This window comes from Salvia miltiorrhiza, chromosome 8, assembly GCF_028751815.1.
Source record: "Salvia miltiorrhiza cultivar Shanhuang (shh) chromosome 8, IMPLAD_Smil_shh, whole genome shotgun sequence".
NCBI classification, from domain to species: domain Eukaryota; kingdom Viridiplantae; phylum Streptophyta; class Magnoliopsida; order Lamiales; family Lamiaceae; genus Salvia; species Salvia miltiorrhiza.
This window is the reverse complement of record NC_080394.1, coordinates 25604171-25675603: the sequence shown is the minus strand read 5'-3', so window position 1 is coordinate 25675603 and position 71433 is coordinate 25604171. Positions and strand designations below refer to the sequence as shown.

Genomic DNA, 71433 nt, shown 5'->3' with positions numbered 1-71433 from the left:
GAGTTTTGCTCAATAAAGGTTAAGGTGGGGTTATAACGTTTCATTTAACATTTATCCTTATTATACGTTTTACTCAATTTATATGTGTGAGAAGCAGGCAGAGCCTCCGGGCTATGAGACAGAAAGTTATAGCCTACGGGTTATATGAGAAAGAAAGTTATAGCCTACGGGCTATATGAGACAGAAAGTTATAGCCTACGGGCTATATGAGACAGAAAGTTATATAACCTTCGGGCTAAGAGACAGAAAGTTATTGCTTTCGGGCAATATGAAAGAGCAGACAGTTTTTATTGCACTTATATTTTGTTGTGATTCTTATAATATGGATAAATGCACCCCCACTGAGTTTATTGTACTCACCCCAAAATAATATCTTTTTCAGGAGATGACTCGGGCGATGAGAGGCGGGGCGAGTGATGGTCAAGATAAAGAAGAAATAATGTTTTATTTTCAATTGGAATAAAGACTCAGTTTATGATGTTTATTTACTTTTCTCTGTTGGATTTGGGTTTTTAGTTATTTAAATATTCAAATCTTATTATTTCTAATCAACGTACTTCTTTTTATTTAATAAGAAAATTGGGGCGTCACACGTGAAGATCGGCGATCCTCGTTCCCGATCGCCGATTTCTTGGGCAAGTGATGAACAATATCGACGATCGACAGAGTGATCGCCGAACTCTCTCGAAAGTTTCGGCACCAAAGTTTGAAGATCGCTAATCGCTGATTTTGCATTGAAATGGAGAGGGATTTCGGTGACCATATCGGTGATTGCCGTTTTGGTCGCCGATATCTCCGCGTTTTTCAGTTTTACGCGATTTGATTTGTATTTTCGAATTTTAGACCCGATTTTTTCCTGTACCAATATATAGGTCTCACTGTTGACCTATTTAGGGGACCGTATTCATAGTTTTTTTTCCCTAGACTTAGAACTTTATTGCTTTAATAGATTATATTTATTTTCTTCAAAAATTAAATAGTTTATTCAGAATTCTTTCCGGGTTTTATTTATTTCAGTCTTTTCAATTGTTTTCTTTTTAATTATGCTTTTATTTTCTTTTATTATGTCTAGCTAGCTTTCTTTTCTGATTCTAGGGTTTGTATGTAGTTGATTGAATTTGTGTGCATGATTGACTTGTTAATACCTTTTTGTCTTCCATTTTCTAATTCATAATTCTTGGTGTTTGATTTCGTGTGAATTACCTAATTAATAATTTGTATGTTTAGCTATTCGATTTGAGACCTAGCGGAGATAACTGTGTAGCGAATTCGGAATGTGTGATATGATTTTAACCTTGAGACCTAGCCGAGATAGGTGGATCGTAGATAGCTATTTTTATGTGCTTTTGGGAGTTAGTAGATTTTCTTGAGACCTAATGGAGATAGAGAATTTACTAATCTACTATCATAAACTGCTTTAGCGAGAGTGTGTGATTATATATGTGATCTATCATCAGGATTGGATTAAACTAGTAAGAGCATCCACATTGGGGTTACATGATAGCTTACTTAATGGGGGGACCACATTGTGTAAGGAGATTGCATTGGGATTATATGATAGCCTACATGATTTTTTTAGTTTTGATTTTTATGTTTTTCACTTAAATTTAACTGCTCAAATTTAAATAACACATTTTACTAATAATTAAAATTCCATTAAAATAAAAAAAACCTAAAAATTACATTAAAAAAATTAAAAACATAATTAAAATTGCATAAATTAAAATCCTACTCTAGATAACTATGTTTTTTAAAAACATAATTAAAAATATAATTAAAATTACATAAATTAAAATCAAATTCGAATTTATTTATTTATTTTAATTTGGCGCATGTGAAACACGCGCCTGATTTTAAGGGACTATCGGCTACACGTTAGAACGTGTAGGTTAATTGTGTAGATTTAATTAATGAAATTACATTCTTTAGGATCAGTCTGTTATTTGTATGATTTATTTATCTGCTTTGATTTGCTCTCTTTAGAGTTTTGATTTTATTCTCCATAGCTTTCTGCTTGCCTGAATATTGCTCGAGAATTTATTAGGATTACTTAGAGTATTTTCGCCTATCAGTCCCTGTGGATACGATACTCGATTTGCTATTTATACTACTATTGTACCCTGTTAATTGCGGTATTTTTATTGCTATAAAAATAATAATCACCCACCCATAAAAGTAACTCACGACTCGCTCTAACCCCGACCCAACTTGTCTTTTCTGTACACTTGGTCTCACGGGACCAACTCTACATACTTAGGTTTTTTATTAAGTTATCGATGTGAGTATTTGCTTAAATTTTAATTTGCTTTATATTTATATTTATTTAATATTTTGTTCAATTTTGATGATCGTCGCGTATTGTACGGATAAGCGTGCTAGAGCTGGTTAACATAAAAATGAGATCGTCTCAAGGATGGAGACTTGTACAATACACCTATATCATTGGGTAGTTCTATTCACAGCCCCCATTTTTCTCTTCATAGCCTCTCATTACATAAATAATAAAAAAATATAAATAAATGTCAATTTCACCCCCATAGCTCTAAATTAAATTTCATAGCCTCCATTGATTCGTAGGGAGCCTGGAGCCTTATAGTTATGAATTAACTCCTTAACTTCTGTAAATTTGTATTTAGAAAGATCATGTAGCTAGATAGTTCTCACCATAGCCTATTTCTTTATACATTTATACGAAGATAATTGTTGTAGTCTTTAAGTTTTACTTCTTTAACATTCAAAACATGCACTATACATATATCAGAATCTCCAAATTTAGTTCTAAAGTTATAATAATCATCAAATAAATCGAAATTCTTGAAGAAACACCAAATGTTGTGAATGCACTCTTCCTTCCAATCACTGCCAGTGAAATCTTCTTCACCTTCTTATACAACACCCTCCCCAGAAGCACAACCTCCACGCTTTTGTCCTTCAGAAACACAACTAACAAATCATATGGTTTATTCTTCGGCTCGAATAATTTAAATTCGACATCAACTTTGACAGCTTGATTTAGCGTTGATTCTCTTCATGTCCACGATGAGGCAAATATGTTCAACGTCGAGTAGTCTTGAGAGGGAAGCGAGCGGCAACGAAGGATTTGGTCGAGTGTGACTATGAGGATTTTATTTTGATGCAAAACAATATTATCTTGCTTCTCCACATTGTGGAACTCAGTCCTCTAGCAAATAAAATCATATTTTCCTCACACCATGAAAGTTCTTTCACTAGATCCAAAGTCTCCCTGCAATAGTGAAGCAACAAATGTATGGTGTTTTAATCTTCAAATTTAATTAAGGAGGTTATGCGTGTGTTTTTGGGGCTACATATAAAGCAATTTAATTTAGGGCTACAGAGGTAGAACAATAAATTTACATTTATTCTTTTATTATCTTTTAAATAAAAGGTTACAAAGAGAAAATTGGGGCTATGAATAGGCCTGGGAAGTTCGGGATCGGGTAATCGGGTACCCGATACCCGACCCGAAAAAATCGGGTATCGGGTACCCTATACCCGATTAATTCGGGATCGGGTATTTAGGGGCTGAAATAATCGGGTATCGGGTATACCCGATCGGGTATCGGGTATACCCGAATTACCCGATATTTTAATTAATAAATTTTAAACTATTTAATTAAATTAAATATGAAATTGAAAACTAAATGACTAAACCATGGCCTGTTCTGTTTCGTAACTTTCGTCCTCCCCAATTCCCAAACTCCCAAGTCCCAGCCGGCCCTAATCTCTCACTCCAGAGTCCAGCCCCGCCCGCCGCCCGGCCGCCCCACTCGCCACTCCAGTCTCCAGCCCGGCGTGGGAGGCGGCGCCCCTTTTGAAACACTAAACCCTGGCCCCTGTTCTGCTCGCCTCGCCCGCTCGCCATCGCCGTTCTTTTCGCCTCGTCTGCCCGCAGTCGCCCACTCGCTCCCAGCCCCCACAGTTCCACCGTGACCCTCGCCCAATCGCCCTGTCATTCCCGTCGTTCCGCCGCCGCCGAGCTTGTCGCCCTGCAGCAGTCGTGCCGCCTCCGAGCTCCAACAACGTCACACCAGTTCTTCTTCTTCTTCTTCTTCTTTAATACAAATTTCCTATGTCAATGTTGAATAATTGAATTTGCTGCTTTGAATAATTGAATTTGGTCCTTGAATTTCACTATGGCAATGTTGAATTTCGGCTGAATTTGCTGATTTGAATTTGCTGCCCTGGTTTGAATTTCGGGTAATTTAGGGTACCCGAATACCCGACTCGGATACCCGAGTCGGGTATTAGGGTACCCGATTTCATTTTCAGGGTCGGGGTCGGGTATAGGGTTTTGGGGATTTTCGGGTTCGGGTACCCGATTTTTTCGGGTAGGGTACCCGAACCCGACCCGATTCCCAGGCCTAGCTATGAATTGAATCACCCTATATCATTGCATCAGTATGTTTTCGTATTTGAATTCAAGTAAAGATACGTGTTGGAGAAGTCGACTTGAGACGATCTGACATGAAATTTTCCTAAGGGTGCGTTCTCTTTAGTTGTAAATTTATCATGAGAAAATGAGAGATAAACAAAATTTCACCCTTTAAATCCTTCATTTATTTTTCCACATTTCCTACTTGACCCTTACCCATTCTTCATTTACACTACTACAAAGGAGGGATAATATTATCCCTCCAAAAATGATGTGATAATATTATCCCTCCTTTATAGTGTAAACGAGGAATGAATAGTGGTCAAGTAGGAAATGTGGAAAAAGAAAGGAATGATTTAAAAGGTTAAATTTTTTTTATCCTTCCTTTTTCCATGATAAATTTACAATCAAAGAGAACGCACCCTAAATAAATACTCCATAGCATATAGTGGTGCGGATAAGAATGCCAGATATTATAAATCAAGATTTGGATAGACGCGTTGTGAGCACTTGTTACATTTCGTAAGTACGAATAAGGGCCCGCTTCATTTCTCTTATGTAAGGAATAGGCAGCCCACGTTTATTGGGCCCATTTAACCCACCTTCTACATCTACATACACCAATCACGCTAACATCTATGGAATTATTGAATATTCTCTTTAGTAAACTTGTACTTGGTTTATGAATAATTTCACTTGGATATCAAATTCATTTATATGACTCGACTATTCCATTTATCGCATCCCTCTCAGTTTTAGTGCTCATTTGGTTCAAGTAGAGGAATTGAAAGAAAATGGAATTAAATAAAGGAGTGGAATAGTAAAAATAACCATTACTTTTATTGAGTGTTTGGTTTAACAATGAAAATGAATCATTAGTAGGGATTCCCTTTCTTTTGTTTCCCCTCTATTTTGAGGGGTAACAAATTGGGTGATTGGGTTACCCTCAAATAAGGGTAATGATTATCTCATTACCCAAACCAAACTACAAATAATAGATTCAATTACTTGATTCCCTTTCCAACCTCTAAAAACACCCAATCAAACGTGGGCTTACTCTACAACTCATGAATTTGACTTTTATATGTGCCAAAAGTCCTATTTCTTTTTTATTCATTATTTTTTTAGCGATAAATTAATAATATTTCACCGAGACCTATTTTACATAAGAAATGTAGTTTGGAAAGTATATTGATAGATAAACGCACAAATGGACTCAAAAATCAAATCAAAATTATTTAAACACAAAATCTTGGGTACACCTGGGTGTACTGTACAATCGGGTTGACCCGTACCCAAAATAGTATTATTTATGTGGGTTGGGTTAGGATATGGAATCAAATCAGAGTGCGGGTCAAAGTTTAAGTGAATGTGTAATCCGATTGTACGGTACACCCAAGTGTACCCAAGACCACCTCTAATTTAAAATGCTTTAAGTTTAAGTTCATTTCACTCTCTCATCAAGTAGGGTTGCCAACTAGTCGAGTTGGACTTAAATATTAATAGGCTCAAGTTAGACTGGTTGAAATATTTGGGTGTTCGAGCTTGACTTGAATTTTTGTCTTATTAATCGAATTCGGCCCATCACCCACTTATCAAGCTCGACTCGTGTGATTCTCGATAATATTGATTCGAGTTTGAGTTCGAATTTGACTTGTCAAATATTCGTTTAAATGATGTAACAACTCAAACTCGTCAAAAACTCATGAAAAACTTGAAAAATGTCCAAAACGTGCTCTTAATCTTAATTAATATGTTACTCGAATTTGAGCTCTACTCGTTTAAAGTTTGTGCAATAGTTCGATTGAAGGTTCACGAACAAACAAATCCAAACATGGTTGCGAACTCAATGAACCGAATACCGTCAAGCTCGAACTCAAAATCAGATTCGAACTCAGATCATTTACTTTCAAATCGAGCTCTGAATAATTTTTTTTCGAAATAAATCTCAAATAGCTTACGAGTGTTCTATTCATTTACAGCCTCATATAGTGTATCATCAAGCATTATAGTGTAGGTGCTCAAAAAGAAAAGAAAAAAAGTGTCATAGTGTACAGTTTAGTGAGCCCAACGTGATTAAAGGAACACGCTGTCTGGCCCATTTTGTCTAGGCCCATCATATCCCGAAGTTGGAATTACAGCACGTGATTTTTACTCCACTTCACCCACATGTGATCAACTTCTAGATTCGAATTCCTTCGGATACGATAACATTCTATTCCTTTTCTTTCTACGAGCACTAATGTTGCGCACGTGCTTCGGCAACATTTTTTTCTTTTAGTTCTATGTTTTTTTATGTAGAAATTAGCAAATTAGTTTAGAATTTTAAATGTAGTTAAACATTTATATGTATGTTAGAAATTAACAAAAAATATTTCTTGAATTTTTGCCGAAAAAGAATAAGAGGGCAGTTGACGACTAAGCTTATTTTAAAGAGCTTATAAGCTCTTAGAGCTTATAAAATGTTTCAAAAGCTTATAAAATACAATTTGTTAAGAACTTAGGAGGTGATTGGTATGGTGGAAATGGGCCGGTCCTGAGGTTGGGCGGGCATGGGCGACGGCCCAGGGCCCCAAAAATTTGAGGGCCCAAAATTTTTAATATATCCTAGTATTAATTATAGATCTTATGTATACTAACAAAATGATTTTGGGCCCAACATAATTTATTGTCAAATTTATATCTATACTATATTAAAAAGAGAGTTTTCAATTTGAAATCAATTTCAAATTAATTTCAAAATTAAGTGACAATTTTGTAGTTATAATAAAATTGAAGGTTTATGTTTAAACTATATATATTTCTTTTTATGTTCATTTTTTATTTTCTTTAACTTCTTATTTGTTGTTACATTTCTTTCCAAAATTGTGAAATTCAATTAATTATAAAATATTTAATATGCATATCAAATTAAAGATCATGATAAGAGCTTTAATATGATACTATATTTTATGAAAATATTTGATTTAAAATGTAAAATTTATGCATGTTTAAATATTAAAATGTTATAAATTTCTCTCTCATCTCTCATCTTTTTAAATAAATATATTTTTAATTCTTTTAAATTAGGAGTATTTTATTTTTAATTTTTTTAACTTATTTTTTGTTTTTGTTTTTAATATCAAATTTTATAATTGTGAATTTTTTTTATTTTTTTAAGATTCAATTCAAATATATTCAATTAAATTTAATTTTTTATTATATTTATAAGTATAATAATTAAATTAGTAGTATTAATTTTATACAAATAGTAAAAACAAAAAATATTTTCAGTGCATTGCATGAGATGCAAATGCTAGTTGCATTTAAAAGTTAAAGTTCAATTTAAAATGCAAATGCTAGTTGCACCTCGCCGCCGGTAATATATTTAAGTATATAAATTAATTAATATTAACAATACCGGCGGCAGCGCTGTCGGTGATCACCGGAGGCATCCTTGCCACTGGTATTTCCGCCGCTATTTTGAAAAACACGGTCGTCCCCTCCATCGTCGGTGGGCCGCCGGTAATTTTGGTCGCAAATTATACATTTTTTTGTAGTGGTAGTATGATATTATATTAGGGTCCCATTTTTTAATTTCGCCCAGGGCCTCAGTTTTGTCAGGACCGGCCCTGGGTGGAATGGAGGTGGGAATGGAATGGTGATTCCTACCTCCATTCCATTCCTATGCTTGATATAGTTTTATTTTAGAAATCACCATTCTTAAGGGAATCACCATTCCTTTACATATAGGTTTTGACAAAATTACTCTTATATATTTTGCACCCTCATCCCCAACCCCACCCCAGCCCCCTCTCCCCCCCCCAAAAAAAATATATATTTTTTTATTTTTTTTTATTTTTCTCGCCACCCCACCCCCCCACCCCCAATTTTTTTTTATTTTTTTATTTTTCTCACCACCACCACACCCCACCCACCCCTCCCTCCCCTCCAATTTTTTTCTCCCCACCCCACCTGCCACCCCCCCACCCCCCCCCCCTCCACCCCCAACATTTCATTTTTTTTTTTCTCGCCACCCCTCCCAACCCACCCAAAAAAAATTTAACCTTTTTTTAGTTTTTCTCGCCACACCCCACCCCCAAAAATTTTATTTTATTTTTTTAAAATTTTTCTCCCCCCACCCCCACCCCCAATTTTTTATTTATTTATTTTACTCGCCACCCCCACCCCACCCATCCTTCATGATGCAGAAATGCGACAAAGATACATGCCCCATTGGTATTGCAACTCAAGAAGATCCAATTCTTAGGAAATTTGGTATAAAATCATAATAAATTTCTAAATTTTAGTTTTTCCCACAATCTTTCATTCTTGTTTCAAAATTCATGATAAATCATTTTTTTTGGAATTTCCCACGATGACATATTTCGATAAAAAATTTAAATAACGTGGCAATACAATGTAATTACATGAAAATTATGTGACATGACAATCGAATTGCCCCCTGCGTTTTAACGGTGATTGATCCCATTAGAGCAGCGCTTGGGGCGGCCTTTAAAACGTGGAGGCATTTTGCTTTAGTTTTGAAACGTTGAGGTAGGTAAACAACGTCAACCCTGACGTTAGGGTGTTAAAGGTGACAGGGGTGTCAACGTTGAGGGGGAAAGTGGTACTTAACCCTTAAATATGCCACATCATTCAAGTTCGGTGCCACGTCATTTAAAAAATTCGCCGAAAAATCACACTATGGAAAATTTCAAAAAAAGTGATTTATTATGTATTTTGAAACAAGAATGAAAGTTTGTGGGAAAAACCAAAATTTGAAAATTTATTAATGTTCTAAACCAAATTTACCCTAAAAAAATTGGGAGGTACGGGGGGAGGGGGAGGGGGAGGGGGGTTAGTGGGAGGTGGGTGGGGGTGGCGAGATTTTTTTTAGGAAATAAAAAAATAAATTGAGGGGGGGAGGGGAGGGGAGGTGTGGGGGTGGTGAGTAAAATAAACAAAAATTTGGGGGACGGGGGTTGGGGGTGGGTGGGGGTGACGAGAAAAATTAAAAAAAAAAAGATAGGGGGTTGGGTGGGGGGTGGGGTTGTGGGTGGCAAGAAAAATTTAATTTTTTTTTCGGGTGCATGTTTCTGTGTAGTAGTAATATGCATGAAAAATAAGTCAGTTTTTTTTTAAAAAAAATTGATTAATATTCTTTTTTTTTTTCTTTTCGATTTTACCCCAGTGCATATTTTGGATTGTCCCTACAAATATAACACAAAATAGAGGTGGAAGAGGGATGCAAAATAATGCCAATTTGATAAATTATGATGTAAATGTTAATTTAGCAAAACAAAATAATTCCATTCCATTCCTAAAATTTATTTTTAGATACCAATCATAGAAATGGAATCAAACAAGGAATTACAATTCCATTCCTTTTGTATTCCTTGTGCATACCAAACAAAGGAATCACCAAGGTTTGTCATTCCTTTCCTCCCTTCATTCCATTCCTACCTCCATTCCATTCCACCCTCATTCCATTCTATCATACCAATCACCTCTTTATAAGTTGTCAAAGTATTTGGATAATTGAGTTAATTAATAAGCTAGATACATAATTTTTAGTTAGGGAGAGAAATTTTAGTTAGAGGGCGAAAATAAAAAATAGATGAAATTAGAATGATATATGATGAAAAAAAAAATCATAGTTGAGTTATTTATGTAAAATGAGTGTTGCTTATAAGATAATGAGAAAATAAGTTGGATAGAGGAACTTATTTTTTGGAGAGCTTTAAGCTATTAGAATTTATTTTTGCAACTTATAAGCTTTGTAGGAGTCTATTTTACCAAATACTTTGAAGGAGCTTATAAGTTATTTTAAAGAGCTTGTAAGCTCAACCCTCTAAGCGTCACTGTGGTTTTTAATCTTTTCTCCGGCGAAAGAGAAGCTGTATCTTTTGGTACAAAACAGTATGAGAGAGAGAATAGGGTGTCTGTATCAATTTGGTTAGTTGAACAGTTTCTGCATCAGATTTTGATAAAAGTTTTATGGAATAGCTTAAGATGTACTTAAAGTGTATGGGAAAAATAATTTGAATAATAAAAAATATTTTTGGCATGGGAATAGCTAATTTTAAGTGGGAAAACTCATGCTTGATTATTTTGTTTATAGATATCTATATATAGAGAGAATGTACAGAACTATTATATGTAGGGTTACATCATTTGTTAACATTATTATTTGCAATAAAATACACTAACTTTAAATTATTACTAATATAGTATTAGTTTTGTAAATGGCTTTAAAAACATGACATGTATGATGAATCTCATAAATCTTCCATTTTCTGCATTTTTGGCCAATTTTGGATAACGTCCAACTTAAAACCAATGTGGCACCAAAACGGCAACTAGAACTTTACAAGTGGACTATGGAGTATTGAAGTGTTAACTGTGTTATTATAGGTTATACAACATTGTTCTAGATAGAGAACTACTATTACATCTTAAGAACTTTAATTTGTGTTAATATATTATTTACTTAATGTAATTTGAAAAAGTGTACATATCTTAATTTTATATACACAAACTTTGTTATATATATTGTTCATCTTATACATGGGCAGAGCTAAGGGGTGTGGGCGTGGTCATTGGATCCTTGGAATTTTCAAAAAAGGTAGGGTATTTTTGTAATTTTATAAATATATAATAAAAATAAAAAATATTATCTTCATTGTTGAGTTTTTTTATACTGTGATTAACATGTAAATTTTAGAACTGAATCGACGTTTTGATGAAGTGAATACATAATTAAATAATTTATGCATGTCATGCTTAAATTCTAGATATTCAGTTTTGAATTTAATATTGTAACTTAATTCGCCTTGAAAAGTTTTACCAGTCTTAATTTTTCGAAATTACTCTGCATGCGAATTTGAAATCAGTTTAAAAGGTACTTTTTATAATTTAAATGGCATTATAATTGTGTTAATGATTATTATTTATTTTTAATTTAATTTAATTTTTTTATTATTTAATAATTAATTCTATTAAAGAAAATTTGAACCCCTAAATCAAAAGAAGACCCTGCCGCTAATCTTATAGATCCAATATGTCAAGTGCACCCTTTGACGGTCACTTTCTACTTCCTTAGGTTCCAATACTAGAGAACATTTCATTCCATGTAAATAATTCACATAGTCACGTAATGGAAAGAAATCAACTTACAGTATCATAATGAGGAAATTTGAAATTTGTCATAAAAACGTCATTTTCTTTTCGCCGTTCACAAATCGACTTAATAAAAATGATTGCGCGTATTGTGAACGGAGAAACAGTCTCACTTTAAAAATAGTGTTAATAATGCTTAATCAAATGTATGTGAGTGGAAAAAAAGGTACACTATATAGTAGAATAGATAATAAGTTGATATATTGAGGATAATATATATGTTGTGAGATAATGTTTATAAATAAAAATAAACAATTTTTTGTGAGTGTACAAGCTGATAAAAATTAATTATTTTTCAGATACATTTTTTAACTCAATTAATTATAAGTGAGTGTACAATTTTTTGTGAGTATATAAAAGAAAAAGAAGTTTCACATATTCGTTAATTAAGACTTGCACCTAGTTTTGGGCTAGCTTGGGTCTATAGATTTTAGGCCGATGAAATTTTGGGCCGAATCAAGGCCGCCGAAGATGATTAAAAGCTCAATAGTATGGGCAAAATATTTGCACTAGAAATAATATTTTCAAGTTTTATTGGGTTTCATTATTTACGTAGTTTTAGGTAAAAGGTCGACGGACTTTGGTTGGGCCTGCTCGATCCAACCTGATATTTTGGCACCTCTCAGCCAAGTGCCATTAACTAATTCCATAATAATAATAAATCCTACATAAACGTCCTAAGAATAATAAGTCGAAAGCATTAAAAAAAGACACTCAATTATAACCAAACTTCACAATTCCTAAAAGCTTGACGAGATAATATGACATCCATTTTTTTTTAAGTCAAAAAATATATTAAAAAGTGAGTACAACAACCAAGGATTAACAAAAAGATCGCCCGGATATAAACATTGTCTTTGTCGAGACGAGATCCAGTGTCCCACAATTTTATGTGTGTCACTGTGTCCCATGTTTATAAATATTATTTTAAACATATTATTTATAAAAATAAAATTTATTATAATACTATGAGCTATATTTAATTTTTATTTTAAAAAATTAAAATTTTTAAAAAATATATACCATCACTTTGAATTTATCAACCTATTATTAGATAATAAAAGTGAAATTAAATGACAAAAAATAATTATATACCCTAGATTGATGGAATAAACCCTAGTTAATAATCACAATATTAAATTAAAACATACAAAGTTGAAACTGAAGAAAAATATATAAGAAAATGAATAAAATTTAAACATGGGACACAGTGGCACACATAAAATGTGGTACACTAAATCTCATTCCGTCTTTGTCGCCTAATTGGTTTCGACTATCTCGTGCATTAAAATTGTACAATATATAGATGAGAAGACAAGCGCTCGGATTCCTATTACTCGGACCCGGTCCACCCATCCACTATGTATAACAAAAAAACTACTTTTTTCCCCTTCTTTCTGCCTTCTCTAAAATTCGCCTTTTATTTCTCATTTTCAGATCTAAAGTAAAAGTTATACATAATATTTCTTTTATGTATGTTAAATATAATTAGTAAGCTAGATCTTCTACACAAAATATATGGTCCATCTCATCTGTACCAAAAATAATTTGAATATAATGAGAAGAAAAAAAATTATCATCCTTTTCCACTTTTTCTGAGAACTTTTATCACACTAATACTCTATGATAAGATTATCATTAACTGAAAGGCTACTCGATTTTCTTTTTATCTTAAAAAAATATTTACCTTATGGAACATTTGAAAAAAATGGTATCTATATATATATTCTCACTTTTACCATTTCCATTCTTACAGTTACCCAGTTTCCGCAATCATCGACAACATAATAAGATTTCTCTCTCGAGAATAGAAACAATTGAGAGGCGCAAGAATTGAATCAGACAAAAGCCAACCGAAAAAGAGAGCAAAAGATCACGAAAAATGGGGCTGACCGATGACCAGATAGCGTCGATGAAGGAAGCGTTCAATTTGTTCGATGCCGACAGCGATGGCAAAATCGCGGCTTCCGAGCTCGGAATCCTGATGCGTTCCCTCGGCGGCAACCCCACGCAGTCGCAGCTGAAATCCATAATCACCGAGGAGAAGCTCACCGCGCCCTTCGATTTCCAGAGGTTTCTCGACCTCATGCAGAAGCACTTGAAGCCGGAGCCATTTGACAAACAGCTTCGCGACGCTTTCCAGGTCCTCGACAAGGAGGGGACCGGCTTCATCGTCGTGAAGGAGCTCAGGCACATCCTCACCAGCATTGGCGAGAAATTGGAGCCCGCCGAGTTCGACGAGTGGATTCGAGAGGTCGATGTCGGATCCGATGGCAAGATCCGCTACGAGGATTTCATTGCGCGCATGGTCGCAAAATGAGAAAGGTGAAATTTGAGGAATTGTTGAGGTTTTGCATTGTGAATTTGAATTGTTGTCACTCGTTGATCTTCATGATATGATATCTCTGCTCATTTTGCTGCTTGTCTGTTTATACGTGATGATTAAGGGGAGCTGTGTCCTGTTGTGATAAATTTGATTTGTTTTATTTCATTGCCATTTACCTAGTATCTCAATTATACTCCGATATGGGTTAAAATAAATGAGAAAAGCCTAACATGCGATGATCTCATGTGAATATTCTTTTCCTTTCGCCATATCAATGGAATTCGAGAACATATTGTTTTACAAACAGAGCATGCTAACATTTTCGTCTAGCCTTAACAATTGGGGGATTATCTTTGTGGCTCTGTGGGAATCCACTTGCTTCTCACTCATAGTCTGTACCTTCACGGCTTCACCTCTTTAGAAATTAGCGAGAGAATTAGACTACTTTTCCCTTTGCCTCTTTAGTTGTGGTACGATGTCAAACATGATATATATCCATGCATCATCTTATTGGAATTATGATTGTTCTTCCACATATTATATTACGAAATTAGGAAATGTACTTTTTATGGTCTAGAAATCCATCTGTGGAAGTAGCTTCTAGCCTCAATTTTACCAGCTCAACAGATTCCAGAAGTGGCACATGTAAATTGGATATATATTAATGTCACCTGTTATATCTCCATACTCTTCAATTATTGTGGATGCACGACTTGAGATTGGCATGTGTGATGTTGCATATATATATATATATATATATCCTAGTCTTAGGGGTTTCAGTTTGGGATATTGGGAAACTCTCATCATGTATATTAGCTTGGAAAATCAAAATTTGGTTGACAAAATTTTGAACAGTATGTTGTCAGTGGACACAATATAGTACCTCCGATCTGATATTTGGTTGAGTGAGTCATGTTTGGTATGTAATTTGTATTAAGTTGCATATTGTGCCTCGACATTGTAGTTGTCTAGGTCTAACTAATGCGATGATTAGATAGAGGCTGCTCAGGAGAAACATGTTCTCTACTAATATCTTTCTTAATGAAAAAGAAAGTACATGAGCCATGTTTGTCTCTTCTTTTTGGTTTCACTCCCAGTAGAAAAACTGCTAATAGTTATATAGAATTTTTCTGTAATATAATAATTGAGCAATCTATCTCGCAATAGTTGTTTCCTTTTCTGGGAGCACTCATATGCTTGATTCAATTTTAGATGCTTATTGGTTTAGACAGCTTAAGAATTGTTTGATTGTGTGATTAAGCTGATGCACACCTATTGTTGCAGGTGAGCGAGGGCAGTGGGTTCGAATTTTTAATCAGTTGAAGTTGGACCTTCGTTTTCTTCTCTTAGAGTAGTCCTATATTTTTTCATGCTCATGTGCTTTTCTCAATCCATGAAGATGCCAGTCTTTATTCCTTGTGGCCTTAGAAACCTTAGGCCTCTGTTTAATTTCATTAGTTATAAATTTGAGATGGTCCTTGTTTAGCATGATTTAGATGTCTCTGTCTGCTACATACAGTTGCTCACGTTGTTGAACCTGTATGTATAGGTATCAAGTTTCATTTATTTGTTGACTCAACACCTATGAGAACGGGAATGCCTATTTCTTGATTTTTCCTTTTTTTAGCATACAGTTGTTGTGTTGTTGAGTTGGGAGATATGATTTCTTGTAGTTGACAATTGATTTATTGTATCGTGTTGCCCAATAGAAGTTATATCATATCCCAAATGGACCAGCCTAACCAGGCATAAAGGTCAATGCCACTTATAATTTCTTTAACGAGAATTCTATATAAAGTTCATCTTTTTCTATACCAATGACAACTTATTGTGCTAACTACTTTTGGGCCTCCCACTACACAACTCAAAAACAAAATAAAAATAAGGAAATAATATAACCAGTTTCTATTTATTAAGACAAGAGTACAAATTTGTCAATCTTGTTTTTGCTGACAGTTTGTTGTTATGAACACTGATAAATGTAATATTTTTAGTGTAATAAATAATTTTTGTGAAGAAAATCTTGGTTTAATAAAGGAAATAAATGATCAAGTCATTACAAATAGGGGAAGATATGAAAATAAATTAATAAGGAAATAAGAGAATTCATAAACTCCTACTTAGCAGCACTCAACCCTAGATAACAGGGATAACAACAACGAATTAAAACATGTTTTTCTTTCATGGAGGAAAAAACGTATTTGATGGAATTAAAACAACAAGTAAATGCAGAAAGCTACAGCCAGGCTAGCAACTCCTCCACGTGGCCTTCATCTTTGACAATAACAGCTACTTCTCCCTCTTCAATAAAGATCACTATCTTTCTTTTCACAAACTCTAATCCTCTTGGTCCATTCCTCAAAATCAACTCGTTCCTCCTCAGCAACTAGGGTTGTGCATACGGTCCAAACCAAACCGAATCGATGAAATCGAAAACTGATGAGGTTAAAAATTTTGAACGACCCAGACTGACTTCTATGTTAAAACCGAACCAAAACTGACCGAAACCGACCCTTGGTTTTGGTCCAAACCGATCAAAACGGGACAACCTATTTTTTTTTTTCATTTTTAAACTTGTTTTAACCTATTTAACAACAATAATATAATATACTACTAATCAATACATTAAAATTCATAAAAACATTCATCATATCATATTTATTGCAACAATTATTAATTTTTAAATAATATTTTTATAATTTAATAGAATAATTTAGTGTAATTATATTATTTTTATTCATTTTTTTAAAAATAGGTTTACACATTAGAATATTTAAATATCTATTTTATATATTCATAGTTTTCGTTTCATATTGTCTGATTTCTTATTTATTGCAATATTTCTTAATTTTAAATTATATTTTTATATTTTAACAGAATAAATTAGTGTAATTATATAATATATTTTTCATTTAAAAAAAAAAAGGTTTACACCATATGTGCGCTCGCATCTATAGTGTTATTTGGTTCAGTCCTGAAAATGTGTTAAATTTTTTAGAACACTTAACTATCTATTCATTGTTTTCCTTTCTTCTTGCCTGATTTCATATTTATTGCAATAATTATTAATTTTTAAATAATATTTTTATATTTTAATAGAATAATTTAGTGTAATTATATTATTTTTATTCATTTTTTAAAAAATAGGTTTGCACATTAGAATATTTAAATATCTATTTTATATATTCATAGTTTTCGTTTCATCTTGTCTGATTTCTTTCTTAGTTTTTAAATTATATTTTTATATTTTAACAGAATAAATTAGTGTAATTATATTTTTTTCCTATTTTTACAAAAAATAGGCTTATACCATAGATGCGCTAGCTCGCACCAATAGTGTTATTTCGGTCAGCCCGGAAAGGTGTTAAATTTTTTAGAACACTTAACTACCTACGTAATGCATATTCATTGTTTTCGTTTCTTCTTGCCTAATTTCATATTTATTGCAACAATGATTAATTTTTAAATAATATTTTTATATTTTAATAGAATAATTTAGTGTAATTATATTATTTTTATTCTTTTAAAAAAAAAGGTTTGCACATTATGCTTTAAGCTTGTTGACCTTAGGGTTGATGTGGAATGAGTGAGTCTAAGCACGAGTCAGCTTGATGTCCTTCAGTCAGTCAATTTTTAGATGAACAGATGCTTCCATCAATTTTGTATTGTGAGTAACAAAGTCTTTATGCTGATGGCTTGGCACGAACTATGATCAGCTAGTCGTTTTCGTTGATCCTTTAGGCTGGGATTTTCTCGATAGCCTGGAACTCCTTCAGCTGAATCTTCTATTGAGATCTTGTTTCAATTTGACCTTCAGCTGAAGTTTAGCGGCCTTCGACTTCTTCAGTAAACTACATTAGCTTAGAATATTTGATTATTCTTGAGCTATGTTTTGGTCATCAATATAGTTCCATCCTTAGGTTTTGGCATTAATCAAAACTTAGAATTTTCCCAACACTTGCATATTGTAGGTCACTTATACACATGATATAAATGAGATGATTAATCTATTCAGTTTCGATTTAATAAAAATGATCAAATGTTGGATGATACTTTATAAAATATTTATAAATGGTTGTCTGCCAAAATATATTTGTGATTTATATATGCATCCATATGTGTTGGTTTGCCAACTTGAACGATGACCAAAATTTTCGAGTAAGGATTAACGTGTACATTTATGACGATTGTGTGTCACTTGCGACTGGTCTTAGTATCCGTGGAAGGAGGTCTCATTCCCAGCGCGTGATATATAGACAAATATGGAACATATGGACTGAAAATGAGATGCACATCCAACTTTATGAAAAGAAAATAATATTTAGTAAGTATCCTACATTTTTCTCCACTCAACCAATAAACAATATATTTGGTGGGTCTCATTCTCTACTCAACTAATAAAAATATATTTTTTCTTAAAACTCGTGTTTTAATTAGAGGACGGGGAGAGTATTTAAGTTGGTGTACGCGTGGGGTCAACCAAACTTGGTGACATTTAATTGGCAATTACCCCAAATGAATTAAATTTTAAAATTAATGTTTTATATAATTTACTTAGAATACATTTCACTCAGTTTCCTCATATATTAACAAAAGACAAACGTATTTCAATGAACCTACGTACACAACAATAAGGACAAATTATCTTCGACATTTTATTTTATTTTCAAACAATTTTGATAGAAAAATGGTTTCTATCTTCTTGCATATCATGTTTATTTATAATTTATAATTATAATTATAATGGACTTTTCTCTTCCATATGTTAATTGCACCACAAATAAATAAAAGCTGTAGAATAACGGGAACGTTGTTTTCAATGTCACGCACAAACTCATCGACCCTACTTATCCACAAAGCCACATCATATTCAGCATTTTTCAAAGATGTTTTTGTCTCCTCAAGTTAATCATAATTTTTAATTTTAAAATATTGGTCATTATGTGAGTAATACACGTGGCACCTATGTTTTCTGGTGGAATTTTTTTTTGAGTTTAAGCTCACCACTAAAGACAGCTCCTCCAATGCACGTTGACGTTGTCTCCATTTACACTAACTCTCCAAAACCCTTGATCTCATAAAATTACCCCTTTAATTTCTTCATCAAATTGATTTACAAGAAAAAGATGCTATGTTCTGGTCGAATTCTAGCTATTTCTCACTCCACCACGCGGTTTGATTCATCGGGATCGAGGCGGTATCCACACAAACAGCTCCAACCCAGGATCAAATGGCGCTCCAAGGCGTCGGACGCCGGCTCCTCCTCTTTTTCTTCCTCGGATGATAAGACTTCCGTTCCGTAAGGCCTACGGATTTTATTTTGTGTTCTATTTTTTCCGGAATTTCTTCTTTCTCTGGATTTTAGTTTGATTGATTGATTGAGATTTTTATTGCGTTAATATTGTAGGTTTTGTATAATAGAAGGGCCCGAGACTGTTCAGGATTTCGCGAAAATGGAATTACAGGAGATTCAGGATAATATCCGAGGTCGAAGAAATAAAATATTTTTGCTAATGGAGGAGGTCAGTATTCTTCAGTAGGCAGAAGCATTACTATTTTTTTGAAAAATAAAAATTAGTTAATAGTATCTTTTTTTATAGGATTCGACTGATTTCTAACTGTACAGTTATTTTGTTGAATTTGGAACCTTGTATTCGTTATTTCATTTTCAGCTTGAAGCTTTGTCTATGTTCTGATGTATTTATGACACTGTCATAAAATTTGATAGGTTCGTCGGCTTAGAATACAGCAAAGAATAAAAAACACCGAGCTTGGAATTGTAAAAGAAGAGCAAGAAAATGAGCTTCCAAACTTCCCATCTTTCATTCCGTTCTTGCCTCCTCTGGTAAGCGCCTTTCTATTACATTATTTTGCATTGTCTTGTCTTGCATTAACAGCTGAACCTATCTACGGGCAGTGGCATCTCATAAGTGATAAGTATATTCTTTGCAGAACTCCACGAACCTTAAGCAGTACTATGCTTCTTGTTTTTCTCTTATTGCGGGGATCATGCTTTTTGGTGGACTTCTAGCACCCACTGTAAGTTCTAAGGACTCTTGGAATACAACCAAATCACATTCATCTCACCTTATTGTTTTGTTTATTCATTTTTTTTTTTTTTTTTTTTTGGTAGGGTATTGTTAGTTTGCTTTTATCATTAGCAATCATACACTCTTTCTAAACAATCTATATAATGAGTTTCTTTCTAAATAAAATAACTCTAGATATAGAAGGGACAAAGAGTCAATGTAATGTGGTCATGTGTAGATCTGGACAAGGCATTTATAACTTTTAATTATGTGACAACTATTTATGTTGTGAGATCATTATGTAACCAAGTTAACAAGTTGCTTCATTTACAACTTGTAATTATGTGACAGCTATTTATGTTAGTTTTCTTTATGTAACCAAATTTTTATGTCAAGGGTACCCTCACCCCTAACCCCTCCCACAAAAAGACAACTTTATGTTGGGATATATCTCATGATGGGTGGAAATTTTGGACATCGAGCCAAACTCAATACTTTCTGCAGCTCCTGTTTTGTAGTTTTCTGACATCCTTGTGTCAATACTCCTATACATTCACAAACAAGACATTTCAACGTTATATATTGGGTTAGTAATGCATCTCTGCAAGAAGGAAATATAACTTCATAACACAAAAATATTGTCAAACTACTGTGTACACAGAACTACCTTCAACTAACCCATATTATGCAACAAGCTGATAAGCATTCACATTATAAACTAGATGTCTGGGGAGGAAGAACCCAACTAACTAGAACTAGAGTCCAAGCAAAAAAGACTGGTCATAGAGGTCTAAGAAGTCCTATTTTTTCATATATATTTCTTGAAGTGTGAACTCGCATGTAGATTCTTTTCTCTAGGACTTCCAGTCATTTCTTCACTTCAAGTTTGTGCATAAACTTTCTGTAGTGTTTCTGTATTATCTTCAGTTTAGTCTTGCTCCAATCCAGCATGCTATTTCTTTGTGTTTGGAACAAATTTTGTCCTGTAGCGCCTTCAATAGAATTCTTTCACTTGTAAATTTTTCATTATAAATTTTATGTGAATATCTTGATTCCCTTTCCATATGTATGTTTAAGTATATGTTAATGTAATAAAATATGGAAACAAGAAGAAAAATTTCAGGATCATTTATCAGGCAACAAATCTAAAAGATTACCCCTATAGTACGATTCTTGTGCCCCTTGTTTGTATAGTTTTCTATAAAGGCCTGAATGGCTTAAAATCTTTGTAATGCCTTTTGCTGCATATTCCAGCTGGAGCTAAAACTTGGAATCGGAGGGACTTCATACAGTGATTTTATCAGTAGTATGCATCTTCCAATGCAATTGAGGTATGGTTCGTGGATTCTCTATCACCTCAGCATGTTTAGATGGTGCAGTGTGTTCGCCACGCTCTATGTCTTGCTTTCATCTTCTTACTGGCTTCCTTGATTAGTTTTAGCTTTACGATCACATGAGCTGGTCATGGAGCCTAAGTGCATGACAATTTTGAAGAAAGAACATGTGATTAATTTATTACTATACTTTTAAGTCTGTCAATTCGTCCATGCTCATGTTTAAGAATTACGGAGTGTTACACTACATATTGGACACTTTTGAACTTCTGTGTAATTAATCATCCGATCTTAATAGCTGTTCTTTTTTCTTTTTCTCTTCTTCATACCTTGGGGACTTTGGAGCTCTCTATGGTAATCATTTCCTTCGTGGAATTTTTCCCAAGTGGAGCGATTTTACTCATAAGGTTTTAAAGAGGCCATGGGAAGTCTCCTCTAGATTCAATCTCGTCCCCCCCCCCCCCCCCCCGCTTGTTTGAGCTGTTCTCTCTATAGTGTTGGGATCTGAAGAACTTAAGTGAATGATCGCAAAACTCTCAATCAAGTTGATGATCCAACAAATCTTGTTAGATGAGCTAGGTTAGAAAGCTCAAGGAGAAAGAAAAAATAAAACATCAGATGAATTTGTAGACCAGTTCTCTCCAGATCTGCAGTTATCAGCTCATCAAGTGTATCCTAACTTCCAGCTGAACAGGCTGAGCAAAAAGATTCCATCAGGTGTATTCCTTCATACAACTGTGAAGTGACTCACCAAGAGGTCATCAGTGTGTCATAGTATCTTATATATTACTTTTGTTATCTATAATATTTATTTACCGACCAAAAAAAATAAAAATTCATCTGGTCTTAATTGATGAAGTAACTTGTTCTTGAAGTTATGTGTTTCTGGATTTTTTTTTTTATTTAAATCCAAATGTCCAATCTTTGAGAAGATCTTGCTAAATGTCAGAAAGATGCTCTGCATTTCTCATCTGAATTCCTAATGAAGGTGCACAGATTTTTCAAAATGTTTTTTCTTTTTTGGTTTAGCCGCCGCATGAGTAATCTTCTATTGGAAGGACTGTTATTGACTGTTGAGTTTTCTTCTAATTGTTTGCTGTTCCTGTCTTTAGTTGTAAATTTGGAGTATGAAGCTTGCCTTTTGCTCCAATGTTGTTGCTGAGAGCTGTCTCTATGAACTTTGCAGTCAAGTTGACCCCATTGTGGCTTCGTTCTCGGGTGGAGCAGTTGGAGTAATATCTGCTTTAATGGTGGTGGAGATAAACAATGTAAAGCAGCAGGAGCATAAGAGATGCAAGTACTGTCTTGGTACAGGTAGTAAATAGATGCTAGCATCTGTGTTCATTATATATATTATTATATATATATATACACGACGACAACATTTTACTGCCAATTCTTATTTTAGTCCATTATATAGGATAACGTAACATTTAACCCGCTGTGCTGCTTCACTTTACGTTCCTAGGACTTATGCTTCTAGGATTAAGTATTTGAAGGTTTATATGATCAAACAAGCTCAAAATTTGTTCAATTCATCGAAGTATATGGTAGCTTGGACTATAATATTTTATCAATCTTAGAAAAGATATCACCCAATGTAAATATCTCCTTAAAGCTTATTACATCCAATAAAATTGGAAATATACAATGAAGACTGCATGGCACCTGCTTGATACACATAAATTATGATTTATTTTTGGGTTTTATTACAAAATAGTCCGAACTTTGAGCCCATGGTGACTTTTTAGCCCGAATTTACAAATATAGCATTTACTTATCATATAGCCCGAGTCAAAATTCCGGCCAACCAACTGAGCTGATATGTCTTGTTGGAAGCAGATATGGCAACAAAAAAATACATCAGAATTTCACTCTCCACGTCAGCTAGTTGAGTAATAAATTCTGATGTTTTTTCTTTTGTCAAATCATTTTACACGTCAGTCTCAGTTGGCCGGAGTTTTGACTCGGGATGTAAATTGAACAACAAAATTAACTACAGGCTGTATTTGTAATATTTGTAAATTCGGGCTAAAAAGTCATCATGGGGTCGAAGTTCAGGTTATTTTTAAATAAGAAATACCCATTATTTTTTATGACTGTATATCAGATCATTGACTTTGCATCAAATATGTATCGTTCATTTAAAAAGAGAATATGTATCAGTATAAAAAACTTGTGAAGCTTTAAGTTTTGCTTAAGAGTTTCTTCAACCATACACTAAGTTTTTCGTCCATTGACTTCGGTAAGCTTGCTTTTATGATTCAGCATTACTTTGGCTGTCAGCTTCGTTTCTTTTCACAATTACCTTGTCCTATTATAGGCAAACAGCTTAGTTTCTTATTACAAATTCTGACTAGGATAAACCCAATGTTGTGAAAAGCTTAAGGCAGGATTGAGGCGTTTTGCCTCGTTGAGGCGAGGCGGTAAGCCTTGAGGCGGGTTGAGGCGTAAGCCTCACATCGATAAAAAAAAAAAAATCATAATAAAATATCTAAATCATGAGTTTATAAGTTTTAAAATAATCAAAATAAAAGCTGAAAAGAGTTCATAAGTTTATGAGTCTTAAATGTTGGAACTGAACCAAGAGAGGTTGAGAAAGCTGCTGTGAAAATGGGGAGATGGGCGTTGGCTGCTGCTCATTTCTCTGGACTTGTCAAGCAAAGTTATTATTTACTGATACTTGAATATATAATTAAGGTTATATTATAATGGATTTGAGTGGGCCCATTTTGATAGCAAAATTGCGGCTGACAACAAATTGCAATCTAAAAAATGATAGTTTAATAAAGATATCATCACCGCCTCATACTAGCCTCTCTAACCGCCTTATTGCCTCAGAGCCTTGAGGCGACGCCTCAATAAGAAAAGGCGCTCAGTATTGAAAAATCAATAAAAGCGCAATTTTGAAGTGGATTGTGTGACGCCTCGCCTTGAGGCGCGCCTCAAGCGATTTTCACAACATTGCATAAACCTGAGAATGCATGTTGGCAACTTGGAAAGACTTATGTGCGAGGGGAGAGAAATGTGGTTGATTATTAGAGAGCATCAGCGAGCAGCAGTAGTGAGTGCAGAGTATTCTTAGTTTGGGTCTGTTAGTTTAGCTGTGTTGGCCCATGTATGCATGGGCTTTTATTTGTTGTTGGTTTAGGAGTCAGCTTCTGAGTTCGAGTAGGAGTCTAAGTTATCTTTTATAACTTATAAGTACTCCCTCCGTCCTACTTCACTTGGCCTATTACTTTTCGGCACAGTTATTTAGAATGGTAAGATTGTAGTGTATAGGTGCGTGGGCCCATATTTAATGTAGTGTAAAGTAATTACCCAAATTAGAAACAAAGCCAAGTCAAATAGGACAACGCGAAAAGGAATACAGGCCAAGTTAAATGGGATGGAGGGAGTAGGTTTTACTGGATAAGGCCATAAGGGTAAACCAGGTTTCTGAGAGCTGAAAATAGGGGCAGCATTTTTGCTGTAGGGCCTCAGTTTGAGGAGAGTTTTATTAAGTCATTGGTAAGCTTAATTCAGTTCTTTGTTCTTTGTGTGAAATCCCCTCAACTCTATCATGTTGGTGCTTATGAAACTTGTTTGCTTCAGGATATCTTGCATGTGCTCGTTGTTCAAGTACTGGGTCTCTTGTTCTTATAGAACCAGTCTCAAAGTTTAATGGTGGGGATCAGCCACTGTCACCACCTAAGACAGAGAGGTGCTCCAATTGTTCGGGGGCAGGAAAGGTATGTGCTCAGGGCTTCAGCTTTACATTTCTTTTTTCTCATGGCAATGCCTTGGTTTCTGTTATGAGATGGGCTAAATGGACTGCTTCAACAATAAAAGGGTTGACATTCTTGACCATAAATATCTTACTAATTGTTAAGACTTAAGATAAAATGTTCAGTTTTATTGTTATAATCGTAGTACGCCTAGAAGCTACAGCGAAGGTATGTACGTCCCCTTTATTCGTCAAATGCATTAGATTCCCTTAACCCATTGATGTGAATCTCCGCAAATATATGGTTTATTGTCAAGACTCAAATTCATCTGATTGATAATCCTTTATGTAGTATTTTAATATACTTTGAGGTATGTGATATTTTAATATCATTTGGGGGCGTTTATTTTGAAGGATTAGCCTTGATAGATAAAAATAGTAAGGTTAATTCTTTATTTACTTTGATAGATTGAAACTTTAGGATATTCCAAGTCCCTTGATTATTTCTATTATTTAAGCTAGTTTTGCTTGATTCTTATCCCATGAAAAAAGTGGGATTGGAAAAATCCTACTCTTGAGGATAAAATTACTCAATCATGCATATAATCAGTCATGCAAAGTAAACGCCCCCTTCATGTGATATTTTAATATACCCAAAATTGTTCTCTTTGATTAATAAATTTATCATGAGAAAATGAGGGATAACAAAAAAAATTCTCTTTAAATCCCTTTCTTTTCCCGTTAATTTTATCATTTCTCATTCCTCATTTTCACTTCAAAGACAGACAATTTTATCACGCCTAAAATGGAGGGATAATATTATCCTTGCTTCGAGTGAAAAGAAGGAATGACTAATGAGAAATGGTTTGAATTCTCTTTTGTAGAAAAGGAGGGGGAAAGAAGGAATTTAAAGGAAGAAAAATTTGTTATTTTCATTATAAATTTGTCTTTTGATAGTGATAAATAAAATCTAGATAAATAATAGTATGAATGAGGTGGTAGCTAATTTAGTTTGATATAAAAGATACAACTATAAATTTTAATTAAAGCCAGATACAACTATAAATTAAATTCTTATATCCCAAGTCATTACATGTGGTGAGAGTTGGTGCTGGAACTTTTGCTTCTTGGCCAGTCACATTGAAGTGCACAAGGAATCATCCCCAACTGTAGTATTTAATCATAGCATAGCACCGTAAAAATATTTTATCATCAGTGGAAATCTTTTTCTAAATGAAGTTCCATGCATGTCCAAAATTATGTTTCTCTTTCTTCTGTCCTGACATGGTGAACACGTACCAAATGCAGTTTGTCTCATGTCTCTTTTCGCAGGTCATGTGCCCTACGTGTCTATGCACGGGGATGGCTATGGCGAGTGAGCACGATCCAAGGATTGACCCCTTTGACTAATTTCTCGGTGGTACGAGTGCTAATGTGAATCTTTTCATCCACCACATGTTGCTCCTAACCTCTTCTCAGATATATCAACCATTGTGTTATGTGAGGGTCACAACCTGCAGTGACTCGTCGGACTCGTAAGATTATGAAACATGCTCTCGCATTATAGTTGAAAGCCCTAACTCGTGAGCTTCATTAGGAAGTTCCGATACAAATGTATTGACTGTACATGTGTGGTGGTTGAAACTTGAAACACAATTAGCTTGTTGTATCGTACCTGTATACTTATAGTTCCTTTTTTTTTTGGGGGGGGGGGGGGGGGGGGGATACACTACGTTTAGCAATAGCAAATTTAGCTAACTTGTCTGCCACCAAATTCTGATATCTAGGAACCCAGCTATATCCTTCAACATCAAGTCATCAATCTCCCCCAGAATGTTTCCAACATGTGTAAGATCAGCAAATACAAAACTTGACAATCCATCTCAATTATGAAATTGCTGAAGCCATTATCGCCAGCTAAGATCAACCAGAAATTCCTAACCCAAACACTATCTCTTAAAGCATGTTCAGCAGATTCCTTGTCCTCCGTCCCACTATAAGTGGTTTGTATCAATTTTGGGACGTTTCACGATAAGTGGTCTGTTTTAATAAATAGAAAAATTTAACCCTTAAAAAAGTGTAGGTTCTACTACTTTTAATCAATTTATACATTTTTTTTAATTCTCGTGCCGAAATTTTTTGAGTCACTTATGGTGGGATAGAGAGAGTATTTTTTATTTAAATAAAAAATACAATAGCTATGAAAAACAAGTACAATTTTAGTAAACCAATTAAATAAAATTAAATATGTAATAACTTTATTACTTTTGCACTCACATTATTATTTTTTGGTAAACATTGACCCTTAAAAATGTCATAAAATCATTATAGGGTTAAGCAGCAAATGCATCTCTAATGTTTATAGTAAAAAATAAATAGGTTTTTAACATTATATTTTATGTAATTTATGTAACTCAGTCCCTGAATTTATAAATTGGAACAAGTAAATTTCCAATCTAATGTTCGATAAATGGCAGTTTATAAAATTTATTATTTTTTAAATTATTTGCGGCCCCCCATTTCTAGCTAGCCTACACGGGTTATAAAAAAATCAAAAATTTGAATCCTTTTTCCAAAATTCTCTACCATTCATCCACCATCTCAAGATACAAAAGCTTATAAAGTTCCTAAAGATTCTTCCCACTCAATAGCTTCTTAGGCTTAGAACTATAAGCCTATCTTTGATGAAACTAGATGTGAGAAGAATATTGTCTATGTGCCTCACAATGTGTCACACGATGCACGTTTCACCCTCGCACGCCCGTTACCATCAAAGGGCAAGTCGTGGCGAGGATAAACGTGGATGGCGCGTGAGGACTCGCGGGGCATATGCTTGAGCGCATTCTGAAAAAAGGACACCAATTTGGTTCCACCATTCTTAAGAATGAAGAAATGCAATTAAGCCTTGACTGGTCAACTCTTTCAAGATCAACCTTGACAAATCAGCTCAGTGTCAACTTTGGGGAGTCAATTCTCTTGAATATCACCTTTGACAATTCATCTTTGACACCGCAGCTATGTCCACATCTGACACCTCAACTTCAAACCAAAGACTATTGTAATGAGACTTGGGCCCAATTGCCTTAATGAATGAGCCTTTAAAGCTAGGGTTTCTTTGTAAACTATAAATAAGACTTTCACTTGTAAATTAAGGGAGGCGATTAATTCTTATTTCATCAGCAGAAAAACTTGTAAATATAATCTCTCAATAATAGTGAAATTCTCCGGCGACGTCCCGTGGACGTAGATCATTCGATCGAACCACGTAAAAATTCTAGCGTTCTTCATCATTTGCATTTAAGGTGTTGGTACTTGTTTCATCGAAGTGAGTTGGTGGAATATATCTAAGGATTATTTTAAGTGAGTTGAACCCACCATTAATAATTAATTTTTTACTAAAAAGGTATGAGACATTATTAATGAAACGTCCCAGTGTAATATAAAATATATTAATCCATTTAATGTTTTTAGTCATAACTAAATTACAAAATATTTTTGATAGACCTAATTTTTTGGGTAATCAATTTCCAAATAATTATAAGTGTTAATGATGTGAAATATTCATTGGAAATAGTGATAATTAATAGGCCTATTGGTATCCCAGATTATTGTGGATTTAGTTCTGGCGAATAATTAGAGTTGCGATATTTTGTGTTATCTTATGAGATATGTATTTGTATTTGTAGTTGAATTTGCTGTAAAATGAAGAAAGGAATAAAATGTTGTCTCAAATTTTTGTTATTTCAAACTTCTGTTATTTCATGTTATTTCAAATTTATGTCGGACGAATGATACAGATATTATGTTGGTCCCGAGCGAGCACGTACTAGTGTATGGGGGAATACACCAATTAAAACTTTTCGTTGCTTTAATCAGTTTAGCTTATGATAAGATCAGCTGGTATATGATTTAACCTAGAAGATACAGATCAACTGACATAATACAAGTGCGCGGACTAGTAGTCCAATTAAAATTTGTCTAACTTAGAGTGATCAGTTATCAATCCTATTGATTGCTCAAAAGCTTGTTAATTGGACTAATAACTGATGTTGTGAAGAATGTGATGGTTAAACTAGTCTCATGTTATGAAAATATTTTAATTCAAGTTTTCAGCTTAATTAATATTCAATAAAACAAACAAAATATTGCTAGTTGCTACACTATACTCTCATGGTTGGGGTCACTAATCATTAGGATTGTAAATAAATCAAGTCATTCGCAAATTATTTAGAATTTAATTTGAAAAAAAATTGTTCAAATTCATTAGAGAAGTTTAATAAATAAATAAATTAAATTTGTGTTGGGTAGTTTAACTCATGAACAATTTGAAAATTAGCAAGGGTCGAGAGATACAACTACCAAGTGAACCCGATTCACACCGGTTTGCCTCTAGTCGTGAGTGATAGACTCTTGAATTATCAATTTCTTTGTCACCTCTCGGAACTCAAAATCAAGAATCGACGAGAAGAATAACAGTCCCTTCACTTTTTCGTTATGAATTTACACTGAAAAAATCTTTCTACAATTGACTTGGTCTCTCGGAGTTGGCAGTGGATGGACGCCTTGAGAGCATCGTATGGAGATATTTCGTCCGACTCCGATTCGGAATCAGGTCCGACCCGTATCTCGGACCCCTCCCCTCTCCCTCCGCCGCCCCTCTCTCTTCTGCAGCCGCCACATTCAGCTGGTGAACTTTGTTTCTCATTTTATCCCTTTCATTTTTCCACGTTTCTATATTGTCTTACGCTCATGCTCACAAGCTGTTCGATGTTTTTTCCTGTGAAAGGTATATCCGATATTTTCCAAAGAGATCATCCAAATCGAGTCCGTAGCTTCCCTCATGTCGAGGGTAATTACGCTTTGCATGTATATATCCCAGGTTATCCCATTTCAAATTTGTGATTTGATTGTCTATTTTGCTCTTCAGTTCAATCTTAAGATGCAAGTTTTTTATTTGAATTTTTGTGGGCTTTAGTGTATATTCCCGTTTCATCAAGAAAGGAGATAGCGCCCCTTCTGAAAAGGGTTGCAGCCGCTGTAAATGAGTTTCATGTGGTTGATGTAGACATCCCCTTAAGTAGTTTAATTAACGACGAGCAAAAGCTCGATCAAGTTGTACTTGGGAGGGAATTCCATGTGAGTTTGGGAAGGGCTGTTCCGATTCGAGTGCATCAGCGAGACTCGCTAGTAGCTATGCTTCGACAGAAACTACATTCTCATAAGAGGTGAGGAGCATCCTTTGTCTTTTGGAGTTACATTTTGGTTGCGGTTACTTTGTTTTTGATGTTCTTGGGATGGAATAGGTATTGGATTGATTTTGACAAATGGGATGTTTTTGTCAATGATGATTGTACGCTGACCTTTCTCTCGTTGGAAGTTACCGGAGCTGGCTTAGCCGAGGTAAAGTAGAAACTAGAAACTACCACATTGTTCATGTGAAATGTGCAAAGCTCTTCTTGAGGAGGTTATTCATTTCAACTCGTTCTGCTCTTTTTGGCGTTACATATCTTGGGTGGAATAAAAGTTTAAATCCATAAAAAGCTCATGTCTTGGTCTACATATAAGTAAAATGGTGAAAACTATCCTTTCTTTATCTTTGAGAGTGTATGAATTCTATTCAACCTTGTTATAATGTGCCCAATCCTCTTTAGTTGCAATTTTATTATCTGAATATTTCATAAAAAAACAAATTTGTTGTCACTAACAAATATATTGTCTCAACCAATTGGTTTATATTATATTGTAAACCGATTATGGTTGTGCTTCCTTAAGTTTAATGTTGTGAAGTGACTAATAGTATCCGTGTAATTTTAGGCTTATTTCTAAGTCAAAGTTATATATCATTCATAGTTTTCATTGAATATGGATAAGAGATGTGTCATTGGCCGCTGGAGGTTGGAGCCAATAGAGTGGATCTTGATGCCATGATAACATATCCTAAGTCGACATAAATTCTAAATCTAAATACAATTTCTCATTATCTTTTATTGTACAAATGTGGAAGAATTTACTATTGAGTAACTTTTTTTTTTCTTTTTTTTTTTAAATCTTGTCATTTAGTACTAAAATATATTTTTCCAACCAAAATGTTGTCTTATCTGTTAGTCGACTCAAGGGCATTGATCATTTGTGGTTATTTGAATATCAATGGAAGTTGCTTTGTGGTTGGGTTGATGGTATAATCAACATTGTCCTATTCTCTAATTCTAAATTTTAAATTTAAATAGCTTCTTGTTTTCTGGGAACAATTATTTGTATAAGTTTTTGCGTATACAACAATAATAACTTATAGATAGCCATGACATAACTTTTCAACCTTTTAATGCTTATAACCTAAGAAGGATATACCATGAACGATCTGTAAGATCACACGCATCTGCATGTTATATATGGTTGGAAGATTTTCTGCTATTGACATGTAGTTGAATGCTATGGCTGTTACCATGAAGTGCAGTTGAAACTTGTATGCACATCGAGTTGCAAGTCTTATATGGAGCCCTAGACGTGTACAGCGTCTACCTTTATGCTAATGCTGAGATGAAATATTTCTTTTGCTTAGATCCAGAAGCAAATTGAGTTGGTGAATGGAGTGTACAAGCTTCATAATCTTCCAGAGTTTTATCAGGTTGGTCTCACATTGAGTTGCTACTCTTTCGGTTGAAAATGAAGCTGCTCCCAATTCATAAAATAAGTTTATCATTGACCATTACAGAATCCACGTCCGCATATATCTGTAGCTTGGGCAACCGGTGATATAAGCGATTCTTTGAAGAGTGTGATCGGAGCTGAAGTGAAGAGGCGCATTGGAGTTTCATCAAACAAACGCATTTTTAGCTGCAAATTTGGTGGGATTTCATGCAAAATAGGTAACAGAAGCTATGATATATGCAAGGTCTCGGAGGTGTGAGCTTTATGATTGATCAGTGGAGTAACTGCACCACTTCTTCAATATGTGTTCCATGAAATGTTTTGAAGCCTGCACGTTTTGGAGTAATTTGGCGCTCCACACCTGTCTTTGGAGGGAAGTTCCGATGATTAACTTGACACTAGTTGAAAAGGTTGGAATAGAAGTGATGAGTTTTAAATTCTGGGATTGGATAGAATTGATAAAATCATTAAAGGTTGTATAAGATTGATAATTTTCCAAAAGTTGGGATAAAATTATTTAAAGTTTAAATAGACTAGTGTATCACCAGTGTTATGCACACCAACTACCATGGCGCTCCACAAAATATAAATTGAGCACTTTATTATGATTATTATTTAATTTATAAAATAGCGGAATTGCAAGAGAGAGGCGACTGTTTTGGTTTTGTGGGCAGAAGATTGAAAAGGACAAAAGGGATTCAGCCGTGAGGTAGAGAGAGAGACTGATTTAATTTCAGGAGAGAGAATGGAGAGAATAATTAATTGAGATAATTAAGAAAAAATAAGTGTGAAATTAATTTTGTTAATTACGCTCTTGATTATTTTTATTCGGCTAATTTTACTTGATTCTTATTCCATTGAAAGAGTAGATTGAAGAAATTTTACTTTTAAGAATAAAAATACTCAATCCTACATCTTATCACTCGTGCGGAGTAAACGCCCCTAAAAGTGTTACACTAAAATCGTTGATTTGGTGACGATAAAGGGCTACTTCTTCGTGATGGCAAAAATGGATATTGTCAATAGCAGACGAAGATTAGGGCGATGGGTGTAATCGTATATTATTACATTAAAATATGAGTGAAAATTTAAAATGCACTATTCCTTAAGTTATACTCCCTCCGTCCCAGCTTTTAGTATCCAATTTTCCTTTTTTGGCCGTCCCACATTTTAGTATCTATTTCTATTTTTGGTAAAAGTAGGTGGGGCCCTTACCCCACTTTAATTATTTTAACTCTCACATAAAATATGGGACCCTTATTCCACTCACAACACATCAATTACTTTATTAAAACCCGTGCCGTTCTCAACTGGATACCAAAAGCCGGGACGGAGGGAGTATGTGAAAAATGTCCTATTTTATAAATATAAAAATTCTATGCCCTATTCTTTAAATACTTTTTGATTTGATGGATTTGCTTGATTTTCTGTGAAATTCTTACACATTTGACCGATTTGGCAGTCATCGGTCATAAAAGTCAACGATTTGACAGTTATTAGTCAAGAATACATATGATCGGTGGGTGGCTACATATCAGTCAACGATTTGACCGAGTGGACACATGATCTAGCCACCCACCGATCATATGTATTCTTGACAGATAGCTGTCAAATCGTTGACTTTTATGACCGATGACTGTTAAATCGGTTAAATGTGTAAGACTTTCACAAAAAATCAAGTAAACCCATCAGCATCAAATGGTAAAATAGACACTTCACATAATTAGGGCATAAAATACTTAAGTTTATAATTTAGGCCATTTTTACTATACAACTTAAGGACGTGGGAATTTTAAAATATTTTATAATGTTCTTTTCGTACTCCTAAAATATATGTGCGTGTCTTCATCTTGGTCTTAATACCTATTTTCGGGCTTTGGGCTGGAAATGCTTTTACTTAGCCCAACTTCAAAAAACAAACAAAAGCAGCTTTGTGAGAGAGAGTAGAAGTTTAAGAAAAAAGAGACAAAGGCCCTATGAGAGTCTGAATTTGACGACCCAACTTATCCAGGGGCGTCACGTGGACTGGGGACATTTTAACTGAATTAGGTTAATTCGCGGAAATAATTAATCTATTTAATTTTACTAAATTCTTGATTAATTAGTAGAATTAATTAACTGATACTTGAATCAATCGCTCAAAAGAACCCCGACTTGACACGGAGTACGAGGATTCCTGTAAAATCTGGAAAGTTCGTTGAAAAGAAAGTTGAGTGCTCGAGAGCAACTCAATTTATTTAAACAAAAAAAAATTGTTCTTAAATTCTAAGTTTAGAGGAAAGGACTTGCCAAGGATAACCTTGACATTCTCGTATTGCTCCAAACCTACACCATCTCCTGCCCTCCACTGCGCCCCGGTCTTTTAATCTGCAAAAGATTTTAAAAACTTTGGACTAATTACTAATACACTCTGTGAAGTTAATGCTTTTTTTCTTTAAAAGTTGTCTTAAAGAATTTTCTGCTTAGTGAAATGCATGTCTCCCATAAGATACAACAACACTTTATATTTAAAAAAAGGGTTAAGGTGCAGATAGGCCCCTCAAGTGGAGGCCCTTAGAGCGTTTCAGTCCCCTTACTAACTGTGTGTGCAAATTGGCCCCCGAACTCAGAAAAACGGTGCAGATCGGCCCCTCTGACTTAACACCGTTATGGGCCGTTAGTCAAGGGGGCGATCTGCACCGTTTTTTCGGAGTTCAGGGGCTAATCTGCACCTTTTAACTTTTTAATTAATTCATCTCTCTCGCTCAAAATTTGATCGTTGTTGTCGCTGATTCAAGCTCCGGCGAGGCCGGCGGAGGGCGCCACCCCTTTCTTTCTCTCTTGGGCCCTAAACCTCGGAGCTCGCTCGACTGCACACGCTTAGCGTCAAGGACGAGCCCTAATTCTCCCATTCCGTCGGAAATCGCCGCCGCAATATCCGGTGAACCCGCCGCCTGGCTTTTCTCGATGAGGAGTCGCCTAGCTTTTCTCGATAAGGAGTCGCCTCTTTCTCTCAAATCCGGCGAAATCCGGTGATAAAGGCCGACGATGCCCGTCGCCATCTACACTATCGGCTTGCTGTTGAAGAAGGACACCTTCAAATCAGAGACCATGGCCAACATGATCTCGATCTCGATTGGGGTCACGATCACCGCCTACGGCGAGGCGAAGTTCGATTCGTTGGGGGTGATTCTGCAATTGGGGGCGGTGACGTTCGAGGGAGAATTCGAGTTTCCATTTCGATTATGTGATTTTCGGGAGCAATGACGCCGATTTGGAATTCCCGATTTGGGGCTTGGGAACTTGATTTCGTGATTTTCCTCATCTGACGGCGATTGACGCCGGAAAAGTTGGTCGGAGAAGATGAGATGTGATTTTTTTAATGAACGGTGTGCAGATTAGCCCCCGAACTCCAAAAAGGAAAAAGGTGCAGATTAGCCCCTGAACTCCAAAAAAAGGTGCAGATTGCCCCCTCTGACTAACGGCCCATAACGGTGTTAAGTCAGAGGGGGCGATCTGCACCATTTTTTTGAGTTCGAGGGCCAATATGCACACACAGTTAGTAAGAGGACTGAAATGCTCTAAGGGCCTTCACTTGAGGGGCCTATCTGCACATTAACCCTTAAAAAAACACTTCCTATAAATTTTAAAATACTTGTAACGTGAGGCTCTTTTAACTTTGCGGACCTTTTCTTGGTTTGGTGTTACCCATTGGTTGCTAAGTATGGGAGACTCGGCCGAACCGAATATCATACTTAGACTTCTTACTTGTGTACACTACCCTGAACTGAACTGATCCTCTTGATTTCGGGACCCGGCACTGTGTAGGCACTCCCGATTGGTTTGGGATGACCCCGTTCGTAACAACTAACAAAATATTTTACATGCATTCAAAGATAAAACACATTTTTCTTTAATTTAAAAAAAGATGGCTTACGAACCCTAACTTACTTCGCAAATATAATCCACCTGATTCTTTGGTGAGAGATAGAGATGAAATCTCAAGCGGTGGCACCATCCTATGGGCCAATTCCTACAAGACAAATCTTAACACTTAGCTCATGCTATAGATAACAGAAATCATTGTCTATCTAGAGTTTTCTATGTCGACCTATTCTTGGACTCTATAACACATAATCAAAATTAGGAACTATGCATTATTTACACTCATTTTACTTATCTTGATGTCTTATCTAGGTTAACTTACCCACGATCTTTGCATAAAACATATTTTTAACTCGTCATGCATATGCACTTAACTCAAGTGAAATATCTTTGAAAATCGACTCTCTATACTTTGAAAATATTTCAACTTTTTGAGCTCTTATGGGACTATTTTCAAACATACACCGATTCTGCTTCGGAGCTTCAATGGAAGTGCCATAGGATAATTTTGCCTCCAATTTGAATCAAGTAAATCAGAGCTAAAACGAGCAAGATATGACCTCACAAAGATAGACATTTACTAAGAAAAATCTGAAAATTCCAGATTTTCTAGAATAGAACTTTGTCGGTAGACTACTTTAAAAAATTCATATCTTCCATTTCAAAATTCCATTGGAGATCCCAAAGGTCCATCCAGAAACTAAGGAGAGTGTATAACACTTATCCAACTGGACTCATCCGCAAAATTTATGGTTCAAGAGATATTCATTATTGCAAATCAGTGCTCAACTAGGATTTCAATTCTGTAGACATAGAACATAATTTGGAAAAACGGACTTAGGCTTTGTAAAAAAATGTTGAAAATTAATACAGAGATAGAAAAATGGGCTCAAAACACAAAGGTTTGGGTCGACCCTTTGCTTCCCAAATTTGTAGGTTTACAGAACCAACTGAGAGGTTCACAGGGTCAGCACTGAACTTCAAAAATTTTCGCCGGTCGTTTCTCTCACCTAAAAATGGTGAGGCCAGTGGGTGTCAAAAGAAAGCTTATGGGGTCTAGAATAACATATCAAAGTGTCAAGGGTTTTCACCAATTGAAATTGAGCTCATGTCATTTTAAAAATGGTCTACAAAACTTGATAATTATTCTTGTTAAACGGAAATCAGGGACCTATCTTATATTAATAATATCATTAAAATATTATTAATTCTAGGACCAAAAATAAGAAGTACTATTACATAGAAGTTTAAGGAAAAAAAATAGATTGTATAATTATTTATTGTACCTCAAATTCAAATTTCGAGTATATCACGTCTACGGCTGTAAACGAGCCGAGTCGAGTCAAATACTAGCAGGTTCGAGCTCAGCTCGTTTAAATATTCGGGTGTTCAAGCTCGGCTCGAGCTCGATTCGAGCTTTTATCTTGTTGTTAGAGTTCAGCTTGTCACCCACTTATCGAGCTCGAGCTCGGCTCGTGTGATACTCGATAATATCGAATTCAAACTTGAGCTCGAGCTCGGTTCGTTAGATGTTCGTATACATGATGTTCGAGCTCGAATTCGTTAAAATTTAAGAAAAAACTTCTTAATCAACATGTTATTTGTGCTCGAGTTCGTATCGTTTAAGGCTCGTGTACTAACTCGATTAAAGGTTCATGAACAGGCTCGTAAACATGTTCGCGAACAATTAAATTCGAACATATTTGCGAGCTTAACGAGCCGAATGTTATCAAGTTCGAGTTCGACTTGATAAAAATATCGAGTTTTAGATTAGGCTCGAGCTCAACACGTTACTATCGAATCGAGCTCCGAATGAGCTTTTTTCGAGGCGAATCTCGAATAGCTTGCGAGTAGCTCTGTTCATTTAAGCCCTAATAACGTCATTGGATATTGTATTCATCTCTCTTTGACCATCATTACAAAACATTGATGTCGGTGGGACCTATTTTTCAAGTTTGGTTTTATATGTAAGTTGAATGGTAGATTCACAAGTTTTAGTTGTATATAGATCTTTCATCCACGTATCTTAAAAATTCGATGGTTGATAAATTTTTGCCTATTTAAAATGTTTTAATGCATTTTAGTGCCTATGTTGGTTGAAAATTTTCTGCAGTTATACGTTTTTAGCGTATTTTTAAGATGCATAATATTGAACACAAAAATGCAGGATGTAAAATACAAAATTACATAATATTGCATACAAAAATGCATGAATAATTTAAAAAAAAATAGGACACTTACTAAATTAAACCATAAATTATCGAGTCAATATATGAAAGTGGTCATTTTTTTTTAGTAAACTTAAAATTTACAACTCAAATAAAAATATAAAAAATTACTCACTTTTTTGTGTTAAATGACTAAACTGCCGCTAAGATTAAAATTTAAAAAATGCCCACACCGCATGTCTATCACACTCCCCTCTCCCACCCCACCCCACCCCAAGCCGATTTTTTTTTTTAACTCCCGACTCCCCTCCCATCGGCGCCTCCCCTCCCACGGTCCGCCACACTCTCCTGAGTTCACCGCTGCCGCTGTGCCTCCACCTCCGATTGAGTTTTCATCGTCTGGAGTCTTCGTCGGTGAACTCTCTGCCTTCGTCGCCCTCACCGCGCGCCGACGCTTGATATCCTGCAGAGTCTCCCCACCACCAATCTCGCCAGTCCACCACACAACAGATTCAGCCAAGACTAACGCTCCCACCACGGCCTTCTCAACATCTTGTGCCTCGTTGGTCAGCTCTCATCTCTCTCCACTCTCTTATTCTTCTTCTCTCGACCACTCCAATTCTATTTGATTTTTTCCCAGAATTTTGGGCGTAGATTGTATTAGTATATGTTTGTATTTTTCTTGAGTTCTGTTGTGCATTTGGAGTTGAATTAGTTTATGGGTTTCTTTCGTTATGACCCTCTGTATTGGAATGGAAAATGATGGAGAATTTAAAGTGAATTTATTGAAGTGAGTTCCTTGAATTTTTGTTTGCTTGTCAAAAATTTGAAATTTGTGCGGATCAGGACCAAGTTTTTTTGTTTTTGATTTTTGAAAACTTGCTTTTCTTTATATAAATATAATCAGTAATCTACCAAGTGGGTTAGGCTCTTCTTGATTTCATTCTATTACTGTCTATTTGAAGTCGATTTTTTTTGAAAATTTGGTTCTACTTGAATTCTGTCTTGGTTAACCGGTTAATTCGGTTAACCGAACCCAAATTTGGTTCGGTTTTCGGTTATTGTTTTCTTCACTAATCGGTTCCGATTAATCGAAAAATCGATTCGGTCATAACCGAACCGAACCGATTATCACCCCTACTATGAATTCATAATTTAATGTTCTTGAATTCACAACCAAATCTTCTTGAATTCACAACTTAATCTTCTTGAATTTACAACCAGATTTATAAATTCACAACTTAATATTTTTGAATTCACGACCAGATCTATGAATTCACAATTAAAACTAAAATTCACAACTAGCTCGATGAATTCACAACCGAATCGTTAGTGTTGGTTGTGAATTCGAGTTTTAAAGCTCGAATTCACAACTAGTTATTTTGGTTGTGAATTCTCGAATTTACAACCAATTTGATGAATTCACGACTGATTGCTAGTGTTAGTTGTGAATTCGAGTTTTAAATCTCGAATTAACAACCAACTCTATTGCTAGTTGTGAATTCAAGTAGTCGTGAATTTGAGTTTTAAAGCTTGAATTCACGACTAACAATATTCGTAGTTGTGAATTCAAGTTTTAAACTTGAATTCACGACTAACAATATTTTTAATTGTAAATTCATATCTAATGTTTTTAGTTGTGAATTCAAACTTTAAAACTCAAATTCACAACTACTTGAATTCACAACCAAAATAAATTCTGGTTGTCAATTCACAATAAAAAAATTCTGGTTATGAATTCTACTGGGTTGTGAAATGCGCGAACTTTTTAAAGGGTGGTGTTTAAAGGAGTAAAATGGCAAGTATGAGTTTTTTTTTTTAAGTTTTTATCTTAGTGGGTAATTTTTAAGTTTACTAAAACAAATAGGCTATTTTCAAAATCCACTCTAAATTATTTGTCTTGTCCCAAAAATATTCTGAACTTTCATTAAAATTAAATTATCAATCAAATACCCAAACTATATATCGACATTGTACCAAAAATATCTTCACTAACATTTTTAGTTGATGAAATCACTATAATTCTAATAGGATGCTCGTAGGTGTCCAATTACATGACACTATATTTGAATTATTAGTCAAATAAATTCATGTTTTAGGAAAAATTAGTGAGAAATATTATTCAAATCTAGTGTTAAAATAAATTAATGTTATGAAAAACTTAGTGAACTATATAATTCAAATTAAGGAAATTATCACATTAAATTCTAAACTATTTTCCATTGAATTAAAATAGTATGGTTTAACATTAATTTGAGTCATTTGACACACCTAAATGCATTTGTTAATGTATGAACCCCTAATGTATTTAGGTGTGTTCGAACGAAGTGTTTTGGCTTTCCACTTATCAGCCATCACATATGAAAATAAATTAATGTCAAGCCTAAACCCTTGAAAGCATAGAAAGCAAATTAAGAACCGAACCTCGTTAAAACTACTTTAAGAAAAACTCGAAGGGAAAAATCTTAAAGTGGATAAAGAGTACTCGTCTAGAAACGACGAAGAAGGAAGAAAAAACGGGAGGAAGGCGGAAGAGGACTCTTCAGAAACTCCGGCCTAACCATCGCCTCTAAGAGTCCCCGGCCCACACAACCCGAACGAAAACAAAGAAACACCCAAAGCAAACAAACCGCAGGGAACAAACCCAACGGAGAAAAGCAAAACACCACTCAACGCCGTCCAAAAACACCTCGGACACGGAGACGCCAAAGGGATCCGACCTCTCAAGACCCAACCCCGAGCTCACCCGAAGACTGTAAAAAAACCGAGAGACATCCCAAATCAACCACCAAACGCTCCACCGGACCAGCTGCACCAACAGATAAACGAGAAAAGGCAACAAACCAACAGCACACCAAGTGCTCGACCAAAAGTCCGAGAAAACCCCCGCCATGCAAAACAAGAGGCTCGCAATGCAACACAGGTCAGCAACGCCCCAAAAGCTCGAAAAACAGCCCAGCTGCACACCAAAGACCCGACCGCAAAGAAGAAGCCGAGGGCAGCCGCGAGCTAGATGCGGCGAGTGCGACTATGGGTGGCCATGTCCAGCGCCACCACCTCATTAAGACCATCTATACCCTGCGTCCACCAACCGGAGAGCGGTGGTGTTTGTTGTGCTCTATGTTGATGACATCCTTATCATTGGGAATGATATAGGAATAATGCAATCAACAAAGATTTGGTTGTCAAACCAATTCTCCATGAAAGACTTGGGAGAGGCATCTTTCATCCTTGGAATCAAGATCTATAGAGATAGATCGAGAAGGATGATTGGATTATCTCAGTCCATGTACATAGACAAAATGTTAAAAAGGTTTAGCATGGAAGAATCCAAACGTGGATTCTTGCCAATGAGTCATGGTGTTTCTCTCACTAAAGCTATGTCTCCTCAGACACCTGAAGGGAGAGAAAAAATGACACGTGTGCCTTATGCTTCTGCAATAGGGAGTATTATGTACGCTATGCTATGTACAAGACCTGATGTCGCACATGCTCTGAGTGTCACGAGTAGATATCAGTCTAATCCAGGCGAAGAGCACTGGAAGGTCGTAAAATCAATCCTTAAGTACTTGAGAAGAACTAAGGATTTATTTTTGATCTATGGAGGTGGGGAACTGAAACTAGAGGGTTTCACCGACTCTAGTTTTCAGTCTGATAAAGATGACTCCAAGTCTATGTCAGGGTTTATATTCACTTTAAATGGTGGAGCAATATGTTGGAAAAGTTCTAAACAAGAAACAGTTGCTGATTCCACCACAGAAGCTGAATATATTGCTGCATCAGATGCTGCAAAAGAAGCTGTTTGGATAAGGAATTTCATTCAAGAGTTGGGTGTCGTTCCTTCAGTTGTTGATCCAGTACCTATATACTGTGATAACAATGGAGCTATTGCGCAAGCTAAAGAACCAAGATCTCATCAAAGATCCAAACACATTATGCGAAGATACCACTTGATTCGAGAAATCATTGGTAGAGGTGATGTCGTTGTGGAGCGAGTTGCTTCAGCAGAAAATGTAGCAGATCCACTTACTAAACCGTTGTCACAAAAGGTATTCGAAGGACATCTTGTGAAGATGGGTCTAAGATACGCGGGTGATTGGTGCTAGGGCGAGTGGGAGATTGAAAGAGTTACACCCGGCGCACCAATTAGATTGGTCATTTTATTTATATGTAAATTCAATCTCATTGGAATTTATATTAATAAAGGCATTTATTTATCTAATGTATTTGTTTTTAATAACTTATGCGATTTAGATGAAGTCCTTAGACCATAAAGAGTTATAAGATATGATCACGCATATGATGGTGATTATGAAATATGTCTTTAAAGCTTTGGTCTTAAAATAGTTCCGAGTGAAATAACTATTCAAGAAAAGGATATTGAATTGTTGGAAATAGCTCGCACATATGATACATACTCATAAGATGAGAATGTTGCGTTTCATCAACATTAACGTAGTTGACGTAAGTGTATATATGTGGGTGCTTGTTGGAGAACAAGTACACCGAACTGACCCGATAGAAATTCTTATATGGAATTTGTTTTATCGAAATAAGAATTACTATATTATGATAGTATACGATTAGTCCTTTGACTTGAGACACCATAGTAATCTTGTATTAGTTCTATTTCATTTTGATATATTTTCTGATTGCTAGTCAATCACTAAAGATTTTATGTTGGATGAAATATGAACTTATATGGAGATTAATGAGTGGTCAATAAAGAATCTATTACTTGTGAGACAAGAGAATTTCCTATAGTTTTCATTGTTCATAACTTGAAGACCTTGGCCAGGGCATAATGAATTGTGATTCATTAAAGAGTTATTGAATTCAATTGAAAATATGATTATTGGATTATCTTGAGTTTTCGATTTAATTCCATACTCAATATCCAATTGGGAAATTAGATGATAGAAGGATTGTACGTGTATGACGATTCATAATCAAAATAGGTTTACTCGCTATTTCACATAGTGCTAGATGACCATGCTACTTGCTAGATGTTCCCATGGTTTATAGGTTCTTGAAATTAAATAGTTAATTTCAAGTGAATTAATTTATCAGATAAATTAATTAAGTTGTAAAGTGTTACAAGCCTGTTACTAGTGCTAGTTGTGAACCTAAGAGGGTCACACACAATTTAGTAGAACGTGTCAGATTGAATCGATTTAATAGTTAAATCCAATTAATTAATTTGATTAATTAAATTGAGACTTGTTCTAAATTAATGAGTTAATTTAGATATTCAATTAAATTAGTTTTATTGAATATAATCGGATTAACAAGTCTGATTCTATATTAAATTAATAGGATTAATTTAATTAGAGATAAAGTTAATTAGATTAATTTTAAATCTAATAAAATCAGATTTATATATATATGGATATATATAACTGTATCCGGATATAAGATATCCGGATATTCTCCGGATTGGAGAAGAAGAAAATAAAAAGACGTCTGTTCACTAGACGTAACCGCAGAAGGATTTTAATTTCCATAATTTCCATAATTAAGGGAATTAATCTGCAGTGTTAATTTGGGGAACGAGTTTCCTTAAATTCAATCGTCTTCTGCGTTTTATTTTCACTCTCTCTGCTCTCGCCGCTCAGTCTTTTTCTGCTGAGTTTTCTGATTTCTCCTAAACACAAGAGTGATTAGTTTTGCTAGCGAAAAACTTCTCACTCGACACGAACACTAAGTGTGGACTTGATAGAGGGGATACGCTTGGATCCCTGCGAGCAACCGATTGCTTCCATTCCCGACATCAACCGGAGAGCGAAAAGGTATGAGATTCGGAGAGGGATGCGCCATAAAGTCCGCCGCTGCATTTCCCTCCCGGTAAATGTGAGATACTCTGAGCTCAAAACCCCGAAGCCGAGCTATGGTGTCTTTCCAGTAAGCTAAAAATCTCCAAGGAACCTCCATAGATCGGCATTGGAGAAGCTCCACAATGTAGCTCGAATCCGATTCTAACCAAAGGCGGTGCCATCCACGATCATGGGCAATAGCAATTGCCGTGATAACCGCCATAAGCTCAGCTTCAAAAGTGCATGATAAACATAAAAGTGCATAATGATAAAAAGAAAAAAAGAAAAAAAAAAGTGCATATATAAATTTAAGAATGATTATAAGTTATTTGAGAGTGAACATAAAAGTACATAATGTTGAATACAAAAGTATATATCCATACATAAATTAATTTTTTTATAAGTTATCTTGAAGTGACCTCTTTATATTTTTACAGGATTTTATCATGAAATCGTAGTATAACCACATTTTTTAAGAAAGTTGATCAAGATTTTTTTTTAATCATGGGATTATGATTGGGTTTGTATACGCTTGGTTTGGTAAGGAGAATAATATTATCTTTTTAAAATAATAAAAAAAATTGAAAGTGTTGAATTGGAACATCAAATAGTAGCCCTAATTATTCTTCATAACAAAAAGAAAAAAGGTCAAGGATTCTTGAGCGTGGAAAACAATTCAATGATTTTGAAAGAGTTGAACAAATAGTCATATGATGAAAATCTCATGTATGTTTTTGTACAAAGACAGTTAGGATGTCATGTTTCAAATATCATCTAAAAAATCAAAATATGCCTTACATAAAGTTGTTTGAACACAAAAGTGCATAATGTTATATACAAAAATACATAAACTGAACAAAAAAGTGCATAAATCTAGCATCCGCGTGAATTTAAGAATACCCTCGACATTTTTTAAAATTCGATCTCTTTCTACATTAACAATAATACTCATTCGTGTTTTTTTTACTTTAAAGTTTTGTCACGTATCGTGTTTCTCGTGTGTCTACATGAACACGATGTGTGATTCAGATCATGATCTATAAACTGATTAAATAAAGATATCTATCAGATCAGATGTAAGATAAAACATACTGCTGAAAACCTAGCGTCAAATTTATAGCTAGCTCAGAATACATTTATGAAATTTTCTTTTATTTGAAAAATTCATGACATTTCTGTAATATACTCTAATTATAAATTTAAACATAACAAGATACACGAGTTACAGTTATTTACATAAGCACATACCCATCCTGAATTTCCCTTCCATATTTCACTATAGGAATAACAATCTCGTGAACATTCAACTCAACAAATCAAGTATACCAACCAAACTAATCATTTTTCTCAGGTGTAAGACCAAAATAACTAACCATCTTCTTGGGTTGGACAGAACCCAGCTGCCCCAAAAACAAATCTGAATTAGATGAATCCGAGGTTGAATACCGGCAACGAATAGCTATCTCCTCCTCAGCAACGGAAAAAAGATGCTCAGAGTCCAGGAATTGATTCGAGATTGTACTTTTCAGAAGATGTAGTTCCATTCTCTCGGTTGTCAAGCACATCTGGTTTTTTCATGGCATCCAGAGTCTGTAGATACGAGTAAGATGCGCTTCTGCCTGCTGGAGGCCCAGGATTGCTAATTCTGCTGGCAAGGAAACGACGAATCAAGCCCCTCAGGAAAGGAGCCATCGTATCTGGTTCTTGCTCCAGGTAATACATAATTCCACCCATACACGCGCAGAACAAAGCCACCTGCAAAGTTGAGATACAGAATTAAGTATATTTGAAACAACACTCTTGACTTTGGACTTCGAAGTGCGCTATAGACATTTGACAATGTTTAAGCGAGACTAGGGGCTTGTTTGATAGGGCATGTTAGGATATGACAAGATAGTCAAGATATGTATCGTAGATAAGAGATGATTGGTATTGTATCTTTGTGTTTGGTAGTCAAGATATGATATGTAGATGCCATAAATTAGTTGTTCAGTACCTAGATTAAAGTATAGATTAAGTGAGCAAATTACAACTAGAACCTTATCCACAATGTTATTCCTCATTCTTACCCTCTCCCTCTCTGTAACTCTCTCTCTCTCTCTCGTCTCTCACAGACACGCATACAAACACACGCTACTCCCATTTTGAATCACACACTCACACACAGACGCACACACAAACACAAACTACGCACACATACTGAATCACGCACAGTCAAACACACACACACACAGACGCGCACACACACATGCACAGAGTTCTCGAATCCTGGCGAAGGCTGTCAATATACCGGTAGGCAAAGACCCACCACCTCACTCCCATCTCAATCTCTCTCTCTTTGCCAAACGGCCCTTTTGTGTTGTAGATGAAAGGGTAATTTGGTCAAACCAAAAACGACAAACATGGAGGCATAAGACGCATTAAAAAGGCACAGAGGCCTTCATATCACCTGAGGTGCAAGGTGCAGAAAAGCATGCACCAGACTGAAGCCAGGTGCACCATCTTGAAAACATTTTCTTTTGAATAAACTTCTTTCTTTTTAATCCAAGGACAGACAGATAGCATTGCTAAAGAAAATACATGATGGTAAATCTAGTCTAGGCAAAATTCTTAACTTAATTTTGTAAGATAAATGGATGGGCTCCGCGCATAATATCTGTGACAAGTCATCATTTCTCCTGAAACCCTACAAACTGAATACAAATTCAAGTAGAACCTCTGCAGTGCAGCACCTGGTAAGCCTAGGCAACCAGTCAAGCCATTTTGACAACACTTTTACATATCTGCCTTCAAACTCAAATGCATGTGTACTAACTACCAACAGAGCATTTCCAGTAACCAGAATATAATCACTAGTAGTTACTAGGCAACAAAAATTCATGCAAAAAGATTAAGGTAAGAACTAGTAATGGTGCACCAGGGTACGTCATACTTAACACAGAAGGACCATAAAATGTACCTCAGCGTTCTTGATATCTGGAAGCAAACGGCGATTCACCAAAATGTACCACAACGATTCTCCAGCTCTTGGAAGAACATACAAGGCTAGTTCCCCACGTCTAGCTTTCTTCTCCAATAATACAGAGAGAGCAGATAGTCCTCCTGCAAGCCAATAAACTAGCTTGTGGTCCTTCAATGCCACTTTTCTGTGCAAACATATTACACCCTTTTTTGGTTTCAGGGAGATTAAATCAGTACAATTACGAATGGACGTAAATGCATACAAGTGTAGCAAGCAGGAAAACCACCTGAAAGATTCCAACAAAAGCGGACAAGAATGAAGTTGAACGAACAGCATTTGTAACAGCATTCCTACAGGTACGAACTGGAGCATCCATAAACTGCAGAATGAAAATTAAATAAAAATAGATTAACCAATCTAAAATTTCTGACAACGTGACCTCCAAAAATATTTGCTGAAGCAAAAAAATGTTCTGTGTATTCTTGCTGGATCTCATAATTCCTTTGCTTTTAGCTCAAGTTTTTATTCATGTTGTTCCACTTCAGTAAAGCTTAATTTATTAAAACAATGTAACATATAGAGTTGCAGAAGCAAAATCATCCAATAACTTATAAAAGTACCTTTTGCAGGCGCAGAACAACAAATGGTACAAATGTCAAAGAGAAATACAAGGGAAATGTTTTCCTGAAAGTAGCCTTCGCAGCATTTGCATTGTGAACTAAGCATGATTTTGTATCAGGATGAATGACGGAACAAGGAATAAGTTCAGGAAATTTATCCAACTTCACATCACTGGATGTCCTGCCAGACAGGTAAGCAGCTAGTGAAGCAACATCTACTGGAGAGCCTCTACAGCACTCCCTTACAGCCTTGTAGACTGGAGCAGCAACAGGTCCCGTTTTCTGAATGAAATCTTGATATGATTTTGGCAAGCTCTCAGGGCGCATAACAAAGGAATACATAACCTGAGAAGTTTTTCTAATTAGAATACAAGGAATCAAAATTTTTATCAGAACAGAAGGTGCAACTTGGAGGAAATACTATATTAAAAAAGTAGCTAATAGCGAACATCAGAGTAACCCTGTATGAATCCTGGACTACAAGTTCCATGTCTTAAGAATAAGATAGCAGGGCTCTTGTAGTTAATCATCAACTGTACCAAAGACTACATCTAAGAATTATGTAGTGCTAAATGCATACACAAAGAAGCAGTATGTCAGACTTCCTGTCTGTAAATTACCTGGGCACAAGCTATTGCAAAGAGTAGAGTGTCTCCATGGTTCCAATGACTTCCCCATAAGTGGAATTTGTTTTTAGATTTAGCCGAGTTATAGGCACACTGTTTGAATAATTAAATACATTAGAGTTGATGGAAAAAAACAGTAATAGGACCTCATACAGTAAGCAAAAACTTCGAAATGAGATACAGGGTTATGGTACCTGAGCAAGCCTAGCCAAAAGATATAAAGCAAGTGTGCGCCTTCTACTGGAATCATCTAATGCTAGAATAGACAAACCAGAGACTGCACCTGCTAAAATTCTGTTCCATCATCACCTTTAACAAAGTCATCTAAATGGAATTGGATAATTCATGCAATGAAAAATCAATCTCAATAATGACATAACACACTAATACTTAAAATTAAGTCAATAAGTACAAGTACAGACATGACTAGCAAAACTAATTAGTACTCCCTCCGTCCACAAAAAATTTGCCACATTGTGGACAGCAAGGGTTTTAATAAAATGTGAGTGAAGTCGTTAATGGAGTAAGGGTCCCACTTTAAATGTGAGTGGAGTTTTGTGGACCCTACTACTATAAATGGAAGTGGCATATTTTTTGTGGTAGGATCAAAAAGGAAATTGTGGCAAATTTTTGGTGGACGGAGAGAGTATGAAATATTAAAAAACAAAAAACTAAATGACATTTTTTGTTAACTCACGCATTTACTGGTGTCTCTTTCTTTCTCATCTTTCTGAGCAAACACCTCAAAGCATGGTATGAGCCAGTGAATCCCCCAAAAAGCAAGCCAATTCGACATGCTTCTTCTCTCACTATAAGGTCTTTCTCTGATACGAGTTGCTGCAATAATATACATGGTTCAAAAAAAGATAAATAAACTCTTCCAGCTCATATTCTATTAATCATGGTCCATCAATCATACATACACACCAAAAATGAAAAGGATCCAGGGGTTGTGCATCAATAACAAGACTATTAGCTGTTGTTCTTAACATATTACTTAGAAGTTGTGTAGCATTTCTTAAGAGGGTGCGCACATGTGTGATCATTATCTAAAATTGTAAGAATTGATAAAAATGTTTCACTATTTCTTTTAACTCATGCTTCTTTTAGAATTTTCGTAAGTGGAAAATAAATACCTAACTTGGTAAAGGAATAAACACAATTGTATGAGAAAGAAAAAGATGATAAGTCAGTGTAAAGAAAATTTGTTAGGAGCTCGAAATGTCAAAGTTGGAACAAGTGGGGGGAGGAATTGGAAGAATGGAGAAGTAGTGCCTGATCCAAGACAGCAGAGATACAAATTAATAGATATTGTTGCTGTATATCAAATCCAGCTCCAAGAGCCCTGTCCTCGTTCTGAATGGAGGTCTATACCAGCTAATGGTACTTTACGAGACCACAGAAAATATCCAATCCACATTGGAAGGCTTTATCCATTAGAAACATGAGCAATCCAACTTGGACCATTCGACAGTGTTTGACCAGACTATTACAAACTATAGACTGTAAATGAATAATAAAAACATAAGAGTGAAGAGATAGATCATACAAAGACAAACTCAGCTGAACCCGCTATAGCCTAATAAAATGACATAATATGCTAATGCATTTTTTATGACAATAAAGTAAACATCAAAAGCCCGACTTCCATCTTTCTAAGACCAGGAAAAGAGACTGGAGTGGCAACACTGAAAAGCCACTAGTATTTCATGGGTATTATATATCTCTAACATATCTTTAGCTTACAAGTATGAATTACAAAACAGATTGAAGAAATTAATCCTTCAGCACGGCATGCAAACATGTTGGATAGATAGTATTGAATATGAACTGCGTAGTGTTCTAACTAGAACACCATAACCAAAGAAATCAAGACACGACAACAAGACCTGAAACCTGAGGTCCTGGGTTCGAGTTCTTTGTCGCGCGGTCATTAAATTTTCTTTATTTACTTATGTAATTTATCAAAATAAAATAAAATCAAGACACGACAACAAGAAGTTAAGTACTGAATATTGAAATCGAAGGGAAGGGCAGTTCAAACTTTGAAAATTTAGAAAGAAAATGTTAGAACTTATAGGACTAAATTTTTTTCAAGCTATAAAGAGGCTCAGCAAGATAGACATCCAATGGATTAGAGCAGGAAAATAGGTGTGAGAATTTGATAAAGTAACCAATCACTACTTAAACATAAATCTTCATCCATCAAAAGACCCAAAGAGTGGTAATCCTCATCATAAGCATTTCTCCTTGATATATTCTATCCATATGCTTTTCGAAATTCTCATCAATTTTTACGAAGCACATTTGACCTTTTTTCATCTTCCCGACATAACCTGTATTTCTACTGAATCTTTTTAATTAATACAGAGCTGCAGAAGTTCCAGCAATGGACTTCAAAATCTTCACAAATTCATCGATGAATTAATAGAATTGAATACCGATCGCAACAATTCCCAAAAACTACCTAATAAACGTAATTTAACTAAATAAAATAATTTGATTCAGCTGCCAATATCATTGCCACCTCCCGCATCATTCATTCACATAGGTATAAAGTAAAAGATTTCATCATGATCGCAATTTCATTCTCAAGCAATTAGAGTAAGGGCGGTATCGCAAAAACCTTGATATCAAGGAGAGAGGAATAGGACTTGAGACGAGCGAGCTTGAAGGCGCGGAGGAGGATCCCTATGCCGACGCGAATCCCGTAGGAGAGCAGGAAGCTCTGGCACAGGTTGCCGACGGCATTCGCGACGCAAGACTCGTCAGCGTGATCGCATGGGGGCTGGAGGTCACCGGGCGGGCCCCGCTGGCGGCGCTGCAGCTCCTCGATGGCCTCCTTCAGGCGCTGCTCCGCCTCCCGCAGCCGGCGCTCCGCTGCATCGGGCGGCGGCGGGGGCTGCTGCGGCGGCTTGGAGGTGCGCATTTTGGTGCAGGATAGGGCGGTTTCAGCATCTAGGCCTGCGGCTTTTTCTGGTTTTTGATTTGCGTGCGGAAATGTGGAATTATTAAATTCTTTTGTGCATTAATTTCATTATAAATTTATGCAACTGTACTACAAATGGCGTCATGGATTCTCGGGCCATTTCTGATATTGGGTCGATTTTATGTACAATGATGAATTGATTATGCTTTTTCGACAAAATAAATTATGTCCGCATAAAATTTGATTAAATACTTTATAAAATAATTATGTTTAAAATTTTTGGTTTAAAATATAAAAAAATTAGTTAATTTTATTATTTTTTTCAATATTTTAGTTTTTTGTAATTTTTTTATAATATTTTTAATTTTTACAGTATTTTTTTTAGAGACGGTTAATTTTTACAGTATTATTTTCAAAGTACAAAAACTACAAAAAAATAATAAAATTATAATATGGAGAATACAATAAAATTAACTAAAATCTTTTTAAATTTGAACCAAAATTTTTAAATCAATTTATTTTTTTAAAATATTTAACCTTTTTTTTAAATCGAATAAATTTTGTCCAAATAACACTACTCTTTTATTTATTGGTTAGAAAACACAGCTAAGAAACTTGGAAATAGGAAAAAAGAATGACTCCTCAGTGGCCACCTCCACAGGTTGCCGAGCTCGAGCATAAAAATCTTCTTTACCTCGGCAACCGCCGCACAAGTTGTTGAGCTCCTCGAAATCTTCCAGAGATACCACGACCTTAACGGCGGTCACTGGACTTCTCCTTTCCAAAACCTCATCTTTGGCAACCTTCATGATGGTCGTCGAGCTCATCTTGTTTATCTATTTTTCATCTTTTCATGTTTGTTTTCTCGATTCTTGAGCCTCAAAACTCTTTATTTAGACCTTCATTAAAGATATTGTATCTTCATAACACTCAAATTTGCACCAAAATAGTCAAAACTACAGCCAATCATAATATCTCAAAAAAATATGAAACTCATAACAAAAGATACACAATCAAGTATAATTCTAACACTTCAAGCAATAATAGACCAATAAAAACAATACAAAATGAGTGTTTATCAAGATGCTCCAGTCATATTCACTATCATGGAAACATAGCTAAAAAAGTCCTTCGTAGCCATGATACTCTTAGCAACATCAACAATAATTAACTGTAGTTGATGTGAAAAACAATGAATATATATGGCATAAAGATTTTCTTTCAATATTAAGACTTTCAACCCATTGAACTCTCTTCTCGTGTTTGAAGCTCCATCATACCCTTGACCCCTCAATTTTGATAGTGATAAACCATTTTTCACAAATAAATCACTAATAACATGTTTCAGAGAATATGAAAACTGTCAACAACATGCACCATTGTAATAAATGTTTCAACCACATATCCTTCATCATTCACATATCTTAAAATTAATCTCACTTGCTATTTTAATGTAACGTCCTGAGCCTTATCAACCAACATGGTAAATACTTTATCCTTAATGTCATTAATTATAGCAAGTGTAACTTATAAAGCACAAACACATGCTAAATCTTTTTGAATTTGTGGGGAAGTCATTTGATTATTAGCACGAGCATTTGAACCCAAAACTTTGAAAACAAGATCATTATGATCACTACACCACTGAAGCAGCTCAAGAAAGTTACCTCGATTTGATGAACTAGTTTACTCATCGTGTCCACAAAAAGGCAATCCTTACTTTAACAGAAAATAAGTCACATCCAATAATAATGTACTTGTGGTAAATATATTAATGCTCGACATGCTCAACCTCTGTGAGTTAGTTAATAGAGTTTATTGCCTATAAATACACAAACTATACTCAAATTTTGGTTTTTAACCAAATCTATTTTTTTGGTCAAAAAAATACATAAAACTTTTAATTTTTTGGAATTTAACATGACCCCAAAAATTCGTTGACCAATAAGTTGATTGTCTGAATTCTAATGGCCAATCTTAAGGTATAGTTGGAAAGCTATTGACGTTATCTTTCTAATGATACTTATATTGTTGGGTTTTGGTAACCGGAAGTGGTCGAAAAAAAGGAAAAAATATAGAGTTTTGTGACCTCGACTTTCATGCCTTTTTTTTAACCACTTTCGATTATCAAAAATCAACAATATAAGTATCATTAGAAAGATAACATTAAGAGCTTTCCAACGGTACCTTCGGATTGCTCATCAGAATTCAAACAATCAATTTATTAGCCGACGAACTTTCGGCTCCGGTCAAATTCCAAAAATATTAAAGTTTATGTATTTTTTGACCAAAAAAATAGATTTGGTCAAAAACCAAAATTTGAGTATAGTTCGTGTATTTATAGGCAATTAACCCTAGTTAATGCTCGACATGCTCGACCATTGCGAGTCGAGCAATCAAAAATTAGTGGTCGAGTATTCTTAGAGAATGCACTAAAGATCGGCTTAAGGGTAATGATAAACATGCATTTTTCCATTGGTGTGTCATATTTGATGTTTAGTTATGAGGATTTTGTGTGTTTGATGATTTATTTGATCATATATTGATTTATTGTCGAGAACTTGTTACTTCCTTGTTGTTTGAGCGAATTTTTAAGAATATGGAAGCTTAATTTGGCAAAATGATTCAATTTAAGTTGAAGTTTATTTCGATACGGATTAGAGAGTGCCAACAGATCGAAAATCGGACATCAAACAAGGCAGAACGAACCAAAACGAAATCGTTGCGCAAAGCTGTCAAGACCCCATGGTCGGCCACGGCCACGGGACTGATCGCGAATAATTCGGCGACGAACGCGGGCTGGTCGCGAAGCCGCGTCTCGGACCGTGTGTTTGCTCGATTTTGCTCATTTTTTAAGTTTTTCAACTATTTTTCGATCCTACACAGTTTTGACCTATATTTTGAGATCTATGACATATAAATATTCCCCAAAAACATATTGAAGAGACTTGGCTTATATTTACACTTGGAAAACTTGAAGAGACACAAGAATTGAAGATTCATCACAATTTTTTGGGTTTTATTGTTGAATGATTTCTTTATTCCTGATTTTCTATTGCTAGTTCATATGTCTATGTATAGTTAGTAATCTTTTGTCCCAGGTTTTTGGGAGTAAATAGATGATAATTTTCTGACTCTATTTTATTCAATTAATCAATATTTATTTATCCTTTTTATGTTCTTGTGCCTGTTGATTGCTTAATTGTTTGATCACCAATTTTGCATAATCTTAGGTTTTAATTTGATACGGGATATGATAATTATTACCTGAAATAAGGACATAAACATACTTGTCAATGTTAGTGAGAGAACTTAAGATAAGTATGATGACATTAATCTTAAGGACTATTTGGAGTTGCATGTTTAACAGTGATCCGAGGACGGTAGCATTGCATGTAATCAACGGTTTGTATACCACGAGAGTGTGTATAAACTAATTTTGAGATTGTCTTAGGAAAAACTTGTCATTGGTTATTGAATTGACTTTGTCTGATTTCCTGAATCTGTTGAAACCATTGCATTTAGATATTTATTCTTCATAGTTTTTCTCCCTCCATGCTTTTGTGATTTTATTACTGCTTTTATTACTGCTTTTAGGGTAGTAATAGTTAGAAATCGATCTCTGTGGAAATACGACCTTACTTGCCTATATACTCAATTGCACCCGTACACTTGCAGCGTATTAAAAAAAATAAGCGAATAGGTAAAAAAAAAGTCATAAATGGGTATAATTGTAAAAGGTGAGTATTTTTTAGGCTTTATTTTTCAGAATAAATGTTTATCACCGTGCCCCTAAATCATAGGGTTAATGATAGTTTTTACCCATTCTTAAAACAAAAAATAAAAAATACCCATTATAAAAACTACCATTTTGAGTTTGAAAGGTCAAAGTTATCATTACTTAATTCTCGAATTTTGCTTGACAGACTCGATCAATGCAAGTCGAACATTAGTCATTTTTTTTTTAGGTTGAAAGTCGAACATTAGTCATAAATGCATTAATTCTTGATATTTTCTACCACAGTGATTCGAGTATATCGAGCATTAGTGCATTTTGTGGAAAATAAATTAATGTTCAACCACTACGAGTCGAGCATTAATGGTAAATGCACTAATGCTCGACATGCTCGACCACTGTAAGTCGAGCAGTCAACCATTAATGTTCGAACATCTTTAAAAAATGCACCAATACTTACATACTTGACCATTGCAAGTCGTGCATCAGTGGTCGAAAAATGCACTAACACTTAGCATAAGGGTAAAAAATTCTAAATAAATACTCCCTTCGTGCAACAAAATTATTTCTGTTTAGGTAGACACAAGTTTTAATAAAATTAGTGGTGATTTTTATATAGTGGAGAAAAGGTCCCACCATTGTATGAAATAAGTTGTTGAAATCGAATTAAGAGTGATTTTTTATTTTTGTAAATAAGAGGAATTTATAAGGATAAAAGATAAAGAAAAAAAAATATTGAGTCATGTTCTAAAAACAGTGTCATACTTTTCGTGGATTGAGAAAGTATGTTTTATAGAAGGTGGTATTTTTTAGGGGTAATTGCCTGTAAATTCCTAACGTTTACTCGAAATTGGTTTTTGCTCCCATTTTCGAAGGTCTTGCGACTAATTACCTAACCTTTTTTTTTGTCTGATTTAGCACCCGTAGTCGGTTTTCCCCAAATTTTAAATGGCGTTTCACCGGGAAATGACAGCGTGGCGCCGGATTTTACACAGTTGGAAGCCGGAATGAAAAAAAGAAACGACGCCATTTCTAATTAAAAGAAACGACGTCGTTTCGCCATCCATTAACACTCATATTTCGAATTAAGCCCTGATTATTCGAATTTCCCCAAATCTCTTCTCAATATTCCCGTCTAGGGTTCTTTGAAGAACACCATCAGACGCACGCGAGCAGTTGATTTCTCCATAGCTTCGGTCGGCGATAGCTTCAAGCATGGCTGACGATGAAGTAGTGAACCCGTAAGTCTATTTTGTTTGCGCTTTCTTTGTAGTTGAACTGGAACAAGTGTTCATGAAATTCGCATGTCTATTTTATTTGCAGTGATACATTTGCATTATTTATACATCATGGAGGTCACTTTGAGGATTATGGGGGGTTTCCAGTTTATGCTAAGGGTTTTTACTTGGGGCTTTTCGACTTGGTACCTAGTACCTTTGATTATGCAAACTTTGTCGTGCTGTAAAGTATGTAGGATATGGGTCATGGACTAACCTGTTTTTTAGGTATCCTAGAACAAATACTTTTGTTAAGATTGTAGGGGATAGTGAAGTTAAGCAAATGTTGAATCTTTTGAATGAGGGGATATCTGTGGTTAGTGTGTATGTGGAAGGGGGCATTGATAGTGGCTCTAGTAGATTGCAAAATAACATAGGGAACATTGATGTAACACACAATGCAGTGTTTACTGATCCAAGAGAAAGAAATGAGCAAGTAAACAATGACTTTGTTGAGGGTAGTTTAATACAATCAGTGATGATAGAGCCTGAAATTGAGCCAACCCAGGTTGGGGATGGGGAATTAACACAATTAGAAAATCCAGTCCACAATGAAGATGAAGGGATGGTTAGTGATGTTGATAGCTTAGATGACATATTGGATTCTGTTGAACAAGAGTATATTGAGAATGAGGGAGTGGAAAAAGAGGAGAGAATGAGGGCAGAAGAGGGTAGGCAGAGGGTAGAAAAGGAGAGACATAAGGCAGAAGAGGGTAGGCAAAGGGCAGAAAATGAGAGACATAGGGCAGAAGAGGAGAGACAGGGGCTTGAAGAGGGTAAAGTGGAGGATGAAGATAGTGAGGATGGGCTAAGTGATCAAGACCTAGACAATGATGATCCTGAATACTTGAATGCTAGGAGAATGAATAGGGAAACAAATGCAGAGGAAATGCAGAGGTTGATGCAACAGTTAAACGAGCCAGTGATAGATAATGAGCCTGACAGTGAATATGAAGCTAGTGATAATGATCCTAACAGTGATGAAACTGATCCAGAAGATGAGGTTGAAAACTCTAGGATAAACACCAATAGGATTGTATATGATCCTAATTGTGATCACGGCCAGATGGAGACAAGACCACTTGCACATGTAGAGAGTGGGACCTAATGGGTATACCATGCATTCATGCCATGAGTGCACTGCATTACATGGGGAGGGATCCAATCGAAGTTGTACATGAATACTACCATGTGGCCACATATTTGAAGGCATATGAAGTTGGCTTAGAGCCATGCAAAGGTGAAAGCATGTGGCCAGTGGTTGAAGGCTTCAAGGTGAAACCTCCAGAGGCAAGAAGGATGCCTGGTAGGCCCAAAAAGAAGAGGTTGAGGTCAGCTACTGAAAGGGAAGGCATAAATCCGCATCAACTGTCCAGAGGATGGATGGTCATGACCTGCAGAAGGTGTGGAAATGCAGGCCACAACAAAAGAAATTGCCAAAATCTTACTCTAGAAATTCCACCTCCTCCCAAGGTAACAAGTTGTTGCTTTCAACATTTATAATTCATATATGAATTACTCATAGACATTTCTTGTAAAATTGTAGAACAAAGTTGGAAGGCCTTCTAAAACAAGGGCGGAGGACATGCCAAGCTCTTCATCTACCAGGGGAGGGACAAGGGGAAGATTCAGCAGAGGCAGTGGCAGAGGGGGTGGAAGATCAGGGAGAGGCAGTGCAAGGGTTGAAAGAAGTGATGTATTTTTCAGAGAGAGGAACACGACAAGGTCTGGGCTTGGTCTTTACATAAGTGAGGCAACAAGAAATCAGTACATCAATACATCATCAAGTTCAAGGGACGTGAGGGTTGTGCAAACTAGGAGCAGAACTGCACAAGCACCAAATGATCAACAACAATGAATGACATCTAAGTCTTCTTTTTGTAACTCCTTTTGTAATGAAGAAACATGTACTTGAACTTCTTGGCCACTTTGAAGTCTGCTACATTGAACATATCATATGTTATTAGTGTGTTTATGATGTTAATCAAAAGTACGAATGGCTGTTTTGGGTATTTGGTTTGTTGGTTTACAGTTAACATATGTTATATTGTTGATTCATGTTTGATGGTGAATTTGTAAGAAAAGTAGCATTTCATTCGAAAATAACCATTGCATTCAAAAATAATTGATTCATTAAAACTGCATATCTTACATGAAACCTCACAGAAAGTGATTCATTGCCAAAACACCAAAAATTAAGACTAACAACAATTTGGTAATCCTAAGTTTCCACTTCAGATTACTAATTTCAAGCTCTTGCTCCTTCATCACAATCTTCATTTCTTCTACATCTGCACATTTCACTTCATACAATGTCATCAAATCTTCATATTTTCCAGCTTGCATCTCTCCCATAAACTTGCATAATTTCAGCTCCTCGGACACTTTGTCTCGTTGAAGAATTAGCTTTTAAATTAGTAAATATCATTTTGACCCTAAATCATATCTCCTCCGTCTTAATAATAACGTCGTAATTTTCTTTTTGGACGTTCCATTTATAATGTCCTGATCCCAAAAAGGAAACAATTTCTTTATTTACTCTCTATTTTTCTCATCATTTACTTTTATCTCTTCTTTTTTTTTTTACTTTTTCATTATTATCTCTATATTTTTCTTTTTTTACTTTATCTATATTTTTTTAATTTGCGTGTTCCATTTTAATTTTATTGGGATGTAGAGAGTATATATCAAGTAGATCGCTCCAAAAAACATTAGCCTAAATTTAATTACATTTGTTCTATTAAGCCAATGAACACAAGTAAACAAAATCTACACATTCAACTGACGTAAGCAACGATGTGGAATCACCGAAGTAAGCATTTCACCCACACATAATAAACGTAATTCCCAATCCTTGTCATTAACCCAAAATAGGCATTTCTCCACGACACATTCACCAGCAAAGACACTATAACTGTCCAAAAACCAACCACGGCTCCTACTGCTATGCTTACAACCAATCCGAACCCCTCCCCTTCAAATATCGACGCCTCCCTCTCCTCTTCCTCTTCCTCTTCATCCTCACCACCCTCACTCCCCTCGCACCTCTCCGACAGCGGAGCTCCACAGAGCTCGTTGCCACTGAAGCTCGACGCATCGAAACCTCGGAGCTGAGTTCCCGACGGGATTCTCCCACTCAAGCTGTTACACGACAGGTTCAGATTGCTCAGAAACGAGAGCTCCGAAATGCTCTCAGGAATCTTCCCCGACAGCCAGTTCTTAGATAGGTCAAGTGATTCCAGCAACCTCATGCTGCCAATATCTTGAGGGATCCTTCCACTCAAACAATTTCTTGATAGGTTCAACGTCTGCAGCTCCGAAAGCGACGTTACTGCAGCAGGAATCGGCCCTGTTAAGCTGTTGTCGGAGAGATCCAACGTCATCACCCAATGCAGAATGTTGCTGTACAATCCGAATCTCCCCTTCACAACAAGGAACTGACTGTCGGGAACGCCGCCAAACGTGTCCTCCGCAGAGTAGTACATGCGATCGCTCGGCCTCTGCCTCCCCGCCATGGTTTCGAAACCGTCCAAGCACGACGGTATCCGCCCCGACAGATTGTTACCCGCCAGGTCCAGCGCCTGGACACGGCTGAGGCGGCAGATCTCCACCGGAATCTCGCCCCAGAACTCGTTGAGACGGAGGTTGAACACGACCAGCTCCGAGAGGCGATCAATCCAGATAGGTATACGCCCCGAGAGATGATTGCGGCCGAGATCCAACACCATGAGACCGGTGCAGTTCTGCAACGAAGGCGGTAATTCTCCCGAGATGTCTTTGTTCCTGCGCAGGTGCAAGGATTGCAGCCGCGTCAGGAGCCCCATCGAGCTCGGGATCTCGCCGGTGAGATTGTTCGCCTGCAGCCTCAGCACGCTCAGATACGACCAGTTTCCCCAGCAGTCTGGAATCCCTCCGGACAAGAAATTGTAGGCGAGGTCCAGGATTTCCAGCCTCATGCTATGCCTCATTTTATGTTCACAGAGGAAGCTATTCATGGAACCTGAAATACGATTGAACGACAAGTCGAGAATGGTCACATTTGAGGAAACACGAGGCAATGGACCAGTGATGAGATTCTTCTTCATATCAATAGCCACATTTCTGCTTACACCGAAATCTAATAAACTCGGGATTTGGCCTCTGATCATGTTGTTAGAGAGGTTTAGATACTTCATCTGCGATGTTAACGTCCAAAACCAAGAAGGAATGGCATCCTCGATTCCTGTACTCGCCAAGCTCAGATACTGCAAATGCTTCAAGTGTTTGATCCATGGCGGAAACTCAGGCCCCAGCCGCCATGATCTCAACGTCAAGCCTTCCAGTTGCAACGGCGGGATCCAGTCTCTGCTCGGCTCGAAGCTGAAACTGTTGCCATTTGCGCGAAATATCTTCAATCTTGAAAGGTTTCTGAAGTGTGATTCGGAGACGATTCCTTGGAAAAAATTGTCCGATATAACCAGGTATTCGAGCTCCTGCAGTTCTTGGAGGCTCAAAGGCAGAGGTCCGGTGAGCTTATTGCCTGTGAGGTCTAGCTCTCTCAGTTTAACTAATTGCTTGAGATTACTCGGCAATGGACCTGAAAGATTGTTGAAACCCAAGTACAAGAATCGCAGATTCTGTGAAATGCAGCCGGAGAAATCCGGTAAATACCCAGAGAATCTGTTTGTGTACAGATACATCTCTTCGAGATTACAGAGATTGCTGAGAGATTTTGGCAGCATTCCTTCAATTCGGTTCTGAGACAAATCGAGATTCACCAAAGATGTCAAATTATCCATTATAGTATCAGAGAGTTCGCCTTCAATGAGATTGTCTGCAATTGCCAAAACCTTGAGATGGCTTAATCTACTTATCCATGTCGGGAAATCGGAGCTGAAATCATTCGAGGACAAGTTGAGGTATTCAAGCTTCGTCATGTTCTGCAAGCCGGTAGGGAGCTGGTGGTAGAATCCACAGTGACTCAAATCCAAGTGCTCCAAATTGGCGAGGCTGTAAATCCAGCGAGGCAGCGATGAGTTGAAATTGTTCCAGGAAAGATCAAGAACACGAAGATGTGTGAGATTTGCGACATTGCTCGAAATCATAGCCTGTAAGCCGCAATTCGAGAGACGAAGCTCGAGCAAAGAAGGCAGATTTTCGACTGCTCGCAGCCAATCAATCGCCTTGCTCACATCGACTCCTGTCAAATCCAAGTGCTCCAATGAAGAAAGGTGCCAAAGCCACTGCAAATTGCTAACCCTAAGCGTACTCTCGAGAAAAATTGGGTACGGATCTCCGAGATTCAGATATCGGAGGCCCGAGAGATTCGCAATTTGCTGAGGGATCACGCCGTGGAACCCGCAGCTGGAGAGATCGATGTACTGTAGATTTCTCATGAAGGAGATGAAATCTGGGACGCGCGCGCCTTGGAAATCGTTGCAGCTGAGATCCAAGTGATTTAGGAACTCCAAATTGAGGAGAGATGGATTCAATTTCCCCCCCAATTTGTGATTGTGATAAGCTTCGAACTCGGCTGCGCTGTAGCTCCGGTGAGCGCAGGGATTGTCGTGTGGGTTGCGGAGGCGGAGCTGGCGAACTCGGCCGGTGGCGTTGTCGCAGATTACTCCTTCCCAATTGCAGCAGTTGGCGCCGCGCCATGAAGAGAGGCGGCCGCTGGAGTCTTCTAGATCGTTCTTGAACGTCGAGAGGGCGCTTCTGTCGCTCTCTCTGCACAAAGCGTCTGCAAATGCGTGGTTGAATAAGCTAAGGAGAGCAGTCATGTTGAAGAAGAGAAGGGAGACGACGATTTTCATGGCTTTTGTGGGTATGATTTTGAAGAAATATTGCGCAGAATCTGAGAAGAAGACATGGATTTGGATGGAGACTGAGTTTATAATTCAATTGGTTTTTGTAATTGTGTAAGACTACTAAACAACCACCTTTCGTCAACAAGGTCGCCAGCCACCTCATTAGTTTAGCAAAAATATAAAGTAAAAATTATTTAGAGGAACCGACCGTGGGCTGCTAGAGACCCAAAGGCAACCTTGTGGTCTCATGTCCTTGACCAATGATTTATGCAATAAATTTTTATTTGTATATTCTAATAAATGTCAAATCTATTATTCATTATATTAAAAAAAATACTATTTTTTATTTATTTTTATTCTCTATTAATAGACACACCCATATTGCTATAGTTATATACACTATAAAATACTTTTGATTTCATATTTTGATTATTGTAAATTATATTCTTAATTTGTCTTATTATATATTTTTATTAGTTTGTAATTTTTGAATTTTTACACATTTGAATTTAATTTATTTCTATTACGATTAATTATTTTAACTTAAAATAATAAAAATGAATTATAAATTATATAACTTTTCTTTCTCTATAAATATTATGATATTTATATACATATATAAATATATATTTTTAATTTAGTTTGTGTAATTTTTGTATTGCCTTTTAATTTCATAGTTATCGCTCAATTTTTAGTTTTAATTTTTTTTTTAATTTCTTGTTTTAATCATAATTTTACATATTATAGAACTTTGTCAGCCCAACTCGATAAGTCAAAATTATATTTATCACATGACCTACCCGGGCCGATCCAAGTTGACTATCTCATTTCAAGGTCCAACTTGTCTAAACAGTCAAGCTAGATAATTCTCACTCAGTCTAAGCTCATCACGATAATTTGCCAACCTGACACGATACTAAAAAACCCAATTAGTCAAATTGATCGACCCAAAGTATACATCAACTTGGAATTGACACCTAGCCGGATATCTCACATACAGCCCAAAGGGTGCCATCAACCCAACCGTCAAACCCTAGACATCTCCCAGCCGTCAAACCCTAGAAGACATCGTCCACCAAGCTGACATGGTCAAAAGGGTAAAATCTTGAGGATCCCGTGAAAATCGTAACAACTTGGGAGAGAAGGGTTTAGACGAAGTCGGACAGTAGAAACCCTAGCGGATGTCCATTATATAAACAGCCCGACTAGGTCATAAAGGGGACACGAAAAATCCTACTTGCTCTCTACTTCTTGAACTCTCTCCCTACTCTGCCGCTAGGCTGATTACTCTTCCAAGTCGGATACAATCAACTTGGCCGCTTTCCATCTTTCATTATCACAACCGGTTGTCACCGTTTCCACCCTCCGATGCCGCCGACACCTTGGAATAAACCACGCATTCCAACCTGTCTTTCTCCCTTAGTCCATTCTGTTTTTCATTCTATCTTGCTATTCCGTTACTGACTTGAGCGTCGGAGGCTCTACGGTCGACACTCCCTCCCGGTGCTCAACCTAGGGCTCTTACGTGTTCTTGTGTTTTTTTTTTATCAGAAAAAAGAAGATATTATTAGAAGAGAATAGGGTGGTACCAGAGGTACCGTGAGTTACACAATGAGATGAGAAATGCTATTAGTCATCCAATCAAGAAAGCTAGCTTCTCCCTCCAACAGGTTGAAGATTTTGTTCCAACTCCACAATCTAGCTTTAATACCTCCTAACATCTTATCGATCTCCTAGTTCTTGCTCTCGAATCTACTTTCGTTCTTCCCTTTCCAAATAAGCCAAGTGGCCAATTATAGATTTTTGCCTCTACAGGTGGTCATGGATAAATCATTCAAAACAGATGTGGTTGGGTTGGATGAAAATTGATGATATAGAATAAAGATAAATTAATTAAATATTGAAGAGGTTGGATGGTTGGGTGGTTGGAGTGATTGCTGATAATGGTAGTCTAAGGTGGGTGCATGGTTTGCTCTGGAAGCATGAGATAGATGCATTGGATTGATAAGGATGAAGTTGTAGATTATTCAACTATTTGACTAGGAAAACTTTCCATCTGCATCTTTTAGGGTTTTAGTTTTCAAATTAACAGCTGACGAGTTTGGCGAGCTTAACAATTTCAAATTTTAACGTAATCCGCTGAACTCCATATAAAATTAAGATAATCTATAAAATTAGTAGAATTCACAAATTATAAAAAAATTATTATTTTTTAAAATTCTTAAATAAATATATCCCCTTTAGTGTTTATATCTCTGACGAATTTTACGGAAAAGCAAATGTAACCATTGTTAGGGATGCATTCCACTCGAAATTTTTGAATTGATTTGAATAAATCAATAATTGGAAAGGGTAGTTCGATAAAATTTTAATTTGAATGACTCGTAATTGAATAGCTTGATTTGATAATTCGATGGGGTTGATAGGAAAATAGCTCGACTTCTATAGGATTGATCCGAAAACAATGTGTTCACTTAGTAATATAATTTTTTTCTCATTATTTAATTTTTCAACTTCATTACTTCGTTTCTAAAAGTTAGTATAACAAAAAAAAAATAATTTCAAAGATTTGTGAAATATATTTAATTCAATATTCAAAAGTTATAATCATCATTTTATTTATTTGTATTTTATCTAAATACTTAACATATATCTAGATATAAAAATTAGAAAATAATAATCATTTAAAAAAAAAATGTGTGCATCATATCCCTCTAAAGTTTCATAATTACTCCCTTCGTCCACGATTTAATGCCCCACTTTGGTGTGGGCACGGAAACTAAGAAAGATGAAAAATATGATGTGGATGAAATATAAAAGTAGTTGACTAAAGTGATAAAGATAGTTGACTAAAGTGATAAAGGTGTTGTGAGTGGGTCCACTAGTGATAAAGTGTAGTAAATATAAAATATAAAAATGATAAAAGTGTTTTAAGGTGGGTCCATTAGTGGCAAATGATACTCCCTTCGTCCACGAAATGAGTACCCATTTGTAGACGGCACGGGTTTTAAGAAATGTATGGAGTGTAGTGTGAATAGTTTAAGGGTCCCACTTTTTGAGTGTATTAATTAAAGAGATGTGTGAGGTACACTTACCAAAAAGGGAAATATGTACTCATTTCGTGGACGAACGAAAAAGGAAATATAGGTACTCATTTCGTGGACGGAGGGAGTAGTAAATATACGAAAAGAATAAGAGTAAAAAGTACAAAAAACAGAATAAAGCTTAATTTGTGGACAAAATTTTAAGAGCAAGTAGGGCTTTAAATTGTTGACGGAGGGAGTATTATATAAGTTGATGTTGAAATATCACTTATTTATGTGCATTGTTTGTTACAAATATATAATTATCAAGAAAAATATATTAATGAATTTTTTTAAATAAATTTTTCGAGCTTGATGGGTTAGCCTAAAACCCGAAAGTATATATTAGGGTTGAGAATTTATAGCACAATTTTTTATTTTTTTTAACCCAGGCTAGCCCGCAACCTGATAGGACTGGCCCGAAATTTGTTGGATCTGATTGACATCCTACTTATTACTACAAAAAAATATAATGAATTTTAAAAGATACCCATCTTTACAATTAGGGGTGTGCATTCGGTTCTATGGTTCGATTTTTGCTAAAACCAAACCAAATCATATTTTTGTTCGGTTTAAAAAATAATCGAACCGAATCGAATTAACCGAATTTTTTATAATTAAAACCGAAAAATCGAATTAATCCAAAAAAAATGAAAAAACCGAAATTAAAAAAAATGAAAATTCTGAAAGAAAAAAAAACGAAAAAAAAACTATAAAAGTAAAACAAAATATTAGAAGTTAGATAATATTATAGAATTATACTTAAAATATTATATAATATATAATAGTTATATATGTAATTAAAATATTATTATATATATATTATAAATATAATTCGGTTTTTCGGTTTTGTTCGGTTTTAAAAAATCCGAATCGAACCGAACCGAAAAACTAAAATTTTATGAAAAAAAAATTGAACCGAAAAATTAAAAAAATTGAAACATATTTTAAAATTTCGATTTAGATCGGCTCGGTTATTCAGTTTCGGATTTTTTGCTCACCCCTATTTACAATAATATTAATAAAATGTAACAACTTCACAAATTTCTACACCTTATATCCATTTTTTTTAATTGTTTGCTGATTGACAAAAAATTAATATATTATGACACTTTGCAGAAAATTTTAACTCCCTTCGTCCGCCAAGAGTATGTCACAATTGTCATTTTGGACGTCCACAAAGAGTATGTCACTTTCTTTTTTAAGACACGGTCTCACATCTTTTCCTTATCATTCATCCTTACAAATACTCATTGTTTACAAAAAAATCATCTCTTATTCAATTTCAACCACTCATTTCAAACAATGGTGAGACTCTTTCTCCACTACATAAAAATCACCAATCATTTTATTAAATCTCGTGCACAATCAAAGTGTCATACTCTTGGCGGACGAAGAGAGTATTATATTAATTACTTTTGTACTCCCTCAGTCCCACCAATTTAGTCTTCATTCACTTTTCACACGTATTAAGAAAATGCATTTAATCTTCTTTAAAAAACACCAATTTTTATATTTTTATTTTTCATACCCTTATTTATTATTTCCACACATCATTTTCACATTTAAAAGAAACATTAAATAAGATTAGTTTAGTAAAAAATATTTTTATATAATATTAATTTAAAAAATGGACTATCTTTTTGGGACATCCCAAAATGGAATAAGGGACTAATTTCATGGGACGGAGGGAGTACTTGTCAATTTTGATTTGTTGTACTCCCTCTATCTCATTATAAGTGCCATAAAACTTTTGGATACACAAATTAAAGAAAATGCAAATTAATTAAAAGTGGTATGGTCTATACTTGTTTAAGGTTGAATTTTGTCATTTATAAAAACATACTCTATCCGTCTCGTAAGAGTGTATCACATTTTTCATTTTTGTCCGTCTCATAGGAGTGTATCACTTCTATTTTGGGACATGGGCCACTTTTTATTTTTAACCACAACCACTCATTTTTACAACCCCACAATCAATTCAATCACAACCATTCATTTCCACTCAATACATTAATTACCAACTTTTTCTTTAAACCCACGTCGTCCCAAATGTGATACACTCTTATGGGACGGAGGGAGTATCAATTATAATGAGACAGTCCAAAATAAAATAAATGGGTTGAAGGGAGTATAATTTTTATTTTTATTTTGATTCGGCACAAATTTTATGAAGTTTTTGCAATTTTTTTTTTTGTGGTTGCCTTAATTGTATATAATAATTGTTATGGACACGTGGTGTGACAGTGAGCAGACATGTATTGTAGAGGTGGCTGAAGTTGCGCCACATGGTCTCGGTACCATTTCCGCATTCGACGCGAGCCACGACTGAACCACTCAGATCCTCACCGAACCGTTCCCACAAGTCTCTTTGACAAAACTGGCTCCTCGTGACAATGCACACGTGCAAAGTGCAAAGTGCAAAGTGTGCCTCAAAGCACCCATTGTTACATGTGCGACGTGCACGCACCCGTGTTCGGACTCGAATGGTGCTCTGCATCATCCTCGTAGGAAACTAGGCTAGCCATAAAATGGCTAACACAAAAGACCCACTAGGATGCAACATAGTGGTGCACATTTAATTATTTCCTTCTAATGGGACAACATTTATAAATGACTTTAGACTTCTTCACTATTCCAAAGTGGGATACATTCATTTCCCACATTATCAACCACCAACTATATGCATGAATTGCTCATTCATCTCAACTCCAAAATGAACTATTAAATACATTAAATTTATGTGCTCGAAACGTAGATTCCAAATCTACAATTTAGTTTCAATCCCAACAATTTACCATAAATAATTGTAGTTTTATTACCATTTAATTCTAATTTTCCAACAACTCGATCGAGCTATCGATTGTTCTTAATACTATTGTCTTTCACAACAGTAGTCGTATCTGGATTTTCCCACGACGCTTGCCATTGCTTGTCATAATACGTCGCCTCATCGGCTAGCTTCTTTATATTCTCGATATCTTCTTTCCTTCGAAATAGTAGCAGTCCAACTACAGTAAAAAGAAGAGCAACCTTACAGATGAAGTTCCCAGTCTGGCCTACGACGTTGAGCCCCGTCATAGCATCCACAATATAGGCCATGAAAAACCCGACCATAGCCGCTCGACCTGCAAGTAATGATATGATTTTTGAAGAATTGTGATTCTAATTATTATGCGAGTTATAAAAATAAAAGGATGTCACAAAATTACATTTGAAGATGTAATAATTTTTGTAAGTAAAATTTATTTGTATTTTTATATGTAATAAAAGTATATAAATATATGTGTGGATATAATTAACTTTGTTACGGTTTAAAATGTAATAAATTTTATAACTTATTTTTTCATCTCACTAAAATTATTTCACTAGTAGACAATTTCGTTCACGCGGTCCATAATTAATGTACTGATTCATTACTATTTCTGGAAACATTGGAATTGTAGAAAAATACTTTTTATATTATAATTTATATTAATTAGTTAAACGGTACGATGTGACGTTCACACGGTCCACAATTAATGTACCGATCACTAAAAGTGTTGATTTCTAGAATGTCTTTGACTTCATCAGATCCACAACTTCCATTCAAGTTTGAACGAAGACAATTTCCTCTTATTGTTTCATATGTCATGACATTCAACAAGAGTCGAGGACAATCTCTGTCACACGTGAGACTTTTTCTCAAGAAACCAGTATTCTCTTATGATCAACTTTACGTTGTTGTTTCAAGAGTAAGAAGTCGGAGTGGCTTGAAGATTTTAACATGTGATAAAGATAATAATAGCTTATCAAGTACAATGAATGTTGTCTACAAAGAAGTTTTTCAAAACTTATAGATTTACTAATTTGTATTATCATACTTTATTCAATATTACAATTACCAGTTTTACATTATTATTATTATTATTATTATTATTATTATTATTATTATTATAGCATCCCTATTTCAAATTATACAATTAAAAAAACTATTTAATTAATTAAAGGTTATGTATTTTTTTTCAATATAACACAATAATTTTTTATTTATTAATTTAACACAATACAATGTTAATTATTATATAATTCATTAATATTATATATAATAAACAAACTACAACAATTTGCCCCGTGCATATACACAGGTGGAACACTAGTTTATGAGTATTAATTAGTTAAACGGTAGGATACAAACTTTAATAATTCAAATTATTTTGTGGAAGTATATTAGATGTATAGTTTTTGAGGTGGTCTTGGGTACACCCGGGTGACCCATACCCAGATCCTGACCTGCATCCTGACTCAAATCATGTAAATGATACTATTTGGTTATACAAATGGCACTGCCTGTAACACTATTATGTTATACAAATGACACTGCGTATAAATGACATTATAACATTGTAAATGTCAATAATTGATACTATTCAGAAATATAAATGACACTTTCTATAATTGACACTATAAGATTGTAAATGACACTATAAGATTAAAAATGACACTATAACATTTAAAATGTTACAGTGTCATTTATATAATTGAATAGTGTCAAATATAAGTAGTGTTATTTGTATAACTGAATATTGTCATTTACACGATTTGGGTCAGGATGCGGGTTTAGATTAGCATGCGAGTCGGAATCTGGATACAGGTCAATCCGAGTGTACAGGAGATTTTGTGATAATTTTTTAAGTTGTGAAATAATATGTATATTTAATAAATCCGGTCACAACTTTGAATAATTTTAGATTCAGACGAAAAAAAAAACCTATACATATATACACACAAATAAATTACTAAAATATCTTTAGAAATTAAAATAAGCAAAGATATTATACGTATATCAATATTTCTAATAATACATATATTTTTATAGAGAATGGTTCCAATGAGATTCCTCATATATGGTGAGATCTTAGATTTATTTATAGGTGTTGATTTAATGTATTCTATGACTAATATTTACATGGAGGAGAAATTTTTTTACATGAGTTCAAATTATGAGGGGAGCAAAAATTTTATTAATTTTTTTAATATCGTTATTCAATACTATATAATATTTTATTCATCAATGTAGCTTATTCATTAATCTCACATCTCACGAAAAATAATAATCTCATTAGAACATAATCCTATTTTTGTAACTGTAATAAATATAATTATATAAGCACTAGATTATTTGGAACGCAAAAACGGATTTAGATAGCAATTGTGGAGCAGAAAGTGAATGTGAGGATTAACCGTTGAGCAGCTCAGCCTCGGGGAGGTGAGAATGAACAATCCATACCCACCATGGTATAATCGAACTCCTGAATGCCACCGCTTCTTCATTTCTTGACGCTTCTGGATATACTTCCAAAAACTTTCTTCTCTTCGCCTCTATAATAATAACATTAACATGCCTCTTAATTTAAACTTTACATAAAATTTCATAACAAAATTTATAAGCTCTTGCCTCTCAAAAATTTATAAGCTCTTGAAAAATATTTAGCAAAATAAGCTGCTATACAATTATTAAACTCCCACAAAACCATATCTTATTTTTTGATTATTTTAAAAAATTAATTTATTATTTTCAAAATATACCCTGTTGAAATCAATTTTTTCTCTTTAAATCTCTTTAATTCATAATTTTCACTCTAACTTATAAGCTCAATTATTCAAATAATTTTAGAGCTTATAAATCATCTAAAATACTATATATAATGGATGTTTGATGGGGAAGGGAAAAGATTACCTGCAACAATAAGAGAGTCCCAATCCATTCTTCCCTGTTTTACAAACATGTTGAGATCCCACGTGCCATTCTTCCATCTGGCGTCACTAAATCTTTGTTGGTCCAATGGAGGCTGATGGTGTTGTTGTTTTTGGGGTAATTTTAGAGGTTCAACGTTGGGGTTGGGGGTGACAACATGATGTCTAGCCTCAGCAGACACCTTCTTAGTGATATGTTGAGAGCTGCAAGCTCTTTGTGTGGAAGCACTTATGCCAATGGATGCCATCACTTAATCAACAACCCCTCTCTCTCTGCCTTAATGGGTGTTGAGGATAACAAGTGGCAGACCAGCCCATACTTGCTGCTTATCTTCTGCATTTCACGCTCTCCCATATGTGTATTTTTCCGTTTTGCACTTTTCTTATTTAATGTCAAACTTCCAATTCATTCTCCATTCAGAGTTGGACTCCCACTGTCAAATTTATTATTGTGTTAATAGTACGATGTGAAAATTAAATGTTAGCCATCAATTAAATGCTTGGTGCGTTGGGGTTATTGATAAGAATTTGTTGAATGGAGAAAAAGAAAAAGAAAATTTAAAAATAAAACCCTTGAAAACATAAAAAAATAAAATAAAATTAAGGACCGAGCCTTATTTAAATCTTTTCAACGAAAACCTAAAGGGAAACTTGCTTTTTTCCCATGTGATAATCCGGTATGTTTTTTTTTACAATTTGATAGCACATTTAGAAAGATATGATGCACACCCATGTGACATTTTAAAAGATTCTGGTGTTAAAAAAGCAGATAAATCAGCAGTTAACCAAATTGCACAGCAAAGCATGATAGAATAAATTGATAATGTCTCTCAACTACTAAAATTATTTCTTTCTGCAAGTTCACCTACATAGTCAGCTCATAAGGCAGCATAAGAGAAAGTTATAACAAATTAAACTGTAGTTCAGAAATGAAGCATGAATCGAGGCCGTTCTCTTGTCAGCAGTGCAGAAAGATTAACCAAACGTTGAAGCAGTAGCTGAGAAATGTTATGCTTCCCAACCCCTCAGTAGAGTAGCGCGAGCAACACGGTTGACACCCAACGTAAATGCACCCATCCGAAGGTTGCAATCGTGAGACTGGCATAGGCCCTTGATATTGTGGAAGGCCTTGGTCATGTATCTCTTAAGTTCGTGATTCACCTTATCCTCTTCCCACATAAATCCTTGAATGTTCTGGATACATAAATAGCAGTTTCATCAAGAAAAATTGAAAAG

The 71433-nt window shown here is 35.4% G+C and overlaps 8 protein-coding genes across 9 annotated transcripts in view; 4 read left to right on the top strand and 4 right to left on the bottom strand.

Annotated features, from left to right (window-relative positions):
- The first annotated feature begins 13288 nt into the window (after positions 1-13288).
- On the top strand, positions 13289-15509 carry LOC130997268 (probable calcium-binding protein CML13). The gene is made up of 2 exons (XM_057922534.1): positions 13289-13879; positions 15165-15509. Exon 1 carries the CDS (start codon positions 13437-13439, stop codon positions 13872-13874), a length of 438 nt encoding a protein of 145 aa, XP_057778517.1. The 5' UTR covers positions 13289-13436; the 3' UTR covers positions 13875-13879; positions 15165-15509.
- Positions 15510-18734: 3225 nt separating this feature from the next.
- Positions 18735-26618, top strand: LOC130997267 (protein ORANGE, chloroplastic). 2 transcript variants are annotated; one of them, XM_057922532.1, is made up of 8 exons: positions 18735-19179; positions 19288-19402; positions 19609-19725; positions 19833-19919; positions 21164-21240; positions 22430-22557; positions 24838-24974; positions 26282-26618. In XM_057922532.1, the coding sequence occupies exons 1-8, from the start codon at positions 19007-19009 to the stop codon at positions 26357-26359; spliced, it is 912 nt and encodes a 303-aa protein (XP_057778515.1). In that variant the 5' UTR covers positions 18735-19006; the 3' UTR covers positions 26360-26618. The 2 variants fall into 2 exon arrangements, with proteins under 2 accessions (XP_057778515.1, XP_057778514.1); XM_057922531.1 differs by having other exon boundaries at positions 18842-19179; positions 24838-26618.
- A 2629-nt stretch (positions 26619-29247) lies between these two features.
- Positions 29248-32128, top strand: LOC130997266 (uncharacterized). Its single transcript, XM_057922530.1, has 6 exons — positions 29248-29636; positions 29736-29828; positions 29925-30174; positions 30253-30349; positions 31509-31574; positions 31662-32128. Exons 1-6 carry the CDS (start codon positions 29504-29506, stop codon positions 31854-31856), a joined length of 834 nt encoding a protein of 277 aa, XP_057778513.1. The 5' UTR covers positions 29248-29503; the 3' UTR covers positions 31857-32128.
- An 8862-nt stretch (positions 32129-40990) lies between these two features.
- On the top strand, positions 40991-42434 carry LOC130997264 (secreted RxLR effector protein 161-like). Its single transcript, XM_057922529.1, has one exon. It carries the CDS (start codon positions 41010-41012, stop codon positions 41733-41735), a length of 726 nt encoding a protein of 241 aa, XP_057778512.1. The 5' UTR covers positions 40991-41009; the 3' UTR covers positions 41736-42434.
- Positions 42435-44614: 2180 nt separating this feature from the next.
- Positions 44615-50783, bottom strand: LOC130997263 (uncharacterized). Its single transcript, XM_057922528.1, has 8 exons — positions 50277-50783; positions 48348-48487; positions 47845-47944; positions 47645-47743; positions 47025-47369; positions 46691-46783; positions 46402-46608; positions 44615-45197 (listed from the first exon to the last, which is right to left on the bottom strand). The coding sequence occupies exons 1-8, from the start codon at positions 50577-50579 to the stop codon at positions 44934-44936; spliced, it is 1551 nt and encodes a 516-aa protein (XP_057778511.1). The 5' UTR covers positions 50580-50783; the 3' UTR covers positions 44615-44933.
- A 7613-nt stretch (positions 50784-58396) lies between these two features.
- LOC130998240 (receptor-like protein EIX2) lies at positions 58397-61384 on the bottom strand. The gene has a single exon (XM_057923672.1). The coding sequence runs from the start codon at positions 61382-61384 to the stop codon at positions 58397-58399; it is 2988 nt and encodes a 995-aa protein (XP_057779655.1).
- A 5782-nt stretch (positions 61385-67166) lies between these two features.
- LOC130997262 (light-harvesting complex-like protein 3 isotype 1, chloroplastic) lies at positions 67167-70846 on the bottom strand. Its single transcript, XM_057922527.1, has 3 exons — positions 70181-70846; positions 69685-69822; positions 67167-67589 (listed from the first exon to the last, which is right to left on the bottom strand). Exons 1-3 carry the CDS (start codon positions 70443-70445, stop codon positions 67318-67320), a joined length of 675 nt encoding a protein of 224 aa, XP_057778510.1. The 5' UTR covers positions 70446-70846; the 3' UTR covers positions 67167-67317.
- Positions 70847-70987: 141 nt separating this feature from the next.
- LOC130997261 (glutamate dehydrogenase A) overlaps positions 70988-71433 on the bottom strand; it is a 4580-nt gene continuing 4134 nt past the window's right edge. The window contains exon 9 of the mRNA XM_057922526.1: positions 70988-71391. Within this exon, the coding sequence (XP_057778509.1) occupies positions 71206-71391 (186 nt within the window). The 3' untranslated portion in view covers positions 70988-71205. The remainder of the gene's footprint in view (positions 71392-71433) is intronic.

What these genes read in the sequence shown, in the direction of transcription:
- LOC130997264 (XM_057922529.1), top strand. Translation starts at nt 41,010, where the DNA reads ATGTCTCCTCAGACACCTGAAGGGAGAGAAAAAATGACACGTGTGCCT.
- LOC130997267 (XM_057922531.1), top strand. Translation starts at nt 19,007, where the DNA reads ATGCTATGTTCTGGTCGAATTCTAGCTATTTCTCACTCCACCACGCGG. An exon ending in GATGATAAGACTTCCGTTCC is followed by an intron (nt 19,180 to 19,287) that starts GTAAGGCCTACG and finishes TTAATATTGTAG; the next exon opens with GTTTTGTATAATAGAAGGGC. An exon ending in TTCCGTTCTTGCCTCCTCTG is followed by an intron (nt 19,726 to 19,832) that starts GTAAGCGCCTTT and finishes TATTCTTTGCAG; the next exon opens with AACTCCACGAACCTTAAGCA.
- LOC130997268 (XM_057922534.1), top strand. Translation starts at nt 13,437, where the DNA reads ATGGGGCTGACCGATGACCAGATAGCGTCGATGAAGGAAGCGTTCAAT.
- LOC130998240 (XM_057923672.1), bottom strand. Translation starts at nt 61,384, where the DNA reads ATGAAAATCGTCGTCTCCCTTCTCTTCTTCAACATGACTGCTCTCCTT.
- LOC130997262 (XM_057922527.1), bottom strand. Translation starts at nt 70,445, where the DNA reads ATGGCATCCATTGGCATAAGTGCTTCCACACAAAGAGCTTGCAGCTCT. An exon ending in GGACTCTCTTATTGTTGCAG is followed by an intron (nt 69,823 to 70,180) that starts GTAATCTTTTCC and finishes TTATTATTATAG; the next exon opens with AGGCGAAGAGAAGAAAGTTT. An exon ending in CGAGGCTGAGCTGCTCAACG is followed by an intron (nt 67,590 to 69,684) that starts GTTAATCCTCAC and finishes CATTACTTGCAG; the next exon opens with GTCGAGCGGCTATGGTCGGG.
- LOC130997263 (XM_057922528.1), bottom strand. Translation starts at nt 50,579, where the DNA reads ATGCGCACCTCCAAGCCGCCGCAGCAGCCCCCGCCGCCGCCCGATGCA. An exon ending in AAAGAGACACCAGTAAATGC is followed by an intron (nt 47,945 to 48,347) that starts GTGAGTTAACAA and finishes ATGATGGAACAG; the next exon opens with AATTTTAGCAGGTGCAGTCT. An exon ending in TTGTTCTGCGCCTGCAAAAG is followed by an intron (nt 46,784 to 47,024) that starts GTACTTTTATAA and finishes TTCATTCTGCAG; the next exon opens with TTTATGGATGCTCCAGTTCG.
- LOC130997266 (XM_057922530.1), top strand. Translation starts at nt 29,504, where the DNA reads ATGGACGCCTTGAGAGCATCGTATGGAGATATTTCGTCCGACTCCGAT. An exon ending in GCAGCCGCCACATTCAGCTG is followed by an intron (nt 29,637 to 29,735) that starts GTGAACTTTGTT and finishes TTCCTGTGAAAG; the next exon opens with GTATATCCGATATTTTCCAA. An exon ending in ATCTTCCAGAGTTTTATCAG is followed by an intron (nt 31,575 to 31,661) that starts GTTGGTCTCACA and finishes TGACCATTACAG; the next exon opens with AATCCACGTCCGCATATATC.